Source organism: Talpa europaea, assembly GCF_964194135.1.
Source record: "Talpa europaea genome assembly, chromosome: 7".
Taxonomy (NCBI): domain Eukaryota; kingdom Metazoa; phylum Chordata; class Mammalia; order Eulipotyphla; family Talpidae; genus Talpa; species Talpa europaea.
In genome coordinates this window covers 52528375-52599782 of record NC_140074.1, presented here as the reverse complement: position 1 = coordinate 52599782, position 71408 = coordinate 52528375, and the positions used below count along the sequence as shown (strand labels likewise).

The window sequence follows — 71408 nt, the reverse complement described above, 5'->3', positions numbered from 1 at the left end:
TGGTGGAAGGCTCGGCTCGCAGCTCCGGGGAGCAGTGTGCTTCTCCAGCTTGTTCTTCAACTTCTCTCGCCTCTTGGTTGCGACAGCCTCTGCTATTCTGATGTTCTGCCCAGATCTCTTCTCAGTATCCAAAGCGCTCAGAGAAAAGGCAAACATCCAGTCAAATATTTACTAGAGCAATGAGAATCAGCAAATCTCTTCCTTGTTTCAGAACACTGCTGGCTATTTTTTGGCTCTTCCCCCTTCTCATGCTGCCAGAGCAGGAAATTCCCTCCTGTTTCCTCGCTCTGGATTCTTGCTATTTCTTTTTGGGCCCTACTGTGGGCACTGGCCCCTTGAGCTGCCAGAACTTTGCCGAGCTGTTGCAAAATTTATTATGGGCAATAAACTAGGACTCTGTCTCAAAGCAATAAAATAGGGAGCCAGGACCACTGGCTTCAGGATTCAACTTGGAAACAAAGCTACCTGTTTGCTGGAGGGAGGAACTGGAGACAAGTTCAAACCTGAGCTCCACCTTTGTGGCAGAATCACCTTTGTGGCAGAACTCCACCTTTGTGGCTGACCAAGGGAATTCCTATTCCCATAAAGTGAGGCTGTTGCTAGGAAGGGTCTTCCCAGTCAGAGGCCAAATTCCCCGGTCCCCTGGCTTCCAGGGTAAGCATTGGACCAGGTCTCACCGATGGGATGTGAACAGAAGTGATGTGAGTTATTTCTGGGCCACGACACCTAAAAGAAAGTGTGTATTTTCTACCTTTTCTTGGTTGGATTTAAAGGCCCTAAAGGAGGTGGGGTCACAAGATGGAAGGAGCTTGGGTCTCCAAATTACCATGTGGAAGAAGCTTCCCTCTACCCAAACTGTCCTCTCACACATGGGCCTGTGAGCCAGAAACAAAGTCCTACTATGTGTAGCCAATGGGGGAAGGGACTTATTTGTCATAGCAGCTATTGCTGAAGAACCCATAAGGATCACCATGGTCCAAGTTCTTGATTTTAAAAATAAGAAAGCTGAGAATTATGGGAGGCAAGTGACTAACAGGACTAGCCATGCCTCAGAATCTGTCATGCCCACAGAACTATGCCAAGGGCCTGAGCAATCTCCTGGCACCATATGACTGTGTGCCCCAGACCACTGCTTACTGGACATAGACTGGGTGCCAGCCCCAAGAGCAGCCAATCACAAACTACATCAATTTGTTATCTGTGATGGATATACTGCCCTGCAGGTCATCTCTCTTAGGAATCTCACCATGAAACGGGCCGAGAGCTAAGCACTTGCTAGTGGGACCAAGAACCAGATGGTAGAACTTGTCCAGAAAGATGCAGTAATATAAGGACTGATCGAGTCCTAATTGGAGCAGTGAACAGGCAGCTCAGCTGACAGATGCCTTTATTTGCTCATTTAACACATATAATGGGAGAAGCAGTCTGGGGCAGCAGCTTAGTGTGTGACTTTGGGGGCCAGTTCCTCCATTTGCTAGCTGTGTAACTTTGGCAAGTTACAGTGTTAACTTCTCTGATCCTTGCTTTTATCTGAGATAAGCCTACTTCGTGTATGAGCTGACGTGGAGGTGGAAATGAGCTAGCACACACTTAGGAGGGTGCCTGGGTATTGAACACAGCATGGAGTACATAGTCAGATCACAGTTAACTGGGTCCCTGTCCCAGAATGTAAACTCTTCTCTTTCCAGGCACATGGAGATGCTACTTCTTCCAGGAGGGCCCAACTGTGGGGGGCTCCCTGGTGCCACTGCCTAGTTTCAAATGGTTAAATTCTTGGATTATCAAGGTAGTTTTACTCACAATTGTACAATTCTTCTCCTCATGTCATTAACGAAGAATCACTATTGAATTGCCACCAACTGCTCTGGGGAGGTTGGCAAGGCTGCCACCTTAAGGTGGGAAGAAAGCTAAGAGGCTTGTTCTAAAGTGCATAAGCTGAACAAAGTCAGTCATTGGAACAAGGACCTATTTCTAACTGACTCCATGATGCAGACATGGCCCCTCTTGAACCTGGTGGCAACCCCGTGTGTGAGACTTCATTTTCCCTCCCTCAAGCTTTGAGCGCTCAATCCAACCACAGAACTTGACAATTAGCTGTAGAACATTTCAACATTTGATTTCTCACTGTCATTCTAACCTAGGTAGTAAGCCTTTTCCAATACTGCTTCTTCTATCCAATCTACAGACTTCCATCTTGGAGCTTCAGGGGCATTTGAATACTTTTGCTGAGTTCATCCAAGTTATTGATAAAAACACAGAATGGAGCAGAATCCTGTAGCACTCCCCTGGAGACCTCTTTCTCCAGGAGCCCTGGGATGGGGCTACAGTTGGGAGTGCGGTAGGATCAGGACAGCTGGCCACACCAGAACCCAGATTAGGAAGAGTTGCTGGATTTGACCCTATATTTAGCAGGGTCCAGAGCTCTGGGAACATGACACAAGGAAATTCAACTGTGTGTCTCCACCACTGTGCTGGTTCCCAGGTGCTGGGAGCTTATCACAGGGCTGGCTTATTCTACAGACATATGGCTTAATTATTAAATTTAGAAACAAAAGAGCCCATATATCTTGATTTAATTCGATTTCTTCATTAAATAATACTGATGAATTTCTGAGGTGGATATAAGCACAGAGGCAATTGACTAGACCTTGACGGGAGAAAATTTTTCTCTCTGAAAACACAATGAAACTTAAAGTGCCATCCCCTCCCTCTTGGTCATAAACAAGTCTGGCTCCCCCTGCTGGTAGAATAAATGCACACGCCGCTAGGCATTCAGTGACCTTTACAACCTGGCCCCACTTTATCTTCTTGGAATAGATACAACTCTGGATCAACCTACAGGACATCTGGATTGAACTCTCAGGTGCCATCTACCTCCTCCCCCCACCGCTTACTCATTCGGTCATGTCACAAATATTTACAAAGCACCTGCATGCCATGAAGCCTGCTAGTCCCTAAGGCTCAATGTTGTAGGGACGCAGCTTATGTTCCCTTCCCAGGCAGTGAAGTGCAAGATCCTGCCTTAAGCACAGTGTCCTCCCTGGAGAGGATTTTAGTGCCCGTAACTTATCACACATGGGATGCAGAGAATGAGGGAAAAGATTGCTACTCCAGAAGACAGACTGGGGCAAATTGCCGGATGGAGCTGCGCAGAGAAGACAGGCGCAGCAGATCAGAACCTGCAAAGGCCATTTCTCAAGCACCGTGCCCAGGGAAAGGAGCTCTGGGCTGCATGCCTCTGGCACACTGAGCCTCCACCTGCACTCCCTCTCTCTGCCCTCTTTCCAGGCAATACCCACTGGCTGTTGAAAACTCAGTGCAGGAAGAACCTTTTCCAGAATGTCTAATTGACTCTTTCCTCATCTTTCTGTAGTAGAGTTTAATGCACTGAACTTGCTTCCATCCTTCTTGTGAAGCAGGTCACTTCTTGAAGCAGGTCAGCCACACAGCGCCTGGCTGACTCATCTGTCACCCCGGTGACCTGCACAAGCCTAGCACGCCTTGGGGGGCCCTCTGAAAGCTTGCCAAATGAAGACTGAATCTGTAAATCAACAAATTAAGGATATGAAGTAGCGAGGTGAGTTGGGAGTCATCTAGTCCCCAAACAGGGGAGCCATCAGAGGCGTTATCACCCCTGCTTAGCATCTGAAATTCTATCTTTGCAGAGCTTCACATCTTGCCATGGTCCCTCCTAATATTGATATCTGTCCCCCTAAAACTCCCAACCCTCCTTCATGGGGCTTCCCTCTAGAAACCCATGTCTGTCTGAGGCCCAGAGACCACATTCATGTGCCCTTGGCCTGGATGAGGGCCTTCTATGCATAACTGGACTGCTAGGCTTATGATTCAGGTCTAGGGTCTGCTCATGGGGAGCCCTCTGCTCACCTTAGCTCCTCTCCCTGTCCTCTGCACAGGTTGCTCCCAGAGGGCGGAGAATGCTGGGCACCCTATGGGTTGCAGAAGGAATGTGTGGATAGGGGGGTTCACACCCACTTCAGCGGCGCCTGCATATGTATGGATCCACTCTAGATGGGGTGTCAGCCAGCCTCTTCTGTATGCAGAGGAGGTATGATTTCACACCATGGGAGTTCATGCAAGGCAAGGGAGGTGCTTAACCTCCTGCCCCAGTGGGAGAATTCAGCCCCAAATGTCCCCATAACCATACAGAACCCACAGGAGTGGTCTATAGTGTGAACTCGCTCTCTGGGAACCAGAGCTCGCTGGGTTATGGGCATACAGGCAATTTTTAAAAAGGAAATGGATGCCAATCACCTTTAAAGCACTGGGATGTTTTCTCTACCTTGACATGATAGCTGGGTGTTGGATTCTTCTGTTTTAATTGTCAAGAGTCAGTCTCACATAATGCCCTGCCTACCACTTAAAAGGCACATGGATCATTTGTATATGTGACCCGGCAACCATGCATTAAGCACATTAATTTAATAATGATTACACTGTTTGGTTACTGCTCCCTCAATGTTTGCATAAACAGCAGGTAAACCATTTATGTGCTAATCACACCATGTGTGTTCAGCCAGAGTCAGCTACTGCACCATGGGAAAGGTGGCTCACTCTAAGAGACTTAAAGACCTGCTCATCTGATACCTGATGCTTTGATTGTCTCCCCACCTCCTTGCCAAGACTGACAGGGAGTTTACTACCTCTTCAGTAGTCCATTCTCTCTTTGGGTAGCCATAACCATTTGAAAAGTTTGAAGTTACTAGGAAGAATATTCCTGAGAAGCAGCATGTTTATCTCATTTCCAAGTTCTGCTTTGTTCATTTAACATTCCTATTTTCTTTTTTTTTTTTTTTATAAATTTTATTGTTATATTCCCCATACAATTGCAGCCCCCCATTCTGACCCCAATCCCGCCGCTCCCGCCCCCGCCCCCCTAAAAGTGTCTCTGGTTCATAGTTTTTTGTTGATTTTGATTTTCACTTTCTTATAGTTATTCATTTTCCTGGTCCCTTATTTAAGTTTTCTAGATTCCTGCTATGAGTGAGACCATCCGGTATTTTTCTTTTTCTTTTTGGCTTATTTCGCTGAGCATGATCCCTTCCAGCGCCATCCATGTTGCAGCAAATTGCATGTGTTTATCTTTTTTGAATGCTGAGTAATATTCCATGGTATATATGTACCACATCTTCTTGATCCAGTCATCTATTTTTGGGCATTTGGGTTGTTTCCAAAGCTTAGCTATTGTAAACAGTGCTGCTGTAAACATAGGGGTGCAGGTGTTCTTTGGAATTGATGTTTCTGTGTCCTTTGGGTAAATACCTAGGAGTGGAATTGCTGGGTCATATGGAAGCTCTATGTTTAGTAGGTCCAGAAATCTCCACACAGCTTTCCACAGTGGTTGGACCAGTTTGCACTCCCACCAACAGTGCAGAAGAGTTCCTTTTTCTCCACACCCTCGCCAACATTTGTTGTTGCTAGTTTTTTTAATATGTGCCATTCTCACTGGTGTAAGATGGTATCTCATGGTAGTTTTGATTTGCATTTCCCTGATGACAAGTGATGTTGAACATTTTTTCATATGCCTGTTGGCCATTTGCATTTCCTCTTCAGAGAAGTTTCTTTTAAGCTCTTCTGCCCATTTTTTGACTGGATTATTTTCTTTGTTGTTGTTGAGTCTCATCAGCTCTTTGCAGATTTTTGTGATCAGTCCTTTATCATTAGTGTTGGGTGCAAAAATGTTCTCCCAGTTGGTGGGGTTTCTCTTTGTTTTTGTTATTGTCTCTTTTGCTGTGCAAAAGCTCTTTAATTTGATATAGTCCCAGCTGTTTATCTTTGCCTTCACTATCGCTGCTTTGGGTGATGTGTCTGTAAAGATGTCTTTGATGTGCAAATCACGTAGTGTTTCGTCTATATTTCCTTCTATATATTTTATGGTTTCAGGTCTTATGTCTAGTTCTTTAATCCATTTTGAGTTGATTTTTGTGTATGGTGTGAGGTGGTGGTCAAGCTTCATTCTTTTGCATGTAGCGACCCAGTTTTCCCAGCACCATTTATTGAACAAACTTTCTTTGCTCCAATGCATAGTCTTTGCTCCTTTGTCAAAGATTAGTTGACCATAAATCTGTGGGTTTATTTCTGGATTTTCTATTCGATTCCATTGGTCTGTATGTCTGTTCTTGTTCCAATACCATGCAGTTTTGATGATTATGGCTTTGTAGTATAGTTTGAAGTCTGGGAGTCTGATGCCTCCATTCCCTTCTTTTTTTTTCAGGAGAGCTTTGGCTATTCGGGGTTTTTTGTGATTCCATATGAATTTCATCAATAATTGTTCTATTTCTTTGAAGAATGACATTGAAATTTTGATTGGAATAGCATTGAATCTGTATATTGCTTTTGGAAGGATGGCCATTTTAATAATGTTTATTCTTCCAATCCATGAGCAGGGGATGTCTCTCCATTTCTTTGTGTCTTCTTCTATTTCTTTTAACAGTGTTTTATAGTTTTCTTTGTATAAGTCCTTTACCTCTTTTGTTAGATTTATTCCCAAATATTTGATTTTTTTTGTTTCAATAACAAAAGGGATGGTCTTTTTGATTTCTTCTTCTTCAGATTTATTGTTTGTGTATAGGAAGGCTACTGACTTTTGCGTGTTGATTTTGTATCCTGCCACTTTACTGAACTGATTGATGAGTTGAATTAGCTTTTCTGTGGAGTTTTTGGGGTTCTCTATGTATAATATCATATCGTCTGCAAATAGTGATAGTTTGACTTCTTCTTTTCCTATTTGGATTCCTTGGATGTCTTTCTCTTGTCTTATTGCCCTGGCTAGGACTTCCAGTATTATATTGAAAAGCAATGGTGAGAGTGGACATCCTTGTCTTGTTCCAGATCTTAATGGAATTGCTTTCAGCTTTTCACCATTGAGAATGATACTGGCTGTTGGCTTGTCATAGATGGCCTTTATGATGTTGAGGTATGTTCCTTGTATCCCCAGAATTTCAAGGGCTTTTGTCATGAATGGGTGTTGCACTTTGTCGAAAGCTTTCTCAGCATCTATTGATATTATCATATGGTTTTTATATTTCTTTTTGTTGATGTGTTGGATAACGTTGATTGATTTTCGGATGTTAAACCATCCTTGTGCCCCTGGAATGAATCCAACTTGGTCGTGGTGAATTATCTTATGGATACATTGTTGGATTCTGATAGCTAAAATTTTATTGAGGATTTTTGCATCAGTGTTCATTAGGGAGATTGGCCTGTAGTTTTCCTTTTTTGTGTTGTCCTTGTTCGGTTTTGGTATTAGTGTAATGTTGGCTTCATAGAACGTGTTTGGTATTGTCCCTTCCTTCTCAATTTTTTGGAAGAGTTTGTGAAGGATAGGCACTAATTCGTCTCTGAATGTTTGGTAGAATTCATTTGTAAATCCATCAGGTCCTGGGCTTTTGTTTTTGGGGAGGTTTTTGATTACCATTTCAATTTCGCTAATTGTAATTGGTCTGTTTAGGTGTTCTATTTCTTCTTTATCTAGCTTTGGGTGATTGTAGAGTTGTAGGAATTTGTCCATCTCCTCTAGATTGTTAAACTTGTTTCCATATAAGTGTTCATAGTAGTTACTGATTATTCTTTTGATTTCTGCTGTGTCCGTTGTGATTTCTCCTCTTTCATTGATGATCCTGTTTATTTGTGCTTTCTCCCTTTTTTCCTTTGTGAGCCTGGCTAGGGGTTTGTCTATTTTATTGATTTTTTCAAAGAACCAGCTCTTGGTTTCATTGATCTTTTGGATTGTTTTTTTAGTTTCAATTTCATTTATTTCTGCTTTGGTTTTTATTATTTCTTTTCTTCTACTGGTTTTGGGGTTTTTTTGTTGTTCTTTTTCTAGATCTTTGAGCTTCGAGATTAGGTTGTTTCTTTGCGTTCTTTCTTGTTTCTTGATGTGAGCTTCTATTGCTATATATTTTCCTCTTATTACTGCTTTTGCTGCATCCCATACATTTAGGATATTGGTGTCCTCCTTGTCGTTCAATTCAAAAAATTTTTTAATTTCTTCTTTGATCTCCTCATTAGTCCAATGGTCTTCCAGTAGTGTGGTTTTTAATCTCCATGAGGTAGGAAAGTTCCTTGCCTTCTTTTTATGGTTTATTTCTAGTTTGATGCCTTCATGGTCAGAAAAGATGGTTGATATGATTTCAATCTTGGTGTATCTGTTGATGTTTGTCTTGTGCCCCAGTATGTGATCGATCCTGGAGAATGATCCGTGTGCGCTTGAGAAAAATGTGTACTCCGTTTTTTTGGGGTTTAGTGTTCTATAGATGTCTGTTAAGCCCAATTGCTCTAGGTCTTTATTTAGAGCTTTGGTTTCTTTACTTATTTTTTGTCTTGTTGATTTATCCATTGTTGATAGTGGTGTGTTGAAGTCTCCCACTACGTATGTGTTTTCTCTGATGTCTGTTTTCAGAGAGGACAACAGTTGTCTGATATATTTTGGTGCTCCTTCGTTTGGTGAGTATATGTTAATGAGTATTATTTCTTCTTGAAGTATTGTCCCCTTGATCATAATGTAGTGACCATTGGGGTCTCTTTTTATCTTTTTGAGTTTGAAATCTGTTTTATCTGATATAAGTATAGCTGTTCCTGCTTTCTTTTTTGGTCCATTTGCTTGTAGGATTGTTTTCCATCCTTTAACTTTGAGCCTATTTTTATCTTTTGTAGCTAAATGTGTTTCCTGGAGACAGCAAAAGGTTGGGTTTTGTTTCTTAATCCAGGCTGCAACTCTGTGTCTTTTTATTGAAGAGTTTAGTCCATTTACATTTAGAGTTAATATTGATATGTTAACATCTGTATTTGCCATTGTGTTTGTCTTTCCTTTGATTTTATTTATTTATTCTTTTAATAACTTTTTTTTTTTTTGGCCTTCTTTCATTGTTATTCGTCGCTCTGAGGTTCTGGCTTTAGGACTCCTTGTAGTATTTTTTGGAGTGGGGGTTTAGTTGCAATGAAATTCCGGAGTTTCTGTTTGTCTGGGAAGGTCCATATTCTTTCTTCAAAGAGGAAGGAGAGCTTTGCGGGATAGAGTATTCTTGGTTGGCATCTGTTTTCTTGGAGTCTGTTGACTATGTCCCTCCACTCTCTCCTTGCCCGTAGTGTTTCTTCGGAGAAGTCTGATGTCAGCCTGATTGGTTTTCCTTTGAATGTTATCTGTTTCTTCCCTCTTGCCAGCTTCATTATTTTTTCCTTGTCCTGGATTCTTGGGAGCTTTACTATTATGTGTCTTGCTGTATTTTTCCTTTCGTCGTGGAAGTTTGGTGTTCTTCTTGCTTCTTGTATATCAATTTTCAGCTCCTTCTTCACATTTGGGAAGTTCTCTTCAATTATCTCTTTGAATATTTTCTCTGTTCCTACATCTCTCTCCTCTCCTTCTGGTATTCCTATAACTCTTATATTTCCTTTCCTCATGGAGTCAGATAGTTCCCGAAGTCTTTCTTCGTTCTTTTTCCTTCGTACTTCTCTTTCCTTTTCTGTTTTGGTTCTTTTTATTTCTGTGTCTTCAAGATTACTTATTCGTTCTTCCATTTCATCTATTCTGCTTTCATTGCTTTTCCCAGAATTCTTTAGTTCTTCCATTAATTCTTTGATCTCCTGCATTTCTTTTACTTCCCTCTTTAGGGACTCAATTTCTTTCTTCTGACCATTGTTTTCCCTCTCTAGGGACTCAATTGCATTCTTCTGATCGTTGATTATTTTTCCCTTATCATTGTTTTCCTTTATGACTTCTGTCAGTTTTTTAATCACGGCAATTTTAAATTCTCTTTCTGGAAGGCTCAGAAATTCTTCCAAGTTATTGTCGTTGCAATCTGGGGGCTGGCTTTCTTTTTGTGGTGTGCTTTTTCTCTGGAGAATTGCTAGGTTGCGTGTGGTTCTTCTCCTCCCTACTGTCTGTTTTCTAATTTGCCGTATGCGTTGGGACACTGTGTTGTTGGGACTGGCCGGCATCTTGGGTGGGCTTCTCTGTTCCCCTCTGGTTCTTCCAGGAGTCATCTGTCAGTTTCAAGCAGCCTTTACTGGAGAAAGGTCCCTGTTCTAAAATGCCGATGTGGGGACACACTCCCCTGTGCGCCTGGTCTGCCCCGGCGGTGGGTTCCTGTTCCCCTCTGGGCTTGGACTGCAGGCCAGAGGGGGTCTGGCGTGGGCGAACTTCCCCCGCTCACCTCTGGCTCCTGAGGAAGCCTTCTGCAGGTAGTCTTTACTGAAGAAATGTCCCTGTTCTAAAATGGTGATGTGGGACACACTCCCTGCGCTTCTGGTCTCAGGCACACTCTTCTGCGCGCCTGGTCTGCCCCGGCTGTGGGTGCTCGCTCTCCCTGTGGGCTCAGACTACTTGTTCAGAAGGGGCCCGGTGTGGGCTAACTCCCCAGCTGGCCACTAGCTCCTTCAGGAGCCTGTGCTGGGGTCAAGTCGCTAGGTGGCACCAGAGATCTCTCCTAGAGCCCTTGGGGAGCTGATTTTCCACCCCGTGGGACAGGGAGCAGAGCGGGGATGGTAGGGTACACCTCAACGGCTTTGGGGTGCTGTGTCTGCCTTGTGCCCCACCGTCGTGGGGAACCCACGCCCTTAATTTCGTGCCCCGGGTCTCAGTTCCAAAGCCCTCAGTTCCAGGACACGGGCTGTAGCCCAGATCAGTGGCGCGGGAATGGCGCCTTTTGAATCCCGCTCCCCTGCCTGGGCGCCTTGTTCCTGCTCACTCAGGGTGGGCCTCCGCCCGGGTCTCAGTTCCAAAGCCCTCAGTTCCAGGACACGGGCTGTAGCCCAGATCAGTGGCGCGGGAATGGCGCCTTTTGAATCCTGCTCCCCTGCCTGGGCGCCTTGTTCCTGCTCACTCAGGGAGGGCCTCCGCCCGGGTCTCAGTTCCAAAGCCCTCAGTTCCAGGACACGGGCTGTAGCCCAGATCAGTGGCGCGGGAATGGCGCCTTTTGAATCCCGCTCCCCTGCCTGGGCGCCTTGTTCCTGCTCACTCAGGGAGGGCCTCCGCCGTCTCCCCGCAAGCCTAGGTCGCAGGCGCAGGGGCCTGGGCAGCTGCAATCCGAGCGCCGCTTTCGCGCAAGCTTACCGGGCGGCCAGGGCTGTGTGCTGGTGCTGGTCTCCTCCTGGTGGGCGGGGCTCTCTTTAATGGCGCCTGGAGCTCACCTCCGCGGTGGACCTGCAGGGTTCGCCTCAGCTCCCGTTCACGGGGTGTGGTGGCTGAAATAGTTCCTTTCCACTCACAGTCCCGCTTGCTGCATCCGTTTTTCTTGTTGGGCGTTTTGGTTTGTTGTTTCCCTCGTCTCTGCCGGTCGGAGAGTGCCGCCTCTGTGGGCGGGGGAGGGGAGCAGGGTTCTGCGCTTCCCTCCCTTCTCGTCCTCTTTTATGGCAACTTTCTTCTTCGGGCAGTTTGCTAGAGTCGTCCGTTTATCTTCTGTGTCCCAGTTCTCACTGGGACCTGCCGCTTTTCCTCCCTATTAACTTTTTTTCCCTATTTTCTTCATATCGTTAAACAATCTTGAATTTCTGCATGTATGTGCAACCACATCTTTACAATTAGACATACATTTTATAACTGCTATTCACTAAACAACACATTACAAACATCTTTTTTGAGGTTTATTTATTTTTAAATATAATTTATTTATATATATTTTACATCATTGTTTATTTTTGTACAACATATGCTTTCTCCTCTCAGGGGTAGTGCCCATAGAATTCCCACCACCCATTCACCTGTGCACCATCACCATAGTCTCTTGTGCTCTTCCCTCCCTGTTTAGATGCCTCTCCCTTCCCCTGCCCTGCAGAATGTCTTTGATTTATAGTCACTTGTTAATTTTTTTTTACTTGTTATTATTTTTCCCCTGATTCCTTATTTGGTTCCCCTATATTCCTCCTATAAGTGAAAGCATCTGATATTTTTCTTTTCCTTATACCTTATTTCACTGAGCATAATCCCTTCTAGCTCCATCCATATTGCTATAAATGGCATTTCAGTTTACCTACATCTTCCTCATTTTCAGTGTCCACATTATCCTCTATCCTCTATTGTTGGAGGTATAAATAACAATTTATTTAGTCATTGCTTGTTAGTGGGCATTCAGATCATTTCCAATTGTTTGCTATGGTAACCAATTCTAGGAGGAAATCCTCACACATCTTTCCTTAAGAAAGATTCATAGAAGCGCGCAGAGGGGCAAGAAGTATGAACACTTTAAGATTGATTGATTGATTGATTGATTGATTGATACAAGCACTGGGTACAGTCAGAAGCACGGGAGGGTCAGAGAATTCATCAGAGCCAGAGCAGGGAACAGAACAGGCAGACTGACGAAATACACTGCTGAAGGGGAGCAGCGGGCAACAGGAGAGGTCTGTCGTGCCATGTGGGACCCTTGCCGGCGGCCAGGGATCCGAACTGGCACTTCAGAGGCTGCTCGCAGCTTTGCAGCCCAGCGCTCAACCGCTGCGTCACCAGGGGAGGCCCATATGAACACTTTAAAAGGCCATTCCAGGTAAAGACAGCAGCCTCCTGGTTGAAAGCAATTGTTAAGAAGGACTGACAGCCCTGCTGGTACTATGCCTACATTATATTTAGTCCTCATTGCCACCCACCCCCACAATGCCTAACAATACAGATGCTATATGCTTATACAGGAAGAGCTAGCTGTGCTCTGACCACGCTATCAGGTGGCCTCTGCAAGGAACTCTTTGTTGGGTGAGGTTATCCGCTGAAAGATCACAAACTAGGGAGGAAGGACTTGAAAAGCAAAATGGACATATCTGAGAGCTGTCATTGGTCTTCCCAGAGTCCGGGAGGCTATCTTCTTTTCTAGGAGTTCAGACAAAGAAAACAACGCAGGATGAATGCAGGCTAGGGGAAGTGAAGGCAGGAAAAATCAGCCATAAAACCTGCTTAGCAAGTCTCTCCCTCCAGCCAGTGTCTTCACTTAGCTATACATCAAAGTCCAGCCATCAACATTCCCTTGGGTTTCTTGTCTGGGTCTCCTGCCAAGACCAGGTCAGGCACGGGTCCACAGAGCCTGGCTCCAAGCAGGCATAGGGGACACATAAATAAATAACTGACTGCAAGACCTTGTTCCACTGTGTGTTTCCAACACACACTCCCCACTAAACCACAAATTTGTTGACACTTGTGCACCACAACATTCAGCAGAGCACTCTTTGTAGTAACAAAAGCTTGGAAATATTGGTTAAACAACTACAACTTTTGGACTTCAAAACTGTGCAAAATTTAAAAGCCCATTGTCAATTCAAAAGACAGCATCTCATCACAATCCAAATCACTGTATAGGTGAAATGCACCAGGACTCTAAGTAGTTTTAAGGGGAGTGGGGAGGAACAGCCAATTAAACTATGCTTCATTAATTACACAGGAAGCAGGATGAGAGCTTGCAAGGGACAGGAAATACCACAGATGAAAAATCAAGAGGGTTGTAATGTGTAGCGCGTGTGTGTATGTTTAAGGAGATGGTTCATACAATCACACGTGCTTTTATAGGCGTGCAATATTCCCAGAAAGGGACACAGGACCTGGCAAGAGTGACCTCTTGAGGCTGGTTTGGATTGGGATACAGGGTGGAAGAGAAACCCTCTTTTCATCCTTACACCCATTTGTAAACTTTGAAATTTCAAACCACATCATCCTTGTATGAAATAATACTCTGAAAACTTAGTAATGCAAAAGACAAGAGAATGTGCGGCGTCTGGAAGGATTCAGGGCATAGTATTGGAGCCCTGAATCTGGACACCGGACACGCAATCCTCGCCACCACAGCGATTTAGGGCAAGCTCCCGTCCTGACGGGATCTGTTTCCTCAAGAGGCCGTTGGGCATCAGAGTGTGGGTCTCAGCACATTCTCCAGCTTGTCGCCCAGCGCTTGCGGGAGCCCACCCCGCCAAGCTGGCTGTGGGCCGGCAGCCGTCTGCGGGCGCCCCGCGGTGCAGACCCGGCCAATCAGCGGCCGCGGGGCGGGCGGGGTGGCTGCGCTGCGCGCTCCTAGCGGAGCGCGAAGCAGAGGCGCCACTGCCGTCCGGGAGCAGACCATGCCACGCTCGCCCTTGCTCTTCCCGCTATTGCTTCTCCTGCTGCCGCCGCTGGCCCCGGGCTTCGGGCTTCGCGGCACCGGTGACCGCCGGCCCGAGTGCGGCCAGTGCCGGCCGGAGCTCTGCCCGGCGCCCGCGCGCTGCCCGGAGCCCTGGATCGCCGCGCGCGACGAGTGCGGCTGCTGCGCGCGCTGCCTGGGCGCTGAGGGCGCGAGCTGCGGGGGCCGGGCGGGCGCTCGCTGTGGCCCCGGGCTGGTGTGCGCGAGCCGCGCCGCGGGGACGGCACCGGAGGGCACCGGGCTCTGCGTGTGCGCGCAGCGCGGCGCCGTCTGCGGCTCCGACGGCCGCTCCTACCCCAGCGTCTGTGCGCTGCGCCTGCGCGCCCGGCACGCGCTCCGCGCGCACCTGGGCCACCTGCACAAGGCGCACGATGGCCCCTGCGAATTTGGTGAGTTCGGCTTGGACCCACAGTGCTGGGAAGGGTGGAGGAAGCGGGACCCCAAATTCTGGGGTGTGGGCCAAAAGATTCCCCGGTACAGCAATGGAATGCGCCACCTAGGCCTCAGTTTTCTGTTCTGGAGCAGTTTTTTTCTCATCTAGCTACAGGGTGAGGGAGACAGGGGCAGGAAGACACATCCTGCCTCCTTCCTTACCAAGCTCATGGAGACAACAGCCACGGAGCTGCTCAATATTTTGGTCAGCCTGCTACTCCTTTCGGTACTTAAGTACTTGCTCGTGCATTTATTTGTAGACCTGACATGTTTGCCTCCACGAGCTGGGAGGTGGGGAATGGAATGATTCTCACTGAGTCTAAGTCCCCCCCACTTAACCACCGGGCCTGGCCCGGTGGTTTGAATCAAGGGGGAGGGAAGGGCTGTGGGGGGAGATGAAGATGCCAGAGCAGGACGAAGAGGAGTCCCAGACCAGGACTCAGGAGTAACCTGGCCAGAACCCTGGGTGGGGCCCTGCTGGGGGTGCGAAGGAGCTCCCATCCAGGACAGGTCAGACCCCTGGAAACCTAAGCTCTGAAAAGGAGACACACCTGGCTTTTGTGGAGCTAAGGTTTATATTATTTGGAATGTTCCACTTTAAGTAAAGGAATAGAAAGTCATCAATTGCTAGGGACCTAGAAATTTAAGCTTCATTAACTTTACAGCAAAGGCATCTATGGTGCTATCATTGTCCCTGTTCTAAGTGTGTAAGTTTTTAAAGTTAAATAAAAATCACCCAGAAAGCAGGATAGGGATGTCTAGCAAAGCACCCTGCTGGCCCATTAGGTTTTGGAGAACTCCCGGTGTGTATGCTGCCTGGAGGGGGTGGTGAGAGCAGAGAGTGCTTGAGCTGGTGGCTGATGAATACCAAGGAGTTCAGCTTGGGGTTCAGGTATCTTGAACGGAATTCTGACCTGGGCCTGGAGAACGAGTCCAGACCAAAATGCCTAAGTCAACAAAGACGTCTTGGGAAGTGTCTAATAATATCCATCCGTCCAGTACCCCACCCCCTTAACATTCAAGGTATATTTACTCATACCCTGGGGACCCAGCTGGTTGTTGGAGACAGGGCAGGAAGGTGCAGGGAAAACAATGCTTAGTTCCTTGAGGAGGCCCCGGGGCAGCCCTGCAACCTGGATGGGCCTCCGATGAAGGAGAGACTTGGCTGAGGCTTCCCGCACCCCTGCTGGTTCCCTGAGTGACCTTGAGCTGGTCTCTACCCCTGGGCCCACTCAGCTCCTGCAGAGCGCTGTTAAGGTCCCTTCCTCTTTGAACCTTTGTTTCTGCCCCTGGCATTTCACTAGTCCTGTCTCCTTCCTCCTACTCCTTCCTGCCATTTCTTTTTCACAAGTCTGCTTTCCTCAGCAGTTCTCTTTGTCTCTAGACAAGTAACACTTTCATTCCACATGCAGGAGACAGAAGAAATGCTGACCAGGGCCCCAGAATCCAGCCTGTGCTGATGGGCTCAGATGATTGCCCCCTGGAGTGGTGTCTATTGCAGAGAGAGAGCACCTTGAAGACATTTAGGACAGTTCTGCTATTAGGTAGTGGAGACTAAGACACAGTGACACAGCGGGACAGGAGACTTGCCCAGGGTGACCAGTAAAACCAGACCAACCCCCAGGTCCCCAACACCCCGTTCAGGGCTCTTTCAGGACAGGAATAGATAGCGTTAAGTCAGGCAGGTGGCGGTTGCTATGGTTACCAGAGTGCGGACAGATGGCAGATGGAAACCCCAAACCCCTAATTCATTGAAAATTACCAAATGACAAGTAAATGTGACAGCCCCTCCACTCTGATCTACGGGCACTGAAGCCCGCCCCAGGCACATGCCCCGGGGAGTGAAGATGTTCACAGGGCCAATCGGAGGCCATTCCGAAGCCACTTTCAATGATCCCTTTCGTGACAGGCATCCCGCCTCCCCAGAATCCAGCCCTCCTTCCCCACCAGTGATTGTGCCATCCACCGCAGACCCTCGCACTGTTTTCCAGTTGCTTTTTGTCCTGAAATGTTTATGTGGGCCCTGCTCTTCTTGTGTCACTGTGAATCCTGAAGGTGTGAATGGGGGATGGTTTCCCAGGGAAGGAGGGCACCTCCTTCTGCACTGCCCTCCAGCCCTCCTTTATTCAGAGGACACAGCAGGAGCACTTTTTAACAATGCCCCTAGGGCTCCCTGCTGAAGAAAAACTGAACCAGTGGGAGCAGCAGCTGTTGTTCTATATTGGAAATAAAATCACCCTGCACAACTCCCAATATAAGTGAGCCTGGATTCAGTGGAATGAGGCCTCCGGAAACAGTTTTTAGACTGTGCAGCTGTGGGGTAGCATCCTTATACGTGCCCCTAAGTGCCATTTGGAGACAGTTTTCAGGCTTAAATTCTGACCTTTCCTCTCATTCTCTGAAATACCAAAATGCCTGATATTGAGAGTAATTCTGTCATCAGTGCACATTTATCGAAGATCCACTGTATTCCTATATGAATGATTCTTTATTGTTGCCACTGCTTTTGTATACATCTTAGTCGATTTTTACGACTACCTGAGCCAGGTCTCACAGTTGTTGAATAGAGAGAAAAATGGAGGTGCGCGGAAGGGACTTTCCTGGAACCTGGCTGGTTCCCAGTCAAGTTGGGGCTCCAGACTGGGTTTTCAGGCTCTTTTCACATGGGGCCATGCATGTCTAACTCACTGGCAACCTGGCTAGGATGGGGCTGCCAGCAGGCCAGCCTGCAATCTTTCTCAGTCTGGATCCCCCTTCCTGTTTTTCCCTCTAGGCCTATTACTAGTGCCTCTGTCTAGAGCTGGGTGAGGGCTCCTGAGGGAGATGGGGTAGCTTCACAGAAGAGGAAGCATCTGAGAGGAGCCCAAAAGACCAGAAGAAAATCCCTGGGCTGAGCAGGGGACAAAGGGAGACCCAGCATGAACCTAGGCTCGGAGAGGGAGGAGGCCCCAGGGTAGTTCAGGACAGAGTCATCCCAATTCTTGGGGGCCAGGCTGAGGGATGAAACTTCATTCTGTACTAAATTATTGATTCTGTTCCTCCACTACAAGGTGGCGTGGCATTATTATTGTCATCACATTACTTTAAAAGGCTGGGCTGCTCAGTGTACTCTCCCCCCACCTTTTGTTTACACAGGGAGGGGATTGTGATCCTACACACAGCAGGTTGGGGTGGGTTTGAATGTTAAATTCAATGGGAACAGAATCCATGCCAGTGCCCACTGGGGCACCCAGCCCCCGAAGCTTCTGTGAGCTTGATCCTGGGTCTTAAAAAATTTACCTCGGTTGAAATTCCAGCTCCACTTAGAAATCTCAGCCTGTGCAAGGCATGTGTTACCAGGTAACCGGGAGAAGCAGCAAATACCACTTTGTGAGAGGGACAAAGAAAGGGGGCCTCGTGCTCAAAAGCCTTTCATGCCGCGGGAGGGGATTTGAGGCACAGGCTGCAGGGAGCCGGATTAAGCTGTTTCTCGTTCCACATCTGTAACATGACTATTAGCATAAATTATCAGGGCTGTTCGGCACATTGATCATTAAACCCTTTGGTTGTGTGCTTTTTCATACATGCAGATGGGGTCCTGGGGGGGATGACTTCTGATATTCCGTCTTTCCCTAGCACCACTAACTTCAAAGAAATCTCAGAGGCATTTGGAAAGATCTTGCATTCTGGCCATCAAGGACCACTTTAGTTGATGGGGTGGGGACAGATCCCCACACACTGTAATAAGAACATCAACCCTTTTCATTTGTACAAACCCACGCGGTTAATAACACAGTGATATCCAGTCTCCCCTTTCACCCCAGAGGATGTGCAGCCACAGTCATTCATTTACAGATAAGGAGGAAATGGTTAGCAGTTTGCCCACGTTCTGTGGTTGGCGAGGGACCTCCAGCACTGGCATTTCCCTGGGTACCCTTTTGCCCGGCCACAGTGTTGCCTCTGTGCGTGCACCCCTGGATGACTTTCCTGTGTTACCTGATGAGTGCATTTGTGCCATCTGAGAGCTGTTGTTGGCACAAGCAGAAGCATACAAGAATTTAGCAAGAGCTAGAGATGAAGCTGGCGCATTCAGACACTGGACTCACCAGGTACTGCCCTGCATCTTAGAGACCACATTTCTTTTGTCAAAGGCAGATAGAATGGAAAACCTTGACTTTTCCAAGAGTGTGGTAGCTCTGGCTGCCAGAACAGGACATTATGAGGCTCGCCAGAGCAAGGCCATGCCTCTGGGGCCTCCAGGCAGGGCCCACACATATCCCCGCTGAGCAGAGTCCAGGAGAGGGTCCCAAGCAAGCACCTATGGCAGATCACCTGAGGGGTCACCTAGCTGCTGAGTGCTCAGATTCTTCTGTGGAAGCCTTTTATGGTCTGCAGGGGTTCTTGTAATCATTCCTCACAACAGCCTACAGAGAGGGGATGGGAAGGAGAATGAATTTTGTGCCCATTTTAAAGAAGAAACTGAATCCAAGTGCCAGCCCTGGGGCTTGTCAGGGGTAGTATTTGAACCTGGATCCCACCTCTCTGGGGTTGTTATTGGCATTAAGCACCCCAGCACCACCCTCAAATGAGCCCTTGGGGACCAGGAATGTCCTGCTGGTGTTGAGGATGCAGCTTCCATCTCGTGGTATCCGCACACACTCTCTTCCCTGGGGGTGATGTTGGAGGTTTTCATTGTGCAGGAAAGAACAGTTCTGTGACTGTTTCCTTAGAAAGGTCTGCTGGCAAGGTGCACCCTGGCCTGGAGTCTGCAAACTGGGATTTTAGGAGGGTCCTCACCATTCCCAGAGCTGAGAAGGGGAGCTCACTGTGCCTGAACTCTGTACACGATGTGCAATCCTCCACACCAATGCTCGTCATGATCTGGAATTTTGGCTTTCCCTGATCATCTCCCCCGAGCCCTTTCCCTTTGCTGATTTGCATTGTCTCCTTTACGTAATAAATCATAGCTGTGAACATACCTATGCTGAGTCCTGTGAGTTCTCTTAACAAATAGGTGAACCTGGGAATTTTCTTGGGGACTCACAAACAATCCCAAAGGAACTTGTGCTTATTCTGGAATGGAGGCCAGTCAGATAAGTGTTTAACAATGAGTAGGGAACAAAATAACACAGACTCAAAAATAGGGTGATTTTCGGTGGACGGCGGGGCGGGGGTGGGGTCCTGTGTAAGAGCAGTGGCATTGGAGGGTGGCTGTCGAGTGAGTGAAGCATGTGCCTGTGTTGAGCTGGGAGGCCATCTCCCTGAAATTAGTTATGTACACAAATGGTTAATCAATAACCATTAAAAGGAAATCAGTGTGGAATTAAGGGTGCTCCTCCAGGCCCCTTCACCTTTCTGAGTTTTGCTTTCCTCATCTGCAAAATGGGGATAAAAGTGGGGCTGGTGTGAGGGTGAAAGCAGTAGTGTATGTGCGGGTGTCCTCTGGAGAGAAGGCAAAATGGGGTAACAGAACTCAAGTTTCAGAACCAGGCCCTTGTCTCCCACACCAGTTCAGACTGGGTGACCCTGGCTAGCTCCCCTAGCTGGCAGCTGGTGAGACTGCTAGAAAATTCTCCCACAACCTATAAGCAGACAGCAAGTGCTGGTGCCCGCCCGGACAGCGTTATCACCATTGCTACTGTTATGACAAAGAATGATCGTAAAGCACTTTTAAGAAATGTTCTGAGAGAACAGAATTCAGTTATAGTGGGATCACACAACTGTATGCATTGTCCAAATGTAGAACTGTACCCGGGGAGTGTAAATGTATTGTATGTAAATTTTTAAATAGATGAGAATTTGATTGTCCCTTTATCATCCAAAGCAGGGCACTCTTTTGTAAAAGAAATGGTATTTTCTGCCACAAAATCAGTGGCCCAGACATTATTTCTAAGACACTCTTTCTTAATTGCAGTTATTGAAAGAGGAGAGTGAAAATTGAGGAGAAAGATGAAATGTGATTTACAGGTTTATTCATTTAGGCCTGAGAAGGATGGATGAAATCTCATTTAAAATTTATGACTTCACATGAAGGAAAATACAACACACTGATTGAGTGTCCCTTCAGAGCCCATTGAGGGCTTTGGAAGAAGACACGGCTCTGATTGTTCCCACAGCGAGCCATTTGAGGACTGGTTTGGGCTCCCGAAGGACATGAATACATTAGATTCTCTTTGTCATCCCTTGCAGATGGGGCCTCTGCCGGAGTAGCACAGGATGTTGTGATTCTTTGTGGCAGCCAGGCAGGTGGCTGAGGGGCAGCCAGCAATGTGAGACGCCTGGGACCTCGTTTCATGGGGGGGGGGGGGACTTTGGCCATGCTCAGGAACATGGCTAGGGCATGGTGCTTGGGGGTCAATCAGGTAGGATGGGTCATGCAGGCTGGGAATGGGGAGGGCAGCCAGCAGGTGGGGTGGCAATGCCTGTATTCAACCCACTAGAGTTCATCAGTCCTGAGATTGACAAGTAGGAGGAACAAGGAAGTAAGTCTTAGCTCCAGGTGAGGCCAAGTACCTTCTTATTAGCAGAAGGGGATAAGATTGGAAGGGACTGGCTTCTGTAGGTAGTGAGTGCTCTGTCACTGGAGGTATACAAGGAGAAGCTAAATGAGCACACTGCAGAGAGTCAGGGAATCTGGGAGAGTTGGGATGCCAGAGGGCCCTTCCAATTCGAGACTGTCATCTAAGGCTATTTACCAGGGAGTTTTTGGCATTAGCTTGAAAACATCAACTTCCCATTTGTCTGAAAGACCAGACCAGTCTCATATCTAGCTCCTGTCTCCCCATCTCTTGCCCCTCTTTTTCCAGCCTTTTTGTCTCCTGCCCTTTGTTATTTTTTTCTGGCAGCCTCACCCAGGTGGACAGCACCCTCTACCTCCCCAGAGCTGTTGTGTGGAGAACGACAGGGCTGTCCTTGAGACACCAGATCAAGCCCCAGGAGTCATAGACTGCTATTTGATGGCCGGAGAATGAGTGTGTTTGTTCATGCAGTCATCTGTCTCCCAGACCTGCTCCTGCCCCCACTTGTGTGTCATGTAACTTGAGCCATTACTTGCCAACTCATTCTGCGATTAGACCAGCTGAACCACCATGTGGAGCAGGGGGCATTAGCTCTACCTTCTACACCAGCACCCCAACAGAAAGCATTTCCCTCACAGGACCTCTACATTGCACCTTGCCCAAGACATCATGGGGCTGCATACCAAGGTGGGCAGTACGGGCCGCCCAGTGCAGGTGAGACCAGATGGAAGCACCTAGACTGCAAGGCAGGGTGCGACTCAGCAGCTAAAAGAGGTCAGACCTCTGGTCCTGGTCTTAGCTGCATAACCTTTAGGTCCTGCCAGGTGGGGAGCTGTCCACCCCTGGAGCTTGGGGTGGGGGGGGGTGGTTTACAGTCCCTGCAGAGGGAAGGCAGGCAGTGTGGGCCCTGAGGGCACCAAAGGACTGGATGGAGGACCTGAAGGCAAGGCTGAGGCTGCTCAACTTGATTCTTTCAGTCCCAGTGTGAGCAAAGCAGATGTCAGGCAGAGAGGAGGCAAGCGAGGAGTCGCAGCTAAGCATTTCTAGCACAGAAGCCTGCCAGCTCTCCAGGTCATCCCGAGGGCCCATGCCCGCCCTCACCTCTCTCCCATCTGCACATTGACCCACATTGCCAAGTCCCTGATTCAAAAGCTCCATCGTCAGCAGTTTTGCCCTTTGGATTGGGGAGGTGTGTGTGGAGTGAGGGAGGCCACCACGTGGATCTGTGCTTCTAGGATGTGCAAATGGGTGTCTTGAGCAGACCACAGCGGGTGTGGGCACCAGGGTGAGTGCAGCTGCTCTGCATGGCATTATTCTTTGAAACGCCCTCCAAGTGGAAGGAGAAAAGCCCATCTGTTAGAAGACTCCGCTGCTGGTGAAGTGACACCAGCCCCTCCCAGAGCCTGCCTCTTGTCATTTTGTTGAGTTGTAAGCAGATGGCATCTGGGTGCCTGGAAGGAACCCTGGGAGGGAGTGAGGCCAGACAGGAGCTCTGCTGCAAGCGTGCTGGGTGACATTGGAAAGTTGCCTGGTTGTAGGACAAAGACGGTGGGCCGGGAAACATGTAGGCATCCATCCAGGGCCAAGGGAGACTCTTCTATGATTCCTTGCCTAGGAGTAACCTGCTCTTTGTGTGTGGAGGGTTTTCAGCTGCTCCCCTGTTACACTGACCCAACAGGCTCTCGGCCCATGGAGTTTTAGAGGCCGGTGCTTAGACCCTGACATAAAGGTCATGCTCCTTGTCTTTTCTGCCAGCTCCTGTGGTTGTCATTCCACCCCGGAGTGTTCACAATGTCACCGGTGCACAAGTGTATCTGTCCTGTGAGGTGAGGGCTGTGCCTAGTCCTGTCATCACATGGAGGAAGGTATTTCTATCCAAGATCTCCTGGGGGGAAGAGGGGAGGGGAGAGGAATAACTTTTTTCTTTTAAGTGTATAGGTGTGTATATCTTATATGTGGACCAGAGAATTAAAAGAAGATACCTTATATGCCACTCCCCTACCTCCAGATTTTTGCTTCAAAACTTTGCCCCCCAAAGTCCTCCCCAGAGAAGGGGGAGCTACCATCCTTCTTCTATCATTTGCTTCCTTGGCTTAGGAAGTTCTGCTGTTTATCCATCCCAGATCAGCTTGAATAAATTAGAGCCTACACCACTGGATCTGGTTTTAGAAAGACCTAGCAGATAACCCAGTCTCATTCCAAATCTGAATCTTCTTGCAGATTAGTCTTTGAGAGACTGGCATGCATCAGAGGGCACGTTGTTCCCTTAACAGCCCTGACAGGGGCCATAGCAAATTGAATTGGTGGTGTCCACATCCCTGCTATCCAGCAGGGGGTGCTGTCCATACATACATTTAGGTTTTAAAAGCTACTGATGTCATTTTGGTAGGAATAAGAGGTGCTGGATGTGAATGAGGACATTGGGCCAGTAGGAGAATGAGGACAGTGAGGGCAGTCAGTGGGGTGATCCTTGTCCACTATGTTTTTCCTAAACCACGCTGGCTTCTCTGTCCTCTGTAGGTCACCCAGTCTCCTGAGGGTACCCAGGTGCTGGAAGACTTGCCTGGGGACCATGTCAATATAGCTGTCCAGGTGCGGGGGGGCCCTTCAGACCACGAGACCACAGCCTGGATTTTGGTAAGTGTCTCATTTGTTTAGAATTAATAGCTAGGACTGACTGGCCTGTAGAAAGCACCCTTTATATATCTATAACACATTACACACTTCAAGGCTGTTCTTGTCCATTTCTCAGAAAAGCAGGGCAAAGGCTTTAACCCCTGAAAGCATAAGTGATCTGCCATGGCAGAGTTCTGGCCTGGAAAGATGTTCATGCCCTAATCCCTGTTATGTGGCAAGAAGGGATTAAAGTTGTTGATTAGCTAACTTAAATGAGGATGTTATCCTAGATTATTTGGGTGGGACCAGTGTCATCACAAGAGTTCTTTAAATGTGGGAGAGAGGCAGAAGGGGGACAGCCAGAGAGATTGTCATGTGAGAAAGACATGACCTGCCATTGCTGGCTTTGAAGATGGAAAAGGGGGGCTACAAGCCAAGGAACACAGACAGCCTCAGAATGGGAACGGCAACACACGGATTTTCCCCTGGGGTCTCCGGAAAGAAGGCAGCCCTGCTTACCTCTTAACCTTTAGCCCAGAGACCCAGTAGGATGCCTTCTTACCCCAAGAATAGGTAAAGAATTCGTATTGTTTCAGTTTACTAAGTTTGTGGTAACTGGCTACAACAGCCACAGAACAATGACACACTAGCACGTGGCTGATAAAGAGGAAAGATGGCACATTGGTGCCTGCAGAGCTCTCTGGAGCCACCTGCAGCATGTCTGCCAGGGTGGAGAACGCCACGGAGGGGTGAGACAGGGTTCCATGTTGGGCTCGCCACTGCATGTCTGAGCAGCAGTGTCCACGGTTGTAAAGAGAGGACTGTGGACTGACAGCATCCCGGGGCCCTGCCACACTGGAGTCTCTGACTTACCCGTGAGTCTCCTGTCGCAGGCGGGTAGCGACGCTCACTGCTCACCCCCAATCGGCAGGGGTTCAGGATGAGATGACCGCATGGACCTTTGGTCTGTAGAGTGGCTCACAGCTGAGCACTTGTTACCAAAACCGAGGCAAGAGCAGCGGGCTGGTGGGGGGCGCGCCATGCACGGCATGAGCACTGGTTGCTGTCTGAGGTGCTCTCATTTCACCCCAGCTCTGGGGTCTTGGGGACTCTTCCCCACTCCACTGAGACAGGCCGGATGCAGGAGGGTCTGTGGCTTTTTAGGCTGCTTCTGCTGGAAGCGGCGTGGGCCAGTCCTTGCTCAGAAGACCGCTGTTCTTTCAAATTTCAGTCTTTTCCTTATGCTCTGTCCCTATCTCCTGGAGCGAAAGGACCAGGGGACAGCAAAGGACAGGGGTGCAGAGGAAGCATTAAACTGAGAGCCCCAGTAGAGAGGGAGCTGAGAAGGAACTCGGGCGGCTCGGCAGCTGAGGCAAGAGCAGGAGTGGAGTCGACTTTCTTACTCCGAGAGGGAACAAGTGCTCCCCAAAGAACCAAATAAGCGTGTGATCTTGCTGTGCCACATCTGACCATGTAAACGTGCATTTTGCAACCATCCTAGGCCAGGGAGTTTCATTGGCAGTTCTCGCAGATAAAAAAGACAATTTTGTAGCCTTCAGTAGATTTTCACAGGCCTTTAATGCCGATTCAGGGGACAGACTAGCTTTCTCACAATATTCCTCCGGCTGTCTCCGCTCTCTCGTCCCTTCTGCCTCAGAGCGACGTTGCCCGTTGCCCGTTGCCCGCTGCCCGCTGCCCTTATATCCCCTTGCCCCAGCGCAGGTGTATGTTTACATATGCGCATGCCCTGTGCTCTGGGGCTCAGGTGTCCATAGTTACAGGTGCACGTGCAAGACCGCAGGTGCTGGTCACAGAGGCTAACGACAACAGGAGGGTGTAAAAAGCCTGATTTTTAACTCATTTACCATACAATGTGCTTGCTTGATTTCTAGATCAACCCCCTGAGAAAGGAAGATGAGGGGGTGTACCAGTGCCATTCAGCCAACATGCTTGGGGAGGCCCAGTCCCACGGCACGGTGACCGTTACAGAGCCCAGCAGATACCAGAAGCCCCGCCTGCCAGCTCTGGAGGACCGCCTGTGATGCAGTAACGTACCTGTTCTAAGTCCTCTTCACTATTTACACACCAGGTCACAAGAGATTGAGATGGCTTATAATGAAAAAGAGCAATACGCAAATCAAGGAGAGCAAAATGAGCAGGAACGTAATGCAGTAAGCAGGTAGAGACTCATATGTTCCACACACACACACCACCCCAGGCTTCCCAGCCGTCATGCAGAGGCAGGACCTGTGAACGTGATGGGCGTCCATAAGGTGGGAAAGGCCAGTCTTTTTTTCTGTTTCTGAAACTGAAGGGACTATTCCCTCCAGGCCTTCCTAGAGAAGGCCAGAGAGCAGACACTGTCCGGGGAGAGCACCACGGAAGCCTGCATGCAGGGAGGCAGGCCTGCTTCCAGTTCTTCCCTGTGGGCAGCCCTACTGTCTGCAGGCCCTGCCGTCTGTCCTCAGCACTGTGTGTGCCTGCTTAGCAGAGCATCTCCAGGAGAATCTGCCTCTCCCCCACCCAGTGGCTCTTAGTCCTCTGTCCCCTGGATGAGAGCTGGAGTAGCATCTGCCCCCTGCAGGTGAACTTTGAATGCACCCCTTTATTAACCATCTGTTGCTGCCTAACAACCTGCAGAGCTTGCTGCTGCACAGCCATCACCTTTATCCTTTGCTCACATCTGTGTGGACTGGCTGTGTCTCCACTCCCTTGTCTGGGGATGCAGCTGGAGAAGCAGCCCCAGTGAGCTGTGTCCATTCTGTGGTCAAGGACATGAGCAAGAGGCCGAGCCCAGCACACAGGCTGTTTCTGCTCAGGTACGACTTGTGTCATAGCTGCAGAAGTCCACGGGCTAAGTCACAGGACCACTCCAGCAGCCCTGGAGGACAGATGTTGCTCCTCCCCCGGGAGGCCATGGGCAGAGGCTCACAATCCTCTCACAGGAACAGAGGAAGGAACGGCCACAGACAGGCACCATCACCAAGGCTGACCAACGGGTTTTTAATAGAGCAGGAAAAATAAGACGCAAGTTTCATCGTGTATGAAAAGCAGAAGCATTTTGCTGTAGTTGTAACAGTACTATTCTGTCAGCCACTCTGTGTACCCTCCCTGGCCGGGGTCTGTAGGGGCTGCACAGAAGAACAAAGAATGAACTGTCCTTATAGAAGAAGGGGTGCAAATGTTAAAGAACAAAGGGCAGGGTGAGACTGAGGAGAGAAAAGAGGCTTAGAACTGGGAAAAGCAAGGAAGACACCCCTGAGGACAGGGCCCTGGAGTTGAAGGATGGAAATGTGAGTAGCTAGAGTTCCCAGAAGTGGGGAGGAAAATGCAAAGTGTAAAACCATCCAGTGGGGATTCTGCACAGTGAGGAGGTGGCTGTTCCAGTTGCCTTCCTGAATCATGACTTCATGTTACAAAAGTATATATATTCTCATAGACATTTACACAGTCAAGTGTCAAGACCTTCATCCTATATGCTTGTATGTAAAATGTTTTGTTTTAAATAATATAATTTTAAATATATTTTAATACTTAGTAGTGTTTAATATATGTATAATTTTAAAATATAATTCTTAAGTATATATATGCATACACACGTAGGTGTTTGTATACTTTAACAGAAATGATTCTGGAGTATGAATATGTTTATTTCAGATCATTTTCAAAAGGAAGCCACAAAGAACCATGGAATTTTAAGCCCATCACCACCACCTAGGTCTTCCCCTGCTGCATGCAGCCTTGCCAGTTCTTGCTTGCATACCTCCAGGGACACGGAGCTCATGACCCCAAATGCCATCTTTGGATTTTCTAATAGTTAAAAGTCCTTCCTCATATTTAAGTGGAATCTGCCTTCTGGAAACACCCACCTATTGGCCTTTCATGTACTTCTTGGGCTTCACAGGCCCCTCTGCTCCCATGGGCATTCCAGATCATTCCCTACCTTCCATTTAACAAGTAGTTGGTCATGCCAAGCAGGCTTCTTTTCTCTAATTATTTCCCCTCTCTTCTTCCTAGGGTCTTAGAAACACCGGTCACGGGATGGCAGGAAAGACAAGTTACGGATCATTTTGCCTCATGAAAAATCAGAACTGTGTTTGTAGATGACCCCTTTTGTATGTTTTTTAAAATTAGATACAAACTAGATTTGTATGCAGGTGTAGTTTCTAGCAGGACATGTGCATGTACTTTTTTATACTTTTGAGATGCATTGCTCTGTAAAGTTCTTTTTCAAACTGTCCTCTCCCAGAGGAGCTCCCATTCTGGTATATTTATAATTCTAAAGGGCTTGAGGGGCACATGTTAACTGTGGCTCTTCACCTCATGTCTGTAACTGGGGGCACTGTGACTGACATGTGTGCTGTGGGAGGGAGGAGGATCCTGTTCTCTGCCTGACTTCTAATTGCTTTGTGACCTCCAGTCCCTTCCCTTGTGGGCCTTGGTCTCTTCACTTGTGACTGTGGCATTTGGAATGGATATCAGCAGTCTCCTTTCTAGTCCTGCCATCCCAGAGTAAAATGACCCACTGGGGGAAAAAAAGGCACAGGAAGTCTGATCCTAGCAGTCTTTGTACAGTGATATGCCCTCAAAACCAAATGCCATTGCTTCCTATTGGGCTGTGGACAGCTACCTGTCCCTCTTCTGTTCCTGCCATTTACCTTTTATGAAGAAATTTAGTCCTATATGGGACTCTTTACCAGACTCAGGACTCTCTTGATTGGACATTTGGGGACCAAGATGCCCAGTGTTCTCTGCCAGTTGAGAGTGGGACGTGGTCTCTGGACACCAAACTGTGCAGATGGTCAGATGCTGTCTTGGCTACAGAGTTAGGGTGTGGTAGAATACATTTGACTCATAGATATTTTGACCTCACCTAGGAATAAGGATTACTTGCTTCTTTTTAATGGAAAAAAAATTAAGAAGAAGAATATGAAATATCTGGGCTAAAAAAAACCCTAGGCAATTTAAATCTTTTAAGTCAGAACTAGGATCTCATATGTGAACAGTCTTTAAGGTTCATGAAACACTTTCCACCTACAGTCATTTCCCACCCGCGGGTTGATAGGGGGGAGAGTATGAACACACACACCCCTCCCCAGCTCGTCATGCCTTGCAGAGGAGAAGCCAGGCTCTGAGAGTGAGCTTGGCCCAAGGCCTGCAGGCCTCTGGGCAGAACCAGAACTCAGGGCTCCTAGACTCCTTGGTACCCTTTTCATCCCCAGGTGCTGCTTCTCAGGATGATCTCATAATTATGTAAACTATGTATGGAGGCTCCCACCCTCCAGGAGCTGCTTATCAAATCTTGTCTCTACCTTAATAACACTCATGCAGCTCACGTTGGAGGGAGTCCTTTGGAACTGAATTTTCAGCCTTTAGGCCTGGCCATCATATCTGTAATATTGGGGTGGCTTCACCCTGACATTCTGCATAGCAGGAGACGGGCCTGGGAATCCAGAAACATGAAGTCCATTTGGGAATCCATCTCCAGCTTGCTGTGTAACCCTGAGCAAGTCCCCTTCATTTTCTGAACATTAGTTTTTTCATTTGAATCAGAAGGAAAGTGAAACTAGATGGATGGTTTTCATACTTTAAGGCAGCGGAGCCCCTTCTGGGAATAAAATCAGCTGATCAGACTAGAAGCTGCCCTTGTCTGTAGGCAGTTGGGGCTGCAGGGGGCACCTGCGCACATCCCCTCCTTATGCAGCGCCTCCTCCCCCTCTCCCCACCACCACTTCCGGGATGATTTCCACCTGGCGAGCTGAAGTTCATTCCCCTGGGATTTGAACAGGCGGGAGATGACTTGGTAGGACACTTAGGGAAACTCTCAGGAGGAATAGGGGTGCTTTGGCCCTGGAGAAAGTAACTGAAACACATCAGGTGTCTGTTAATGAGCACATTCATTGAAACCAGTTGAACCATCTGGAGTTTGCCTAAAATTTAAGTTGGAAAGCTGGCTCTAGACCAGAGGGCAGGGTGGATAAACCCCGTAGTGACAGCCAAGCATCAAGTCTGCATGAGGCTGGGTCCAGCACCATAACTATGTGCAAGAAAATCAGAATAAATGTTAACACAGTCTGAAATTTTCTTCAAAACCCAAAACATAGATTATCATGATTGTTCCAACCTCAGGACATTTCCCTGCAAGGGCCCACGGCCCCTCAGAGGCTGAGGGCATGTGCCGTGACTACTGCTGTCAAGGGCAACGTGACGCCCGCAGGCTGTGTTCTCCATCCTGCTTTCATAAGGTGTCATGTCACGTGGCTCCAGCACCCAGGAAATAAATGTTTTCAAGCACAGTCTGTGGTCTTTGTTCTTGGAACGTCGCTGCAGGTGGGCCCAGGGCCCCAGTTACTTCTCTGCCATCCTTTCTGCACCTTGTCCTTTTGTAGACTGGCCCACATCAGCTACTTCTGCCCAAATCCTCCTTACCTGTCACACCCCGAGGAGTGGTCACAACCTCGCCTGGTCAGTGAACTTGCAATTTTTACACAATTCTAATCATACTACTGCCAGTTTGATTTTCCTAAACCCCCCCAAACTTGTGTTTCTCACTGTATAAGCATCAATACTTTATTCATTCACTCAGCTCTATGATGTGCTATCACTTTCCACATGCATACAGAGACCAGAAGGGTACAGAAACTGGCAATACAAAGTTGGGTGAGGGGCCTCCCCAGTGGCACAGCAGGTTGAGTGCCACACTATGAAGCTGTCCACAGCCTCTGCAGCACAGGTTCGATTCCCAGCCTGCCAGGGAGAAACCCACATGGCGCGGCAGACCTCTCCTGCCTCACCGCTGCTCCCCTCAGTGTATTTTGGTCATTCTGCCTGTTCTGCTCCCTGCTCTGTCTCTGGTGAATTCTCTCACCCTCCCACGCCTCTGGCCTGTACCCCAGTGCTTGTATAAATAAATCTTAAAAAAAAAAAAAAAAAAACAAAGGTGGGTGGGACCTGGACGGTGCATTCAGGTGAGACTCTACTGGGGATGACTAGAATGAGGTCTCCATCCTACCAGGAAGTCCAGGATATCTGACCAGAGCAAGGGGTGATAAGGGAAGACTTCCCAGAAGAGGAGGCATCTGAGCTAGGATTGGAGTGGGTGTGGAAGTTCCAGGCTGGGGAAACAGCAAATGGAAGAGGCAGAGGTGAGCCTCCCTGGTGGCACAAAGGGTTAAGTCACAGCACTATGAAGCTATCCACAGCCACTGCAGCAGGAGTTCAATCCTGGCTGGGGAGCTGATCCACAGGGCACAGCAGACCTCTCCTCTCTCACCTGCTGCTCCCCTCAGCACTGTATTTCAGTAGATCTGCCTGTTGTGCTTCCCACTCTGTCTCTGGTGAATCCTCTCACCGCCCCCACCTCTGGCCTACACCCCAGTTCTTGTATGCATAAGTAAATAAAACTTTAAAAAAAACAAAGTTCTAGAAGCAGGGGGTGGGGTTGTTTTTAGGCCATACTCTTAGATGCTATCAGCGGCAGCTGGGCTTGATGCTATAAGCAGTGAGCAGCCTGAATTTCCATCTTCTGTTGTCAAGTGCATTATAACTGGGTTTGAGGAGTATCATTCCAAAGCTAGTGTTCAATCCCAGACATATCCACTTCCCATTTTAAAAAGTCTGGGTTTTAGTCAAAATGGATTTTTTTTTCCTGCAGGTCTTATGGTGAAATTAACCCTACATCATAAAAAACATTGCCCTTCCCTCTCCCACAGGATGGATGTGGGAAAAATTAATAAGGATGAACAAATCAGTCGACAGTGAACCGTCTCCTCTAATGAATTTCCTTCCTAGACTTCGCCAGGGCCTCTTGAACATTAAATCAGAGAATGATTATTATGTGATGTCTTAATTAATTAAGGGAAACCAAAGTGCCCTGGCGTCTGCAGTCGATTAATGAATTCAGGAAGCCTGTCACCCAGGGCAGAGTTGGATACCTGCACTTGCCTACTCTCAGTTCAGCGGGCTGACCTCTGCCCTGGAGTGTGCACTCCTTCCGGTCAGATTTGCCTCTGGGTTCAGCCTCCACCTCATCCAGGGGCTAAGGAGGGTGTGGCACCAGGAAGCAGAGTTACCTGTGTTTCCTTTCACTATGGCTGTCTCTTCCTCATGCCTAAATCTCCCCTGTAATATTAGGCAGTGGTTAATTTTAGTCAAGGAAAGAGTAAAAATCCTTAGAACTTGGGAGCGAGGATGGGGGCAGATGCCTCTCACCTCCATTCATTAATCCGCCCTCCACACACATCTGCAAACACTCACTGTGTGCCAGGAGCTGCGAGGCGCTGAGGGCCCTGCCAGAGCCGCTGGGAACCCCAGCCTGGGGCCTATCTCTGTGCTGCTGGAGTGTCCCAGCCATCTTTAGTTAGTGTGGGTGTCAGCTTTGGTTTGGAAGATGTGGAACCAAGGTTAAGGCTGGAAGGTAGGGAGCAAAACAGCCCGTGAGAGGATTAAACTCTAAAGTCTTTGGGCATGGAGGTGCTGTGTGTGCCAGAGCCAGGGCGAGTTGTCTTCCAAAACCCAGGGGCCCCTCCCCAGTGGTGAAGTAGTCCCAAACTACCTCTCCCAACCCCACTTTGCACCTTGGTTGAGTGAGGGAGCTTTGGCCAATGGACGGTAAACAGAAGTGATGTTCCATGCTGAGGTCAGGCCTTTAAAGGAGCAGCAGCTGAGAAGGTCTCTGAGGTCCCATCAGGGTTTATCGTCTGGGTCTCTGGACCCCTAAGGACTCCATAGGTGGAATTCTTGGGGTCTATGAGCTCCCTGAAAATATGAAAAAAAAATTGTGTGGATGCGCATGTGTGTGTTTTTTGCTGGTGAAAATGTCTTAGCTTCTCAGAGAAACACATAATATAAAAATGGTTGAGAATGACTGGGCGATGGAGACACAAGATGGAAGGATCCTGTGTCTGAGTCTCCACGTGAAGGAAAGGCACCCATTTGTCAGACACTCGCATTCGATTATTACATCAGCAACAAATTAGCCACCATGGTGCTGAGCCCTCAGACAGACCGGGCGTGTGCAGTGACAGCAAGCTGATGCTGACACACGTGGGAAGACCACTGGCTGGGAGCTGAGGCCACACTCTAGTATCACGGGGCTTTGTGGTCTTGAATGGGTTGCACCATCCTCTCCTCTGGCTAAGTGAGGTGGGGACAGATGAGAGACCCTCAAAGAGCCTTGTCATGGGCTTCTTGCCTTCCTTCCAAGGTCTTCTGCCCAGCTTTAGAAGTCAAAATATGCGCCATTCACTTTCCTTGAAAACCCTGATGGCTTCCCATTGCTGGCCCAAAGGCAGGACTTCCTCGCACACAGCCCCTTCCCAGTCCTGCTCCTGCCTCCTCCCAGGTCTTCCCTTGCTTACATCATTTCTCACACCCTCCCTGCTTTCTCACAAGCCCCATGCCCTTCCCTCTCCAGGAACACCCTTCCCGTGCCTCTCTGCCTGGCAACCTCCTCATCCAGTAGGATCCTGGGCACCTCCCGCCAGCATTTCCCTTGGGCTGAGCTGCTGCTTGGGGAGCAGTGGTGCAAGGTAGAATCAAAGACCTGAGCTTGAGGTCTGGCTCCACTTACTAGCTGAACATCACTGGGCCTCCACGTTTATTAAGCATGGAGTGGTCATGATAAGTGCCTTGAGGACAGTGAGAAAATAAATATTGTGGATGCTTAATGTGTGATCTCATGGCCTCGGTTTTCATCTTGCTCTGTGTCTTCCTGCCAGGCTGTGAGCTCGACTATTTCCCAAACAACCTGTTTAAGCAATAGCCATTTTGGGGTTTGGTCTGAGCAAGTTAATTAACAAGGTGGCCACCAGAGGTCAGCCTCACACCCAGAATAGAATCAACCCAAACGAAAGTTCTTAAATGTCCAGGGATCTGGGATCTGATCAAGAGAAGCTGTGATCCAGCAGCAGCCCTGATGGACCCAGCAAATAAGCTCTGTGTCTGGGCTTGTTCAGCATTGCCTGCTTCAGCTTTGAAGTTTGATTTAGAGGTGCTCTCGGCTGTTCCCCTTTCTGGCCTGTGGTGTTACGTAAATGGGAGGCTTGAGTCCAAGTAAGCTGCCCACTTAAACCTCTTGGCTTTCACTTCATCTGAAAAAAAGGGGATTCCCACTGCCTAGTTGTAGGACAGCTGGGAGAACATGATGGCAAGTCAAGGCCCGGCACAATGACTGAGGGCCCAGTACTTTTTAAGTTTGCTGACTGGGTGGGTGCCCCTGAACTGCAATATCTGTGACAAGGGAAGTCCCACAGGTAGAGTCCTCGTTAATTAAGGATGCTCAGCCTCCAGGCCCATGTGGCCCTGCACTCATGGCCGTGGAGGGGTCACCACCAAGCTGAGCTGATTAGGAACCTGACCTGTCTGACTCCATCTCAGAATTTCAAGGACTGAAATAACAGACCCAGAACATTCTGTTTTCCAAGTCTCACCCCATCCTCTACAAAGTCCCTCTTGGTTTAGCTGCAAATGAGAAATGGGCCTGCTGAAACATCATGGTGTTAGTCACGAGGGGCCCCATCCACTCACCCCAGTAGCTCCAGCTGTTCGTGAGAAACTCATCACTGTGCAAAATGCCAAGAGCCTCCAACAGAACGTCAGGGGACAATCAGCGTCACTCCAGATTAGACAAATGGCAAAGAAAGAAGGTCTAAGAAGGAGAGATGATGAGACCAAACAGACCCTGAATCCACGAGAAGCATTTTCAGGCAACTCCAAGGAAAGATACTGAACAAACCACCTCAATGCCTAGGTGAGGCAACAGGATGTCAAAGGAGATTGGGGCGGGGGTGTCTTTACAGGGCTTAAAAGTAGGGGGCTCATGAGCAAGGTTGTCTAGAAAGATGGAAGAGAGTCGGCATTCCGTTTCTGCAGCAGGGTCTGGCTGGCTGGCGTTGCACCCAGAGGGGGACAGTGTTGGAAGACTAGCAATAATCATACTGAACTCTGAGCTTTGAAACTCCAGAACCACCCCACCCCCCAGCAGGTCAAGATGGCATGGGGTGCTGCATTTTGTTAGGGTGGGAGAGTGGGGGAGAGAACAACATCAGTGAGGTCTTGAACAGATCTGCAATGGGCTTGCTCTAGGCAGGGACTGGAGCTGGTCTCTGTGGGACATCAAGCTGCACTGTGTTACCCAGCCAAGAGAAAACAAACTAAAAATATGGTGGAGGGAATGCTTGCAAGGGGCTGGGGTTGAATGGATGACAACCTGGGCCCCTTTTCATCCCTGAGATTCTGTAAAACATTAAGAAGCAAGATACTTGATACAAACTGATCAGCAAACAGCAGCGTACAATTATTTATTTAAAATTAATTCACAAAGCATAGAATGCATCCTTTTCAGGTGTGTGCTTCACTCATACACTTTTTAGTATACCAGCAAATCTGTGCAACCATCACCGCTATTCAATTCCAGAACATTTCAAAACACCCCCCAAAGAAATCCCATACTGGTTAGCAGTTACACCTACTTCCCTCCTCCCCCAGACCCTGGCAACATGTCCATAGACACTTCCTGCGTCTATGGACTTACTTATTCTGGATATTTCAAATAAATGGAATCATACAAGACAAGACCATAACGGTTTCAAGGTTCATCCATGTTGTAGCAGGTGACGGTACTTCATTTCTTTTTGGAGTTGAACAGTACAAGGAATATTTTGTACTTGGAAATATTTTGTTTATCCACGCACCAGCTAATGGGCATTTGGGTTGTTTATTTGGTTATGTAAATACATAATGTTAATCCCTTCTCTAAAATTTAGGAAAATCAGTAGCAAAATGATGAACAAGCGAGCAAAACAGTCAGCAACTGGTATTTAGAAAAGGAAAACACCCTTGATTTTTAGGTTATGTCAATTTTCAGGTTAAGTCAAGAGAAACAGAAGAGGGTTATCCACCCCAAACTCCTAATACTGTCCAATCCCAGGTCTGAGTTGAGTCCGTCCACTAAGCCATCAGGTTAATGCAATGGGAAGTCCTTGGACCAGTAGGAAGAACTAAAATCCACAGTTCAGATCAGTGGTTTTCATTGATCTTCTGGAGCCTCCCATGGTTGCAAGGAAGTAACTCAAGGCCAAAGGGAGGTTGAGTCAAGGGTAGACAGGACTCTGGGTTCAGCCCCCACCCCTGCTTTAACTAGTGCAGCTCTGATTTTAATTGCTTTACTTATTGAGATTCCTTTTAGAACCCCTTTATTTGTTCCCAGGAGGCCATGCAACCGTGGTCTAGGTGGCTGCAACATACCTGGACTGGAGGTGGGTTCTCATGGTGCTGCACTTAAGAGTTCTTCTCTGGAACCTTAATGGTGACTGTCTTCACCTCTGTGTAGGCTTTCAGCCCATCCTCCCCCAGCTCCCTCCCATTGCCAGACTCCTTAAAGCCTCCGAATGGCGTGTGGCAGGTGACAATGTTGTAGGTGTTCACCCACACCGTCCCAGCCTGGAGGGCCTGAGAGAAATACAAAGCCTTGTCCAGGTCCCGGGTGAACACAGCAGCAGCCAGACCATACCTGGTTTTGTTGGCCCTCTCAATCACCTCCTGGATCTTCTTGAACTTGAACAAGGGCTGCACAGGCCCAAAGATCTCCTCCTTGGCGATCCTCATGTCATCTTGCACACCACCAAAGACCGTGGGCTTGATGAAGAAACCGCGCTCCCCAAAACGCTCTCCGCCGCAGAGGAGCTTGGCCCCCTCCTTCTGGCCGAGCTGGATGTAACCCAGGATTCGTTCAAACTGTTCTTTGTCCACCTGGGGCCCCTGCTGGGTGTCCAGCTCAAAGGGATTCCCAACTTTCCTCTGCTTAGCTTTCTCTACGGTTCTCTCCAGAAACTCATCATAGATGGATTCCTCAACGAAGGTGCGGGAACCCGCACAGCAGCACTGGCCCATGTTGAAGAAGAGGGCTTCGTGGCACTGCTCCACGGCGTGGCTCATGTCGGCGTCGGCCAGCACAATGCTGGGGCTCTTCCCTCCCAGTTCCAGGGTAACTCTCTTGAGGTTGGAATCGCCAGCCGCCTTCTGGATCAGGTGGCCCACCTCGGTGGAGCCGGTGAAGGCCACTTTGTCAACATCCATGTGCTGGGCGATGGCCGCTCCTGCTGTGGGGCCGTAGCCAGTGATGATATTCACTACCCCAGGGGGAAAACCTGCTTCCTTGATGAGGGAGGCCAAGTACAGGGCAGAGAGGGGGGTCTGCTCTGCAACCTTCATGACCACAGTGTTGCCTGTGGCAAGCGCCGGGGCAAGCTTCCAGCCCTGCATGACCAGGGGGAAGTTCCATGGAATGATCTGGCCACAGACGCCAACAGGCTCATGCCGGGTGAAGCAGAAATGCTCCCCGTCCATGGGGATGGTCTTGCCATGCCACTTGTCAGCCCAGCCAGCAAAGTAGCGGTACACCTTAATGACCTCATCCAGGTCCAAGACATAAGACTCCTGGAACGGTTTCCCATTGTCCAAAGTCTCCAGTGAGGCCAAGTAGACACGATCCCGCTCCACCAGGTCAGCCAGGCGGTTCAACAGCCGGCCCCGCTCAGAGGCATCCATCCGGCGCCATGGAGATCCCAGGCGGAAGGCCTCTCGGGCCGCTTTCACGGCGAGATCCACGTCAGCCCGGTCCCCTTCAGCCACGTGCCCGATGACCTCTCCCGTGGTGGGGTTGACCGTGGGGAAGGTCTTCTTGCTGACCGCATCATGCCACTCATTGTTGATGAACAGCTGTTTGTAGCGGATGTCCGGGTTCCGGATAGGGGTTGGGAGAGCCGCTGAGGAGTATGGGGCTGTCCTACCTCGGAGACAAAGCAGCCGGGGCACCAGGAAGCGCAGCATGCTGACTAATCTGGAAAGAGGCTGGAGGAAGCAGGGTGAACAAGTGTTGGGGTGGGCCGCAGCTCTATGTGCCAAGATTCTAAGAACAAGAATTGTGGGCTCCCTGATGGTGCAGTGGGTTGAGAGCAGCACTGTGAAGCTGTCTGCAGCCTCTGCAGCGCCAGTTCGATTCCCGGCTGGCCAGGGAGATTCCCACATGGTGCAGCAGACCTCTCCTGTCTCACCCGCTGCTCCCCTCAGCAGTGTATTTCAGTCCTTCTGCCTGTTCTGCTCCCTGCTCTGTCTCTGGTGAATTCTCTCACCCTCCCGCCCCTCTGGCCTGCACCCCCAGTGCTTGTAAAAATAAATAAATGTTTAAATAAATAAATAATAAAAACAAGAATTGTAAGGAGTACAAAAGACCTGAAGAACTCTCGTCTAACTGCATCTATCCTCTGGCTCACACCCTCACCTGAGTGGGGTCTTTCCTCAACTGGTCACCTTTTCAGCAAGGTTTTCTCCGACCAAATGAAAAGGCTACTGCTACAAAGCTGATTTGCAAACAAAATGCAAAATGTATGGATTTATAAAATTGCAACTTTCCTCACCCCCAGCACTAGTTTCCACATCTGGGCTTTATTTTTCCCAAATAATATATCTACATGCCTGTATTTTTACTGTCTGCATCTCCCCTGTACATTATCAGTGCCATACAGCAGGGATGTTTTTTCCTGTTTCATTCATTGTCATGTCCCTGAGCAGCTGCTTGACAGACAGTTACTGAATGATAACTTTAGACACATCAAAAAAAGCAAGGGCCCTGCCAGGTTTCCAAGCACCATATGAGTCAATGGCACCCAGGAAAGTCCTCCCTGGAGGGGTGGGAGGGAGTGGAGCCAGCAAACCTCTCTTAGGGTCTGCCCATGCTGGAACAAAAGTCACCTTGGAGCCAACAGCCCTGCGTCAGGGAGCAGGGGTGCAAGGGGAGGTGGGGATCACCAATCCAAGGCGCTTGGGGTGGAGGGCTAAATAGGCAAGAGAGGCGGTCACAGATGAAGGCTGGCAAGTAGCTCATGCCAAGCCAAGGCAATTCCCACTCCAAGGCCCATGAGGTTTCTGCCTGTGCCTCCACTTGCATATGGGGAGACTGTTGCTCGATGCACCCCACTTTACAACTTGCAGGCCACCTTAGGAGTTACTCATGGAGCCTCCCAGAAGCTCTAGGGTGACAGGGGTAGACGATGACTCCCATTCTGGAAGAAGGCTGGGGATCTGAAATGTTCAGGGGCTCACCAAAGACACACAAGAAGTAAGGATAGACGCGTCAGCCCGGGTTCCCACAAACTCTGGGCAATTTTAGCGCCCACTTTGCTAAGCACCGGACTTTCTGTGTCAGCACGCCCCTTTCTTCTAGGGAGGGACGCTCAGCTGGCTGGAGTCTGGCGGCCGGGTCGGCCGGCGGGCGCGAGCGTGGAGATGGGGTTAGCGGGGAGGTTGGGGGGCGGTCTGCGTCTGGGGGCCCATCAGGTGCCATCCTAGGCCCGGGGTTCTGCAGCGCACGCCGGGAGGAGAGGGAGATCTCCCCTTTCCCGAGATGGCGAAGCCGTGGAGCAGAAAAGCAAGCCGCCGCCGCGGGCACGGAGGAGCGGCGAGCCCAGGGGACCGGGACGAGAATGGCGCTACTCACCTGCGGAGGCTCCGGCTCGGCTGCCGCGCAGGTTCAGCTCTCCCGGGTCGGGTCCAGCCTCCCGGGTCGGGTCCAGCCTCCCGGGTCGGGTCCAGCCTCCCGCGGGGCCGCGCCGCGGATCCCGCCTCCGCGCAGTCGGGTGGCTCGGCCGCCAATGAGGCGCCGCCGGGCCTGGGGCGCTGCGCACGTGCCGTCCAGCTGACCCCGCGGCTCCTCCCTCCCAGCCCAGAAGAGGTGGAGGTGAGGCTTGGGGAGCGGGGGTCTCTGGTATCCCCTGTGCCGAGGCCTGGTTTTCCGCGGCAGCCCCGCTCCGCGTCCCGGCATCTCACACCCGGCAGGCGCTCCGGGCCGCGCCTGGGCTCAGAGCCGGGGTCCTGGGGCGCTGGTTCGGGAAAGGAAACGAAGACCCAGAATGGGGCTGGGACTTCACCAAGTCACAAGGCGAGATCTTCTGCTTTCGGAGGCTTAACCTCAAGTACACTTTGCATTTCCTCCAAAGGCAGGACGCAGCGTGTTCCATAGCAGTCCTCGAGCCTCTTCGCGACATTTTGTGTCTCCCATCTCATCCCCGCCACGCCACCTTGGCTCACCAGATTTTCATTGTCTTCTGAAACCGTTACTGCTCCTTCCCCACTTTCTTTAAGATTTTGTATTTGTGCATTTAAAACATGGGAATTTTTTTTTTGTCCTAAGGACAAACAGCATATCACAATGTTGAAAGCCTGAAAAAAAATTGTCTTCCATCCTTTCGCCCAAAAGTTACCGACTCATCTCACCAGTATTTTTCAAAAGTTCTCTTAATAAAAGTGAAATCAGGGCCTCCCTGTTGGCGCAAAGGGTTAAGTCCAACCTATGAAGCAATCCGCAGCCTCTGCAGCACGAGTTAGATTCCTGGCTGGCCAGGGAGCTACCCACATGGCGCAGCAGACCTCTCCTGTCTTGCCCGCTGCTCCCCTTAGCAGTGTATTTTGTCAGTCTGCCTGTTCTGTTTCCCACTCTGTCTCTGGTGCATCCTCTCACCATCCACACCTGTGGCCTGCACCCCAGTTCTTGTATGCATAAATAAATAAATTTTTAAATCTTTAAATATATACATATACACTTACAAAAAAAAAACCGAAATCATATGGTGACCTCTATTTTGCTGCCTGTTTTTTGGTTAATACTACTATGAGCCTTTTGTCATGTCACTAATTACAAGATGACATCATCCTCTCCAAGGTGGCAGAGAGTCCATGGTAGGGTGGACCATTGATGGACATTTGTTGTCTCCGTCTTGCGTTGCCATAAAGCTACTAAGAGGGACATTGGAATATACCTTTCTCACTCATGCAACCTCCAAGCCACCCTCCTGGCTGGAGAAGGCATCCTAAAAAAAAAAAAAAAAAAAAAAAAGCTGAAAAATAGAAAAGCTCAATTATTTCTGGTCTTTTTCTGCAGCTGGAGTTTGGAATATGAATTAGCTGCTGCAGATTAGCAGTCCCCCTGCCAGACATGGAAGGCCAAGGGGGTTGTCTCTTGGCTTCACCAGCCTGATGGCAGAAAAAGAAGGATATTTGTTTGCCTTAGCGCTCCTTGTCCTGGACCCTTTCCCTGACTTCCTGGATGGGGGCAGCATCTGTGGCTGTGGCTCCTTGAACTCCTGCTCTCCGAATGCTGCCTGCAGGATATGTCTGGATAGCAAGGAGGCTAGTGGGTCACTGCTATCTGTTCTTATTTTTCTGTTTCCCCCAACAACAGCGTAGCCCCTGGCAAAGACCCTTTTGCTCCCCCACAGCAAAGGCCAGCCTGTCCCCTTTGACACCTGTGTGGCACTATGTGGTTAATGAACTAATGGTTATTTGGTGAGTCATTAACAGATCTCATTGATAGAGATAGTGAGTCCAAGACAAAGTGAGGGTCAGTCCTCCCGTGGTCACACAGCATAGGAAAGTTGCGTGTGTGAGAGAGGCCGGTGGCATGAGGAAGTAGCCCTTTGGGGAGAGTTCAAAGTCAAAGTAGAGTCCTGAAGGAATGGGGGTACCCACCTCAAAAATCAAGGGACAAGTTTGTTCCCTCCAAATCTTCAAAGGGCAAAAAGCAAACATGGTTTGGGGAATCCTATAAGGTAGTGTCAGACTACTAAGGAGAAGTTCTAGAGGCAGAGGAAGGGTTTCCTGAGCAAGAAGAACAGGCTAAAGATGGATGGAAGAAGCTGCCTTAAAAGGAAAATAAGGAGAGATAAACAACCAGGATTTGGCAAAATCCTGTAGATGAGAGTACCAGATAAGGACTGAACTAGACTTAGTCATGCATCAGCATTGTGTGGGGAGCTTTTAAAAAATTACCATCTCCCTGGGTCCTACCTGCAGAGCCTGTGGGCAGCCTCACAACCCAGAGCTCAACTGCTGCACCACCAAGAGAGGCCCTTCATTTTTTAATTCCCATTTCCTATAACTTCTTCATGTCTTTTTTTTTTTAAAGATGTATTTATTTATACAAGAATTGGGGTATAGGTCAGAGAATTCACCAGAGACAGGGCAGGGAGCAGAACAGGCAGATGGACCTGTTGCGCAATGTGGGAATTAAAAAATGAAGGGCCTCCCTTGGTGGTGCAGCAGTTGAGCTCTGGGTTGTGAGGCTGCCCACAGGCTCTGCAGCGCCAGTTCGATACCTGGGCACCAGCGAGGTTCCCACCAGAAAAAAAAAAAAATGAAGAGGCATGTAAAAAGCAAGCCAAGATAGACTTTTTTCCCTCTTTATCTCCTAAGTGACCATGTGCATTCTGTGAATGTTACACTCTGTAACCACCACCCAAGTTTGGATGTTGTCAAACCAAACCAGTCCTGGGTATTTGCCATAAACTCAGTTTCCCTCCTGCCTTTCTTCTTCCTCCTTCTCTCCCTCTGAGGCTCAGAAAGGGAAAAGGACTGGCTCAAGGTCACACGGATGAGTGTCGACCTTCAGATTAAAGTCGCTCTCTCGAGGGCACACAGCTTGGGCAGGAAAGTAGCGTGTGCAACAGTGCGTGGGCATATGAGGATGCGGGTTTTACCAGGGGCTTTGAGGGGTTACTGAGAAGCACTATTTTGGGTTTTGGGGCAGCTTAGAACAATAGCGACTTCCCTGCCACTAGTATAAGAGAAAACCCCAAAACGAAATGGCTTCCATGAGAGAGGTTTATTTTTCTACCACGTGAAGGAAACCCAGAGATGGACTGACTAGTATTGGGATGGGGCTCTGCTCCATCTTCCTTCTGATAGTGGAGGATCCTTCTAGAAATCTGAGGAAGAAAAAGGCAGAGGGACATGCATTTGCAATTTGAGAAGAGCACTCTTGTTGTATGTGTCACCTCTAATTTCCTGGGGGGGACAGATGACTCCAAGTTAGGTTATTAAGATCAGTGGGTGTTGATAATGACTTAAGCTGGCCCAAGGGGGCTCTTCATACTCTCTCCATTTTTGTGTCTATCTAAATTTGTTTATAATAAAGTTTAAAAATGAGAAAAGATTATGTTACCAAATCAATAGCATGTAAAATCCCAGTTCAAAGGCTCTGTAATGACTCTGTCCTTTCATGACCCATATGATTAGGCCTGAGGGATCCAGGTCTTTATCAAAATTCATGGTTAATTATTGGACAACAACCTCAGAATTGGGCAGGGATGGTACAAACGGCAGGGAGCTGGGCATCAAAGCCTGGGCCCTGGTCCCATTCCCAGCCTCTGTGTGTGACCACAGCCAACTTCCTCCCTCTCTCTGCTCAGTCTCCTCCATTGTAGTAAGGAGGGGATGGGGAAGGTCAAAAGGGCCACAAGGAGATCAGGGCTTCAGAAAGTTGTAGTAAAGCTGTTAAAAAATGTTTATGGTTAGCAGAGTCCTTGGACCACAAACTTTGAACCCTGAATGCTGCTATTTGTGAAATACAGACAGTTGACTTTCCCATACTGTTATCATCGCTGGTGGTGCGCTGTTATGAAGCAATGGTTGAAGTACAAAGGGTTGGCAGGGTCCAAGTGTATCTTCACACATTTAGTGATTGAATGATCCTGAAAGGTTGCTCCATCTTGAATGGCACACGGAGCAGACTTGCTGAAACAAACAGGGCATCTGACACCTAGGCGACCAGGAGTGAGGAAGAGGGAGGAACACAATTCAAGGAGCCCTTGACCATCACCTCTATTTACACTCAGTTTTTTCTGTTTCAAAGACATTTCCTCAGCACAGCCTTCACCAACACCCAGCAGTTTCCAGCTTCGCAAACATCTGCCATCCGTCATTCTTCCCTTCGCTCAGCTCTTATTACTCGGGACTCTGTTGCAGAAACCCTGGCAGTGAGGAGAAGAATCAGACACCGTCCCCTTTCTCAGGCCACTTGCAACCTGGGGAGCCAGACGCACATGGAAATCTGTGTGTTTCTCTCACATATTGATAGTATGAGAAAGCCAAGAGGAGCCAGGAAAGCAAAAGAGCAACAAAAAAGGAACAAAACTGCCTGGGAAGGTCAGGCAAGGCTTCCTGGTAGAGGTGATACTTGGATTGAATCTTGCAAAACAAGAAGGGTGAGGGTTGAGATAGCATTTCTGGATGATGCTGTGCAAAAACATCACCTGTGCAAAAAAAGCCAGAGGTGAGAGGAAGCAGGTGGCTTGGGGGACAGTGAGTAGCTCCTGGAATCTGGTGCCTGGAGTGTGATAGGCAGGGTGAGGACAATGAGAGAATGGAGGCTGGACAGATCATGAAGGGCCCGAAGTCTCATGCTAAGGAGTTTCTGCATTTTCCTGAGGTCTTTAAGGCAGGAGGTTGACTCGGTTAGATGAGAACCATTTAATTTCATGAGCTGGCAAGGCAGTGAGTAAGGACTAGCTTTAGCTCTGACCAACAGAGACTCCAGTAACAGTGGCTTACACAAAATGGGAGTTGTTTTCTCTAAATAAATACAAAAAGGCTGGAGGGAAGCAGTCTAGGAGATGATAATACTCAAGACCTCATATGCATCCCTCCCTATTCATCATTCGGCATCCTTGGTCACTGTCTTCACCATCCACAATGGCAGCTACCACATGCATATTCCAGGCAGCAGGATGAAGGGAAGGATGGAGACAAAAAGGCACAGTGTGTATGCCTGGTGCTCGTAGGGAATGATCCCCAACGCAGCAGCCCTCAAACGCTCCCACTTGCCTCTCTTTTGCCAGAACTTAGTCACATGGTACAATCAGCTGCAAAGGAGGCTGAGGAATGTAGTCTTTATTCTGATGGTCATTTGGGGGCATTCTGTGACTGTATGGGAAGACAGACACTGGGATAACTAGGAGGTTCTGCCATAGATCTTGCCAACTCTGCCATGAGGAGACGTGTTGTCCTTTTCAGTTGACAGATGAGGACCTGCGAAAGAAAATGATTCCCTCATAAGTGGTGGATCTGGAATCCAAAAGCTTGGCTTTGAATGTGACACTCAAGCGCTAGGCAAACAACTGGAGGTGACTGACCTGGCCAGAGTCTACCCTCCAAATCTGGTTCCAAAGATCCTGCCATGTGTCAGCTTTGTGGGTCCTCCAGAAGGCGCAGCCCCTCCCTGAGAGGATCTCCATGAATCAGGGACAGATCAAGGGGGCTTTAGAGGTTCTGGCCCAATGCTGCCATTGGGCAGATGGGGAGACTGAGGCACAGAGAGGTGAAAGGTCCTTTAGGGTCCATAGAATGGCTTAAACTAGTACCCATAAGAAGAATCCACCCATGGCACACTCTTATTTATTATTCATCTGGTGTTAGGTGTGGTGATTAAACAACCTTTTCAGATAAGCTGAATCCTGGTTTAGGCATCAGCTTCGGTTGGTTGAAATTGTCCAGGGTTTGGATAAGAAAAGTATTTCCCATTGCACATCTGCTCACATAGATTATGGATCATGGAGAATTCCTCCCTCAGATGAGTGGTGTGTCTGCATAGGAGGAGGATAGAACCACAGAGGAGAGGGGACTTGAGGTTTAGTAGGCAGCTCCCCACAATGTGGGGCCAGAGGCCTGGATCCTACCTCTCACTCTGTGACCCTGAGCCTAACTGCCTACATAGTGAGAGGATGGGGTTAGATCATAGACCCGAGTGAAATCTTACACAGGAGGCCAATATCAAGCCAGGTGAAAGGAAGCCACTGGGTGGACCTCCACCCTCTGAGGACCCCTGAGACAGCTCCAGGGGTCTCTGTGATTCCTAGCTCTGCCTCTAGTCCGAGGTATCTGGGTAAGTTCCTGAGGAAAGGACAGCATAAAGCGAGCCAGGAGCAGGCATGAGGGATTGTGGCATCTACCTTTTCCACAAGAGTCCTTCACAGGATCTAGACCAAGTTCTGTTCTTCCAGGATCAACTTCTTGAACCAGACAACCTACTAGAAAGAAAGATGGGGTCCCTGGCTGGACAATGGCTTCATTCTCAACTGCAGTCCAGTCCTTTCATAAGCTGGGCACCACTCTGATGTAAAGAGTGGGAGAGGCTCTTGGGGATGCTTGAGCCTAGGAAGGGGCCCATTTCCAGGCCCAGGCATGTTTTCCAACCCCTAGTAAAACATGGGCATTGACTAGTGAGCATGGAGCCTGGCTGTAATGTTTCTGGGCCTGGGTCTGTGCCCCTCCTGGGCTAGGCCTTATTTCTTTGGATGTTGAGTCTTGGGGAGGTTTTAGGGGCCCAGGGCAGCCACTGGGAGGCCAGAGTGGAGGTGGGTTCTGCACTGTCATACATGCCTTGCACTCTGGAGTTCATCACTGTGAAGGGAAGATGATTTAGTGCCATCATCCTGACTGCACCAGGCAAGAGCCTGAATCCCAGGGAGAGATAGGGACTTGCTCCCAGCCAGGCAGAAAGCCTGGGCAGGGCAGGGCATTAAAACCCAAGTCTCCACGTTTGCATCGAGAAGCCTCTGCATCTGCAGCCTTGGAGGTGCAATTACTGCCTGCTGTATCAGCAGCGCCTTTAATAAGCATGTTTATGTAACAGGTTCTCGGCTCTCAACACCCACAGGGAAAGAGAAGATAATTCAATCTTGTTTTCCAGTTAAAAGAAAAACAAAGAGGAGGGTAATGAGGGACCAGAACAACCCTCCAGCTGACCAAGGCCAGGATCTCAGATTACATTCCACCCAAGCCCATCTTGGATGACAGATGACGGGACAAAGGGATAGCTGTACTGAGTGTGGCTGTTTATTCATCAAACAACATTTGCAAACCTGTTTAATCATTACCTGCTGCTAATCATCAGCACCATCATCTGCTTCACTGAGCAGAGAGGTGAGGAAGGGCGCCCTCCCCCCTCACTTGGAATAGCCAGCTTCCGCCCCACAGAGCTTGGATCTGCCCCTGCTGCTTTACTGGGTTCCAGCTCGGCTCTTGCAGACCCCTGGGTTCCATTCCCAAAGCTCTTCAGTGCTAGGAAACTGTTTCTCCCTCCGGCTGAAGAGCATCGAGGAGCACAGAAGAGGAAAAGCAATTATTTTTGAAAATTCAAGCTCACCCCTTCAGGGAACCCTTGAGCACATAGAAAACCAAGTTCCTGGTCTTAAAACCTGAAGGACTATAACAATTCTGTTTTGTCTGCTGAAATCCGTGTCATCCTGAATATGTAGGTGGGTAAGTTCTTGCAACCTGCAGGCATGCTGGGGGCAAGATACCCACCTAGGTGGCACTGGAGCAGGTCCCCGCTCTGTGCTTTGAGCATGGCACAGGAATCCCACAGAGCCAGAGGGGCTAGATTAGACCCTGTCTTGTGTCTCTCTGGAGCTTGAAATACTTGATTTAAATGAACCTGAAAATGTCACCGTGTTAGTGATCTACTGAATGTTCCTGTTTGTCCTGCAAATTCTAAGGAGGTCTAGAGCAGGGGACACTGAAAGATGATCCATTGTCCGAACTGAAGTAGACTAATAGCTGATATTTAGTGAGGATTTATTCTGTGCTGAGCACTTTGCAAGGATTACCTCCGTGGGGCTTGTCACACCCATGTGGTAGGAACCTATTATCTCTGTCCTGGAAGAAGAACATGGGGAGCAAAGTGTTGCTCAGCCTGGCTGCCCACTGGGGTCACCTGGGGGCTCATAAAAAACATTGATGCGCAAGGCCCCCCAGACCACCTAACCCCGCCTCCAGGGATGGGAGCTGGTCCTGGGCATGATTTGTGCTCACCCGATTCTAGCGAGTAGACAGTGTTGCATAATTTGCTCATGGTCACGCAGCTAGTCAGGCCTCCCTTGAACATGCAGGTAAGCAAGTCAGCCTTGACCTTCCCAAAGGAACTGGAGTTCAACAACAAAGGCTATGTGAGCCTGAGACCTCCACCGCTTACCCCTTTGAGGCGTTACTTATCTCCTGCTCTGAACTTTAAACTTTCCTGACTGTACCAGATGGACACGACATCAGATACTTTGTTGTTGCTGTTGCCATCCCAACAAATTAGCACAAACTTGTGTTTTGAGAAAACATTCATTTATTGTCTTGCAGATCCGGAAATCAGAGATCAGTTTCACGGACCCAAATCAAAGTGTCAGGACTGCACTGCCTCCTAAAGCTTTTGGGGAGAATCCATTTCCTTGCATCTCAGTTTTTAGAGGGTCTTTCCTTGCATTCCTGGGCTCCCCCAAAGCCAGCAGTGCACCTACTCTCTTTTATAAGAACGCCTGTGGTAGCATTCAGGGCCCACATGGCCAATCCAGGGTCATCTCCACATGTTAAGATCTTTAATCAATCACATCGGCAAGTTCTTTTTTCCCAGCTAAGATAATACTCACAGGTTCCAGGAATTAGGACCTGAATCTGTTTGGGATCTTAGCCCACCACCCTCGGGACACAGGGAGACACACTCACTCATGTGTCCGCCCAGGCTCCAAAGCCACTGTGATCTGGCTGAAGGCAACTGGGTTGAAAACATGCTGGTTGATATTAATTTGGTCCGAATGACAGTTTAGTTAAGAGAAAAGAAAGATCTCTATAGCCAGCCTCCAGGGTGACCCCATCTCCGCTCCACTCCTGGCATTAACACCCACAAAGTATACTCTCACCCCACAGTGCAAGGAGGTCTGGTCTGTGTGACCTGCAGCATGTGGTGGAAGCGAGGGTGTATGGGGCGACAGAGATTAGACTCTGAATTACTGAGGCTTCTGTGCTGGGCATTTTCTGTCTGATCTCTCACTCTGGGAAGCAAGCTGCCATGTGACCTTTGGAAGGCCCACCTGGGAGAAAGGGGGGGCTCCTTCCAGGCTGTCCATCCCCAGGATTGTGCACGGGTCAGCAGGCTAGCCTGGAGCTGGCCTGCCAGCAGGTGGCTGCAGCCCTGGCCAACAGCTTGAGCACAACCGCATGAGAGAGTCAGAACCAAAACCACCCAGCTGAAGCCCTTCTGGCTTCCTGAATGGCAGAAGCTATGTTTCAAGTTGTTAAACTTGGGGGCAATAATGACTGTAGTGAATAACCTCAGTCTCTGTTCTTGTGATAATTTTTAGTTCCCCAATAGGGCATTTTGGGGTACTTGGAGCACTTTTGTCTAATTTCCAGAGGATACAGAAATAATTTTTCTGTTTTATATATTTACAGTTTATTTTTAGTCATTGACCTCTGTGTTCTTATTTTTTGATATGAAAAAAAAAAAAAAACAGAATGACTCAGAACCATTCGATGTCTAAAAATGGGGATTCTCTGGGACAGAGCACACAGCTCATCATTGGGATGTCACTGACATGGGGCTGGGTGGAGCTAAGTAGGGCCCCTGCAACCCCACGGGCCTTGTCAAAAGGCAGGGTCTTCTGGTACATCCTCAGACACCGCCACTTGGACAGGGGAAATACCTCCCCAGCAGGTGTCCCTGGGGATTCTCATGAATACCTGAACCCTAACCCTGCTCCAGGTCCGCTCCCCGCTGCTGTTGAAGGGATGTCTGCTTGGGCAGCCATGGCAAAGTGCTACAAAATGAATGGTCTACATAAAGAAATTTATTTTCTCTCAATTCTGGAGGCTAGAAGACCAAGGCGAGGGACTGGCAGAGTTTGTTTCTGGGACAAAGCTCTTCCTGGTTTGTAGAAGGGTAGGGGGCCTCCTTGTTTTGTCCTTACATGGGCAAAGGGAGGGAGAGAGAGGGGGGAGAAGGAGGGAGAGAAAGGGAGAGAGAGGGACAGAGGGAGACAGAGGGACACAGGGAGAGGAGGCGAGAGGGAGAGAAGGGCCGCTGGTGTCTCACGATGTGGGAACTTGTATTACTGCGTGCCTCAACTATTCTGTCTTTGCCCTGACTATCCTTTGCTTTGCCTGTGCTGTGCCTCTCAGGGTGCAGAAACAGGGAAAGTTGATAGGGAACCCCTCAGGGCAAAAGTCCTGGTACGAGAATCCATACATGCTGAAAACAGCATGTGCAGAAACAGGGAAAGGTTAAGATAGGGAACCTCTCAGGGCACAAGTCCTGGCGTGAGGGTCTAAACATGCTGAAAACATGCTGCATGTGCAGAAAACATAGGAAACATGCTGCACATGCAGAAACAGCAATAGGTGTTGTAGCCAGAGTAGCACAAACACTGAGACTTTCCTTGGCTTTCTCCTTATTTCTCAACCTTGGCGGGTGCAGCTGGTTTCACATCCCCCATATACTCGAGCATTCCCCGTTTTCCTCCTGGTTTCTTTGATCTTTTTACTTCCTGTCTGATTCTAAATAAAAACAAGACTGCCCTTGGAGCTGGGCTGTCCTTTCTTGGTGTAGCCCCTCTAGGCTTCTCATCGTTCTGGACATGGACTCTGGGTAACCCATGTTCATCCCGCCGCCACACGTCGTCGTTACGACACACCATAAGGACACTAATCCCGTGGAGTCAGGGCCCCACCCATGACCTCATTTAACCTTCTAGGCCCCTGACTCCACATAGGGTCCTTTGGGGGTTAAGGCTTTAACATATACGTTTTAGGGGGGCACACTACTCTACAGCAGGCGGGTGCAGGACGCACAGCTGCAGATTAGAGAACACAGCTGCTGATTCCCAGGGAGCTGCCTTCCAAGTTAACTGGGCTTTGGGGAATGGGAAGAATTTTACTGTTTATTCATTTTTTTCCCTGATGATATAAACAATTTAGAAATTGGAGTGAAGAGGAAAATAAAATTCATCCAGTGACAACCAGCGTTTCCATTTTGGGCATTTCTATCCAGTTTTCTTTTCTATGCATTTGCATGAGCTCCTTGGTGAGGCAGGGATCCCCCCACCTCCTCCCAGACTCCCTTCTCAAACCCATCTCAGGCTGGCCATCTTACCCATTCTCTGCCACTTACCTCTTCTCTGAGGTCCTGCAGGCTGGCTCTGAAGTCAGACAGACCTGGAACGGAGTCCTGATCCTGACTCTCATTCGCTAAATAACCTTAGGCCCATCGCTTAATCTCTGTGTGCCTCAATTTCCACATCTGTGAACAGTGGACACCAATAGTACTTATTGCCTTAGGTAGATATAAGAAATAAATGAAGTAAACCTCTTAGAGACTTAACTTCAATGCTGATGGGAAATATGAGGCTCAGAGAGGTGGAGGCACCAGTCCATAGTCACACAGCGTGTCTGTAGGAGAACAGGGAACTGAATCCAGGCTTCCTGGGTCCCAAGCCTGGGCGCCATGCAATGCCTTGGAGAGATTTCTGTTGGGTTGTGCAGACCCAGTGAAGGGTTCAAGACAAGACCTAGGAAGAACCAGAGTGAGAACCAAGTAAGAAATCCATTTTCAATCCCAGCAAAGGGATGTTTTCCTCTTTTCCTTGAGAGCCAACCCTGTGCTAAGTTACTGTCTGCTTTATGCTCATGAACGCTGGTTTTCACACATAAGGAAGCAATCATTTATAGGCGAGGCTTGGAGAAACCCACACACCTTGGAGCCAGTGTTGCACCCAGGCAGAGAACATGGGCTTTCAAAGATAGCAGAGACTGCCACCTGCCGTGGGGGTGATTGCTTATGTTCACTTAAGCCAGAGTCTCCAGCTAGATATGTAGGTACCATGGGCTCAGTGGGGATCCTCCTTGATTAGGACAGGCAAATGTATCACAGGCACTCCATGACCCCTTGCAGAATGAACTTCTTTCTGAAAACCTCCATCTTCCCTTCTAAACCCCACCCCCCACCCCACTTCCTCCTTGACCTTCGCCTTCATCAGAACTTTGGGGAGAAGTGCAGTGGAGTTGAGAATCACCCATTCGGCTCCTGAACCCAGCTCCTCTGCCTGCTTTCTTCACTTCCGAACATTTCCCTTCTGGTTCTTGACCTCAGTTTCCCCACCCGCACACTTACTACCTTGAAGGCGCTCAGGTGACCTGCCGCTTTCCTTATCAGCAGTGCACCCACCTGCTGCAGGCAAAGGAGACCCAGCCTGAGACTGAAGGACTGGAGTCATTCACACCACAGAGTGACCGATGGTGCTTTGTGCTCCGAAACTGCCTTAAAACTAGTCTTAAAAACAGAAATAAACATGGGGAGTCATTTGCCTCAGCATTTTTATCATTTTATCTGACTAAGGAAGAGGGAACTACTTGGATAATGAGGAAGATGACAGAGTTTGGGACCAGGAACCTCTTCTCAATGGCCTGTGGCAAGACCTGATCAGATGGGGCTCAGTGGCCCAGGCTCAGCCTCTCTGAGCCTCAGTTTCCACATCTGGTTACAGCTGCCCCTGTATGAGTAACCAGTGAATGACTTATGAGTAACCAGTGAACCAGCACAGGGAAGGCACCTGGATCAGAACAGAGCCCCCAGTGTGTGCTCAGAGGTGCAGGGGCCTCCTTTCTGATGTGGGGCATGTAGTCATGAGTGGGATGGGCGGGCATGGAAGGGAGAGCCAGGGCTATTCTGGCCATCCAAGAAGGGAGAAGGGGGAGTGAGCTCCCTGTGGGCTCCTCCCAGAAGCCCCTATCCCTACATTCCCTGATGGGGGGTTGCAGAGTGTGGAAGCTGAGGGTTGGCAGTGGGACAGGCCTGGCTGCCGCTCCAGGTGCCAGGTGGGGTAGAGGGAGAAACAGCTTGTCTCGAGGCAAGTTGGCTCTGCCCATTGCTTTGTTTAGCTTCAAACACTCGACTTCTCACTTTTATTTGAAAACCTGTGTCTGATATGATGGTCTGGCAGCTGGTGATAAATTTGGAGAGCTGCATCTGGGCCATGAGATGGCTTGCATGTGTGTGTGTGTGTGTGTGTGTGTGTGTGTGAGAGAGAGAGAGAGAGAGAGAGAGAGAGAGAGAGAGAGAGAGAGAGAATCCAGTCCTCTCTCTGCCCAAGATCTCGTTCATTCATGCATTCAATCACTCACTCACTCACACATGCTCCCATCTCATCGCTACCAGGGGGGCACTATCTTCTAGGCTCTGTGCTAAATGCTGGGATCCAATGGGTGAGCAAGACTGACATGGTCCTTGTGCTCAGTGTGTAGGTTCTTGTAAGAGAAGGGCCATTAGTCCATCATTAGTTAAGGGAAACACACAAGCTGGTGTAAAGGTCAAAGTCATAGTGTTCTCCAGGACTGGAATAGGCTACCAGCAAGGCGGTTAATGAGCCTTAACCAGATGGAAGGGGCTGGTGAATGTGTTTCTGCTAATCCATTTACCCAGCAGTTATTTACATGACTCTATGCCCAGCACATACTAAGCCCTCAGCAGGGTTAGCACCCACCTGCCGGGAGCTCCTTGAGGGCTGTGTGGAGGTGTCATTATTCTCCCCTGGGCTCTCCATGCTGGACCTGGGTTTGATTGTGCGATAGAATTTGGACCCTAGGACTAAACTGGAAAGCCATGCAGGAAAGCAGAGAACATTTCCTGGCAGAACAGGGACTTGGGGCAGGAGGGGCCCGGATGACCACTGCATGGCTGTGCGTGCGGGGAAGCGGGAGAGCTGGGCTCCAGCCCCAGTGCTGTGATTCATTCACCATGTCACCTAGGGAAGCCCTCTTCCTCTCTGGTCTTGAGTTTCTTCAACTGTACAAGAAAGGGGTTAAAGCCGCTCAGTTCTTCAGGGGTTCAAACCACAGAGCCTACAACAATGTCTGGGATGGAGGAGGGACCTAGGAATACCTTTATCTTTGTCCTAGGTGGAGTTGGGAGCAGAGCTTATGACAAACAGCACTCACTACCTGGTGCCACTCACACTCTCACCCGACCTGTGCATAATCAGGGTTATTTGATAATCTGAGCAACACAGCATGGTATTTCTACAGCAATTCCCACATCACTGGGTCTGACAAGTAAATTTCCTTTTAAGGCTTGATGTTAAATATATTTTAAAGTGATCATAGTTCATTGAAAAGTTTTCAAAGTGGCCTCCCTGGTGGCACAGCGGTTGAGCGCTGGGTTGCGAAGCTGCCCGCGGCCTCTGCGGCACCGGTTCGATCCCCGGCTGCTCCCCGGCCACCAGAGGAGGGTCCCACATGGCACGCAGACCTCTCCTGCCGCCCGCTGCTCCCCTCAGCAGTGTACTTCGGTCCTTCTGCCTGCTCTGCTCCCCGCTCTGGCTCTGGTGAATTCTCTCACCCTCCCGTGCTTCTGACTGTACCCAGTGCTTGTATAAACAAAACAAACAAACATAAATAAAACATGCCTCTAAAAAAAAAAAAAAAGAAAAAAGAAAAGTTTTCAAAGAATACTTACAATGTGGTGATAGGTTCTGGGGCGCGTGAGCTAGCATTCCAGATCTCTCTCCATTTCCAGAGACTAGAATGTGGAAAGGGAAATGGTAACTTTCCAGCAGACATCTGCGAACACCAAGAGGAGAACCTCCCCAGTAGCCCCCGGCACCTGGCAGGATGTGCTGAGACTGTGGCCCTCCACCTCCGCGGCGTCCTTCCGGTGAACCCGTCATCCCAGGTCAAGCAGGAGACAAACATCAGGCAGAGCCTGATGGGAGGACCTTGGACAGGATCTGCAGCCAGGACTTCTCCAGACTGCCAGGGTCATGAAAAACAAGCAGGCCGAGACCCTGTCATGGAGCAGAGAACAGGGTGACAGGGTGGCCTGCAACGGATCATGGAACAGAACAGGACATTAAAGGAAAAACTGGTGAAATCCAAATAAAGTGTGGACTTAACTAGTAACATACCAATGTCAAATTGCTTTGTTTTGATGAATTTCTTTATTTTGGTAAGACTAACAAGGGAACGTGGTTGGGGGCAGTTAGATAGGATCTCTGCACTATCTACTCATCTTTTGTGCGAATCTAGGTTTACTCCTCCCCCAAACGTTTATTTGCTTAAAATGAATTTGGAAGAAACATTTTAGTATTAAAATAAAAGCCCTTGGCATGAAAGGAGGGAAAGATGATAGATAAAAAAATACCTTAGTTATTTAAAAAAAATACCTTTGGGGGCCTCCCAGGTGGCGCAGGCGGTTGAGTGCAGTGCTGTGAAGCTGTCCGCAGCCTCTGCAGTGCCGGTTCGATCCCCACCGGCCTCGAAGCAACCCACACAGCGAGCAGACCTCTCCTGTCTCACCCGTTGCTCCCCTCAGCAGTGCATTTCAGTCAGTCTGCCTGTTCTGTTCCCCTTTCTGTCTCTGGTGAATCCTCTCACCCTTCCACACATCTGGCCTATACCCCGGTTCTTGTATAAATAAAATAAATCTAAAAAAAAAAAGTGAAAGCAGTATTTAAAATAAAAAATAAAAAGTAATAATAAATGCCTTTGAAATATTTGGCCTACTTGATGGGGTTAGGATTTTGGATAGTTACAGAATTCCTAACGAAATTTTAGAAACTAAACCAAACTCTGAAAATTTGTGTCTAGTGCTGTCTTACACCTTCATGCTTCAGCCCGGTGCTCGAATTAGAGGACTGACTGCACATGGTGTAGTAAAAGCATTGGAGCAAGCACTAACTCTGCCAGGAGGGGATAAGGCTTCCTGGAGGACAGGGCATTTTGAAAAGGATCTTGATAGATGTACAAGAGTTATCAAGGCAGCTATCAGGCTAGGAATCTGTCATTATATGCAATTCATATTTACTGGGTGCCTACTACGTGCCATCCACTAAGCTAGTCTCTAGGGATTCCTCTGTAAACAAAACCAAGAAATATCTGTCTGTGGTGCTGTTTTGTTTCCTTGTTTACTTTCCACGACTAATAAAACTGCACAGTTGTAATTATGGAGTGTGTTTGTATCTTTAGGGACGTGCAGTCTAGAAATAGCAACTACTGGGCTGTGTCACCTGCCTTGCCCTGTAAGGATACCACTGCAGGTGCTGCCTGTGGGCCCAGGCCACCATGTTCTTACATGGCTGGTCCTACAGGTATGCTACCTGTAGAGTTGCACAGGTGTTTGGCTCTATATTCTGCTGTCATTGTCTGGAAATGCATAATAATTTTACTGTTGGACTTGTGTTTTATAAGTGAAATCTAACAAGACCATAGAGAATGCATGTGTACACAGGGGACATGCTGGGTGGCATCAGCAGAGGCAGAAGCAGCTGTGCTGGCAGCTGCCAGTTTGAAAGAGAGAGGGCCCTTCAAATCTCAGTACCTGGAATTCTACCGCATTCTTTTTTTTTTTTCATTAAAAATTGTTTTAGTGAAGTAACTGATCTATAACATCATATAGATTTCAAGTATACAGCCCTATAAATCAACATCTATATATATACATTTTATTTGTCACCAAGTCTAGTTTCCATCCTTCACCATCCAACTGACCCCTTTTACCTGATTTACCCACTCCCCTCCCTTCCGACCACCACTATTTTGTTCTTAGAATCTAAGAGTTTGGTTTTGTTTTGATTTGTTAATTAGTTTTGTTTATCTTCCCCATGAGTGAAATCACACAGTGTTTTGGGGTATAGAGTTCTATATCATCATATCTGTATGATTCTATATATATCGATCAGAATTCTCTCTCCATCTGCCCTATGTCACTAAACATAATACCCTCTAAATCCACCTGTATTGTTGCAAAGGGCAGGATCTCAGTGTTATGATAGCTGAATTTTACTACATTTGAGGGACTACATGTCAGGTCCTGTGATTGATAAGAACCCTAGTTATGTGTCACTACACATAAGGAGGGCGAAAACGCTAGCTTTTCTTGACATTTCGCTTTTGTCCCATTAAAAAAATTTCCATAGCAAATTTGGAGGATAGAGAAAAGAAAAAAGGGCTCCATAGACTTGAAACCTCAACAAATAACTACTAACATTTCAGTCTATTTCTTTCTAGACTTTGCTATGCATATTTTACACTGTTTAAATGCTATGGAATATGTATTCTATCAAGTGAACATACCATATTAACTTCCTTTGACATTTATGTGGTTTCCAAATTTTTTTGTAAGACTTTGCTTTACATCTTTGTGCATAATTGTACTTTTAAATAAGCTGACTCATTTCAAAAAAGCACAAAGTTCTTCATGAATTTCAGATTATCTCTGAGCCCAGAGTTTTTGCTATTTGTTCGCTGTGGTCTTAGGTGAGTGGTTCACGCTTGGGTTTGGTTCCTTCAGCACCAACATCTCCTCAGCCTTCGAATAATAAATTTAAAATAAATTTAAATGGGCAAATTCCTTGGAAGTCACAAACTACCAAAGCTCCACTCGGGAAGAAACAGATAACGTGAAGAGCCCTGTGTTGGTTCAACAAATTGAATTCATAATTGAAAATCTTCCAACAAAGGAAAGCCCAGACTCAGATGGCCTCGCTGGTGAATTCTCACATTAAGTTATTTAAGGACGAAATTATAACAATTCTACACCAACTCTCACAGAAAATAAGGAGAGGGAAACACTTCCCTGCCGCAGACCAGCACAGCAGTAGACGATGAGGCCACCTCAGGGTTGAGAGAAGCGTGCAGGGTGGTCAGGGAGTCGGCGAAAGAAATGACACACAGACACACTTCAAGAGTGAAAATCTGAGTGTAATTTTCTTTAAGTTTGTGACTAGTATATATATGTTTTCTAAAAGCACAGGAATGAATATCAAAGAAATTAGCTTGCTCGCTGGCTCAGTCTATCACTATCAGGGAGGTGATCTACATAACAAGCAATGACCATTATAGAAGAAAGGAGGAAGTTTAGAAAGACAGATAAGGGATTAAAGTTTGTAGTTCTAGAAAGACAGGATAAGATTTTTAGCATTCTTGTAGTGGTTCTTGGTGGTCGTTAGTTATCTTTTGATAAGCTTCTGCCTTTTCAGGGAACTTCTGCTGCACTTTCTCTGCTTCAGGCTGTTCTCTCCCCGCGCGCTGGGCACCAGCCGGATCTAGGGACCGTGGCGAAAGCCATTCCTAAAGATCACTGCGGGGAGAGGTGCAGCAGGTAGGGTTTTGCTGTTCTCCCCCTGCGCGCTGGTTGCCCAGCCGGACCTAGGGACGGTTAGCCCTAAAGGTCACTGCAGGGGGAGGTGCAGCACTTCCCAATCCTTTTTAGAAACAATTACTTCTCTGATACCAACAGCAGACAAAAACTTTTAAAAAAAGAAAAAAAACTATAATCCAGTATTCCTTATGAATATAGAAGTAAACAGTTTTGACAAAAAATTTTCAACACAAATCCAGTGGGACACACAAAAGACCATTCAGAATGGTCACCCTGAGAGACAGCCTACATGTGTGGCAGCAGGTGGATGGATAAATGAACAGTTAACATTCATGCAATGAAACACCGCTTGGCAGTGAAAAGAAATAAACCAGTACATACGATATGGATAAATATCAGGTGTGTATGGTTAATGAGAGAAGATATTTTCAAGGCTGCGGACTGGATAATTCTATTGATATGACTTTCAAGAAAAGATGAAATTATAGGAACAGAAAACAGACTGCCAACTGCCAGGAAGGGGAGAAAGGTGGCCCCCAAGGCACAGCATGGGAATTTTGGGGTGATAGGTAGTTCTGTGTCTTGAGGGAGGGGTGCTTATGACTGTGTGTTTGCCAAACTCGTGAACTCTAAATCCCACAACATTCATTTTTCTCCATTTTAATAAAAGTTAAAAAGGCTATCTATAAAACACTTCCATTGATGACATTCTGGCAAAGGCAAAAACTAAAGGAAAGTAAAATAGATCAGTGATTATAGGGACTGGGATGGAAGGAGGGGTCTGACTCCCTAGAGGTGAGAGGTAACATTGGGGGTCATGGAAAGATGCTATTTCTTGATTTGGGGGGCATTAACAAGTCCATATGTGTTTGTCAAAACTCAAAGAACCGTGCACTTAAGATCAGTGAGTTTGACTCTGTAGATTATGCCTCAATACAGCTGATTTCAAACATCTTTATGTCTGAACTCTTCCCTGATAACTGGTTCATCTGGGGCAGCCATTCCTAAAGGGACATCGATGCACATTTTTTTCTATGTCAAATGACTATCGAAAGCTTGCCTCTAAATTGTCAGTTTTCTCATCTTTGAAATGGAAGACTGACCATTCTGCTCTTTTAATAACAGAACATGGCCTTGAAGTTGAACAGTTCTGGGTTCAATTTCAGTCTCCATTACTTCCCAGGGGTATGGCTGTTTGGGCAAGTCAGTTAGCCCAGTTAGGCCTCAGTTGCAGTTTGAATACCAGTGTTTACCTCATTAAAATATTGAAAAAGTCAAATGAGATGGCCCATACAGAGTTTAGTGCAATTTCAGACACTAGACAACACTCCATAAATGGCACCTGTGTGCTCCAGTCCTGCAGGTACTGTCAGGGACATGAGGCAACCCTGGGGTGCGCAACTGTGATCGATCAAATAATGGGCCCCTAAAGACTCCACATGCTCGTACCCAGAAACTGTGGGTGTTACCTCATATGCCCAAAGGGACTTTGTAGGTGATTAAGTGAGGGATCTTGAGATGGGAAGCTTATCCTGGAAAATCCTGTGGGCCCGATGTAATCACCAGGCCCCAGGAAAAGGAGAGGCAAGAGAGTCAGCGTGAGAGATGGAGATGTGGCAATGGAAGCAGACACCAGAGTGAGGCAAACTGAAAGCCAAGGGACACAGGCAGCCTCAGAAAGGCGGAGAGACAAGGAAACATCCTCCCCAGAGTCTCTAGAAGGGATAAAGTCTTACCCACCCATTTTAATGTTGTGTCTTCTGGAACTCTAAGGTAATAAATGTGTTGTTTTTAACCACGAAGTTTGCAATCTGTTATATCAGTGAGAGGAAGGTCACGCAGCATCTTGGGTGAAGTGATCCTATAATCTATACCTTGGGGACTTGGTGTGGTACCTGAATGACATGGAGCTCAATGTGTTCTTATCTGATGAGGGTGACAGAGCATGCAGAACCCGGGCAAACATGGCAGCTCAGAGGACAGTTCCTCCCCACTGTGACTGGCTGCCTTCCTCCTGGCCCACTGCCCCGCCAAGTGGAAGCTCAGGGCTAGCTTTTCTCCATGCACAGCATGGGTCCTCCCAGCCCCACACCATGAAACAGTTGCCTGTGGGCTGGACCTCACACAGAACTCCCTGTTAAAGGATGCCTGACCCTCCTCACCCTCTGAAGGATTATCCTGGAAACTTTGCCCTACCTGGCTGGGACCAGTTTGGAATTGGAGGTGATTTTTCAGATCCTGATTTAGGGTAGGAGGGTGAGGCATGGAGGTGCTTTCTTATAATGTCCACTAGAGGGTGCTGTGTACATTTGTATAGGGGACTGGGGCTCTGAACACAATTCTAGGCATGGGCTCTGTCAGGTACTCAAGAAACAAGGACAAAGACATCCCCACACATGTGCCTCCCATCAGACACAAATTATCATACACATAGCACCCACTCAGCACATGTGCATAAAAGCATATATTAATGAAAATAGTCACGTGACCATAGAATACACAGACACACCATGTACATTCCATACACATTCAAATCCACAGATTCCATGGCAGAATTTAGAAGACTCAAATAAGGAATCAGGAAAAAGACTAATTATGATAAAGTAAAAATCAAAATCAACAGGCAACTATAAACCAGAGACACATTACAGAGGGGGGAGAAGGGAGTAAGATCAAAACAAGGAGGGTGGGAATTTTACAGGGACTATAACAAAGATGAAAATGCATACATTGCACAAAGATGAAAAATGATGTAAAAATATATTTTAAAAAATCCACCCAGATTCATACACACACACACACACACACCATCTACTCGAACATACATAGATGCAATTTCACATTGGCAGACAAACACAGACATATGTACAGTGTCATAAGTACACATTCAGACTCACAGACACCAGCATGATTCCACAACCATACACACACATCTAAACACTGACACATGTGCACATGCATGCACACCTAAGCTGGACCTTTATCTTGTGTGGAAAAATGAACTCCCTGAGGAATGATTAACATTGTGCTGTTTTCTAAGGAAAACATCTTCTTAATGTCAACTTCTTAATCCCAATGAAATTGTTTTGTTAAATGTTAATGAAAAGCAGTTCAGATAACAGACTGAATTTTTTAAGAGAAAAATAGTAGCCTTTCTCTGACAAAGCAGAAAACCCAAGCCGCAGTTTTGCAATTTATGAACATATGGAGGGCTCTGAGATCCCCTAACACAGAGACTTGTTTAAAAAAAAAATTACTGACAGAATTTCAATAGAAAAATCAATACACCAAAATATGTAAAAATAGTAAGTGCAAACATTTTCTTCCCTCTCAGAAAGGGTGATAAAGAAGTATGGAGCCTTTGTAAATGATTATCAGATGGCCAGGCCTGGAAATTTGCCTTCCATCAGACAAAGCATTTAAAAAAAGGGGAAAGATAAAAGGAGAAAGGGAAGAGGGCCTGTGAACAGAGCTGATGTTGATATGCCCATGATAACAGCTTTGTGTAGCTGAGAAAAGTCAGCTGTCGGAAACGATCCTGCCAAGCCGGGGCGTGAAACAGGTGCGTGGTCACTCCCCTAGCGGAGCAAGTGGGGTCGCGAGCAGCTTGACAGGAGCAGGCAAGGGAGGGAGAGAGCCTCTGATTGCGGGTCCTGGGATTGCGGGTCAGGACTCAGGACCCAGTGCCCCCTCAGCTACCTCCAGATTGTGTGAACTGGCAGGTCCTGGCCCTCCTTGGGCCTCACTCTCCCCAGTGTCCCGGCGAGGAAGTTGCCTCTTCTAAAGTTCCTTCCTTCTCTGACACCTTACCATTAAAGGCCCCAGCGGCATCTTTCTGTGAACCGAAGCCTCCCATGGCCAGAATCCTTGCAAGTCGCTGTTTGTGCATTTAACAAAGTGCCCGTTCCAGCCCATCAGCTCGATCCTGGTGAACAATAGCTCAGGAACAGATAAAAGGCATTCATCAGGCAGCCAAGCCCAATTATCATGTCACGCTGAATGAATGTATTTAAAAATCTTTTCTGACAAGAAAATGTTCCAAGTAGGTACCTTCAAATTAGCTGGAAAATCCAGAAAATTTGCTATTAGGCCTTCTTTGAAGAATCTTTATTCCCCCCTACTGTTCCAGAGGAATTCCTTGGATATTATGAATTCCTTCTGAGAGTCTGACCTTGTGCCCCCACTGGGACTGAACCACTTAGTCTGTCTGCCTGACTCCCTGGGAGCCAGGGTGGAGATGATACACAACACGCCCCCTGATGGGAGGGTCACCTGTCCATCAACTTCAGAGTCAGGTGGGGTCTAGTGGAACTTCAATTCAATTCTGCCAGCATCTCCTGAGCATCTTCTGTGTCTGTGAGCTTGTGATAAGAATTGAATCTACCCAGTTCTTGTCCTTGAAGGGTCAGTCACTCCATTAAAGGGGACACACTTATGAACAGATTGGTGGTCGTGGGAGGGAGGTCACGCAGCAGAGTGGAAAGCCAGAATGACTACATTTTGAAATCTGAATCAGTTACTGGCTGTGTGACCTTGGACAGGTGAGTTTACCTCTCTGGGCCCTCCTTTCCTTTTCTTTGCCATGGGAAATTGGGCACCTAAGTTCCGAGGCTGCTGTGAGTGGGTTATCTCTCCTTCTGACCCACGCTGTGGTCACAGCCCGGCCAAGGGGACATTTCTGACCTTCTCCACTCACCACAACGCTGCTGTCTTCCTGCTGCGTTATCTTCAGCTTCTGGTGGCAAGTGGCTCCACTTGTCTGTGGCTGTGAGGAGAGATGTCCCTAGGCTGATGAGAAATTGCATCAAATATGGAGATACCTGGAACTCGGCTCTGGTGGGAACTGGAAAGTCCACAGCAAGCATTTGGGGGAGAAGAGATTGATTTGGGGAATTCATTTCCGAATCGTGCAATGCAAACATTGCACAAGCTGCTTTGGCTTCTTCAGATTGTGGGTTTGCACAGAAGCAGATGAGTAACTAGGGGAGATTTCTCATTGATGCACGGAATTTCAAGGCTGGGACGGGGGATTTGGAGACCATCGAACTCTTGTTTGATAAGTGAGGAAATAGGTGCAGAGAGTAGGAGAGACTTGCCCTTGAGCACACAGTGACCTGTGGCGGAGTTGGCCTAGATGCCAGAAGTTCGGCATCCCTGGCCCTAACTCCCCAACCCCCTCCCCTGTTATCTCACTGCATCACCACTCACCCCCCCCCACACACACACACACACACACAGGAATCAGCATGGGGCCTCTGTCTCATCTCTTTCCCTGCTACTGGAGCTCTGGCTCTGGCTCCAAGCTTACAAACCCTGCCCCCAAGCTTACAAACCTTCCCTGCCAATTTGGGGGTCCTCCTAAGCTAATGGTGAGAGATCCTGCCTCTGCCAGTCCTTGCACCTCCAGGCCTGGGGAGGCATTTACAGGCGCCTCTTCACTGGGTTTTTCCCACACTTGCTGAGTAAGCCTGTGAGCTGAGAAGTCTCACAGCCTGAAGCAGCTCAGGTTGTATTTTTTGTCCAGATGGACACAATTGGGAGGCCACGCACCTCCTGCTGGGCTGACAGCGCCTCCCCATCTGCAGGGCATCTCAGTGGATGGGTGCATCCCTCCTATTTTGCATGTGGGGAAACTGAGTGATCAAATCTCACCTTAGGGTGAAACAGGATTGAAGGACTTGTCTCTCTGTCTCACCATATAAGCTCTCCCATTTCCCTATTTACCCCCTAGGCTTAACAAGCTTTATTTTCCTACCTTCGAGGGAAAAGAGCTTCTCTAGGAAGATAACATCTGAATGCTGACCACCAGGTGATGGCAAAAGCAAGCGGTGTCAAACCAGACCTCCAGACGCTGTGTTGCAAGGACAGGACGGACATGCTGACTTTGCCCGCTCCCCCTCTACTCCCTTGTAACTCTTGATAAATACCCCTGCCCACTGCCAACGAGCAGGACGGTGGTCTTTCAGAGATGAGCCTGCTGCCCTCCTCAATTTGTCGACAAAATAAACTCTTTCCTTCTCCTCAAACTGTGTTTCCTTGTACTGGCGAAGGGAAACCAAGACTGGCATTCGGTATCAAGGCATCAGTGGCGGATCCCTAGAATTAAGATTTGGATCTGAGTAGCCCCTCCATGAGAGGAGGAACGTCACATCAGCTGCAGGTAAGTTGCTTATATGGGGGGATTCAGGGCTGTTCCTTGCGGGGGGCCAACGCCCACCTGCTCTCTCACTGATTACCCCCTAAAAGCACGCTGCGTGCCACTGCCTCTAAACGCCTCCTGCTCACTTTGCTCTGACAGCGATGGGCAGCAGAAACCTCAGCCTGTTCTTCCTGGGGACTCCACATGCAGGGGGTGGAGTGTGGATGAAGAGTCGTTGCCATCCCAAAGCCCGACAGGCCATGAGGAGCAGCCGGGGAGGGAGGCAGGAGGGAGTTCTGAACTCACCTGCATTCCAAGCCTCACAAAAGTGCGTCTCCCTGACACATCCAGAAGCCTGGCTGCATGGGGCGGGGTGGTGGAGGTTATAGAGACCAGCTGTCCAGTCTCTCCCATGGCGAGGGGGTGAGATGACCTTAGTCAGCTGCTCTAGCACATTGAGTGCAGCAGTATCCAGGCAGCTGTGGAGCCAGCTCAGAGGGAGGATTCAAACCCAAAAGGCCTCCCTGAGCCTGCTGCAGGTCACCTGGAAGGAATGACAGTGTGCAATGGATGACTTAAGAATCTTTCTGACAGATGAATGACAGGATGTCCCAGCGGGTTCTCCAGAATGAAGAGCCTAAAGCCACAGAAGTGCAGTCCCAAGAGCAGATGTAGGGACAAGGGAGGGAAGGAACAGGGAGGAGGGAAAACCAGCTGCATGATGAGGTTTAGATCTGGCCACCGCTAAGTGCGACTCACAACTAACCCATATGTCCCTGAGAGGCCAATGAGGCTGCATGGACACCTCTCTTGTAGGCTGGGAGGGAAGAGGGAGAATTTATCTACTGGGTTCAGGATCCAGTTTGCTGTCAGGAAAACAACCACACTCCTGCCAGGCTTGCTTCAGGCTGGTGTCACTTTGGAGAGGTGTTGGGTTCAGAGAGCGTGGTCCTTGGGTTACCTCTGGGAAAAGTTTCACCAGAGCTCCCCCTTTCAGGGGCACGTGGCCAGTTTCCCCACAAGGCAGAGACTTCTGGTTGCATCCATTCTCTTTTTTTATTATAAAAAAGAGGAGCAAAGTAAAGGATGCTTGCATGCAGGCAAGCAGGCAGAAAGAGCTGCTCCTGAAAGGGACCAGTTTGTGGAAAAGAAATTCCTGCATAGACTCAGGCAGGCAGGAGAGCTGCACTTTGCCAGGGCAGACATTGCACTGACAGTCTTCTTTGGGAGGGGCTCATTCCTTTGTGGAAGTGTTCTCATTATTAAGTTAATTACTTCTAGAGTGTAACTAGGTAGATTTGAAAGGACAGAATGAGTGATTCTCTGCAATGGCCCTCAATCTCCATGTCCCCACCTCTGGTCTGCACCTTGGGACACTTTCCTATAGCAGATAGACACTTGCTGTAGAAGTTGGCGCCTAAGGATTTGTCTGTAGCAGGTGTGACTAGGAGATTTGTAAGGACTGTTTAGTCTCTACGATGACCCTCAACCTCCATAGGCCCAACTCTGGTGTGGGCCTCGGAATACTCTTCCCTAACAGGCTGACACTTGCTATAGCAGTTGGCGCCTCAGGATTTTTCATTTCTATAGCTGGTTTAAGGACTATATTAATTGTTTGTTTTTTAAAAAATACGTTTTTAAAGATTTTATTCATTTATTTTTGCATAGAAGAACTGGGGTAGAGGCCAGAGGTGCGGGGGATGCGAGGATTCACCAGAGACAGAGTGGGGAGCAGAGCAGGCAGCTACTGAAATACACTGCTGAGGGGAGCAGGAGAGGCAGGAGAGTTCTGCTGCGCCATGTGGGTCACCTCCTTGGCCGGGGATCGAACTCAGGCTGCAGTGGTGATATTACTGAGATTTAACCCCTAGGTCACCAGGAGGCCCTATATTAATCATTTCTACCCCCACTTCCAGTTTCTGGTCTTGTGACAATTCCATCCTTAATTTTCTCCTCTTGGCCTCTATCAAAACCATGCAACTCACTTGAAAATGGAGAGGGGGAATATACCCAGGCATGAGGTCCCACTGTGTATTCAGAGAGTCACCCCACATTTCCTGGTCACCCCTCCCAGCAGGGCACCTTGTGGGGCTCTGGGAATGCCCAGAGGAACCAGGTATCGTCCCCTGCCTCAGGGTCCTCAAAGCCCACTCGGCAAACCCAGGTACACTGTCATGAATACAGCCCCTCTGAGAGATGCCAGTCTCAGGGAGGCACAGAGAGAAGGTGGGGTCTTCAGGGAGAGAGCAAAGGGACAGGCCAGGCAGCGGGGAAGGCACAGCAAAGGTCTACAGGAAAGAAGGCCTCCTTAGAGAACAGGAACTTTGCTGGGGTCCAGCACGGAACACAGTTTGTGGCTGGTGAGGTGGGCTGTGGTAAGAGACATGACTGCCAGGGTAAGGAGCTCACTGCCATAGAGCAGATGCCAACAACAAAAATAAGAATGCTTGGATCCTGTGTGAGCTGAGTGTTGGACGGACAGGGCCCAGATAGCTGACATCCATCCATCAACCTGCATCCTGCGCAAGGGTAAGTGCCCCTCCAAGGCGGGAGCACAGAGAATAGGCCCTCACCCCTGCCTCCCACTTTCTCCATCAAGACTGTCTCGTTTGAGGCAACACCTTTGCAAGAGGCCTCAGAGGCCCACAGCTGCCAGATTCCTCCTTATCTTTCTTGTAAACACAGATGTTTTACTATCTTGTCAGAAGAACACTTTTACTACTTGCCTTGGGGAAAACAGAAATTCCAACCCCTCCAACCTCCTGAAGAAATGCCAGTATGAGGTCACTGGCTCCCATGCAAAATTTTGCGAATTTCTTCTTTGAAAGCAGAGGAGGCCTCCCACCTCTCTGGGCCTTGGCTCCTTCATGTGGGAAGCAGCAGTTGGCTAAGAAAGCCTCATACTTACACAGTAACCTGTCTACCTCCGGACTAGACTGAAGCCCCCGAGGGGGTGGCCACACCTCCCACATGTGGGAACCCCTGGCACCTGCCGTGCTGTGGATTCTCAACCACACATCCATGTGGAATGGATAAATAGATGAGTGAAAAGAGCAAAATAACAAAGGGGACCCTCTTGCTGTGTTGTCCTAGGATCTCGAAGCAGTCTGTGAAACAGACATGAGAACATGTGTCTGCTGTAGGCAAGCCCTCAGCTCCACCAGGGCCAAGAGCTGCTGACTGTTCTGGGGCTGAGGCTCATTTCTTTGGCACCAGGTTCAGGGCTGGGCAGCGCTGTCCAGGATGTCCTGTTAGTGACTTCAGATCAGGGGACAGAAAGGGCTGGGAGTCCCTCCCAGAGGACACACATTTCTCAAGGACAATTGAGCTACTCAATTCACAGGACAGCTGTTGTCTGGTTAAATGTCCACTTCCCATCACATCCTAAATAATGATCCAGAAGACCTTGTTCCCAGGACTCGGTGATGAATGCTTGCCAAGGTCAGAGGCCCACATCAACTTAGCCTGTTTAGGGCTGCCTCAGAAATGCAGCTGGGATGCGGGAGAGAGCATTGGACATTGAGCCAGAGGGATTCAGGTCTGTCCAGCCCCTCCACCCAGGAGCTCTGTGACATAGACACGTTCCTTGCCACCTCTGTACCTCAATTTCCTCATCCATAAAACAGGAGAACAAATACTGGGGATCCTGGGAGCTATTGGCCCAGGCAGCAAGACAGACTCAGGTAGGCTAGTTCTTGTCCTAGGGTTCCAGCTCTGCCTTATCTCTGAACCCCTCAGCTGAACCTCAGATTTTTCACCTGTAGAGCAAGCATGATAATATCCACCTCACTGAGTAATGGTGAGGACTAGACTCAATGATTTACATGAAAAGGCTTACAAACTGAGCTGTGCAACAGAGCGGGGATTGTATTCTATTTTTAAAAATTCGTGAAACCAGATGACTATACTTTTTACCAAAAGCCAAGTGCACAGGCCTGGGCATTGTAGTTTAAGCCCAGCATTGTGAGGTGACCTTCTTAGCAGGTCAAGGACAGGAGCGAGGGCATATGATAGTCATAGGAATTTGGGATGATGGGACTAGAGACGGGGATGAGCTACTGCTGGAAAAATGAGGAAAAAAGATGATTTCAGGCTTTATCCAAGGGAGAAGAGAAGCATGGAAGGTCTTTAAGTAGGAGCAAGACAAATCAGAATTGTAAATTAGAAAGAGCATTCTGGAAGCCAGTGTGGAAGCCGGCTTGGAGAGGAAGAAGTTGGAGCCCAGAATCTGATGGTAGCTGTCCTGAGACACCAGTGAGGTGCGGCAAGGGTGGAGCAAGGCCTGAGTGAGTCCACAGTCTAGGTCACCCGCAGCACTTTGGTGCCTCGCTAATCAATTGAAAATATGATAAGAGACCTTTTGCTAAGAGCAAGACTGAAGTTGAGAGCACTGACCTTTTGTGGGATGGGTTAAATGGAGCATCACTTCACCCCCAGCTTCCCACTTGGCCCAGCTTTGGTTTAGTAATGATTTCTTTGAAATCATTAAAAGGGGGGGGAAATGATCCAGTGAACAGATTTGAACTTTGCTCTATTTGTTCAAGTGAATGTCTTTGTCTAGGCCTTTTTTAAAGATTTATTTATTTATGCATACAAGAACTGGGGTGTAAGCCAGAGATGCAGGGGGTGAGAGGATTGACCAGAGAGTGGGGAACAGAACAGGCAGATCCACTGAAATACACTGCTGAGGGGACCAGCAGGCAAGGCAAGAGAGGTCTGCTGCACCATGTAGGTCACCTCCCTGGCTGGCCAGGGATCGAACTCTGAACCGGGCTGCAGTGGCTGTCCATAGCTTGATAGCACTGTCTTTAACTGCTGCACCACCAGGGAGGCCCCTATCTAGGGCTTGATTTTTAAGGCCACTTTCTTCCACTTAAGGGGATAAGGATGCACATCATGGAAGTGGTACTCTCCTCCAAGAAAATTTTGCAGCCACACGGTGTGTGACTGGGTCCTCCCGGGAATGGGCTGAGCCAGCGACGCTAAGATTGTGTCCATGGAGGCGGAGGTTGACCCCAGCCTCATTTTTGTCAATATACTCCCTCTGGTGTCCTCAGTCCTGGAGCTATGACGACTGAAGTCAATATCTGTAGTAATGTGTTTTGGCCTCATTAACATGGACTGGATTAAGCGGCCCACATGGGCTTTTCAATTAGGAAGACAAGTTTCGACAGTGTTTACAATGGGATTAAGTCCCTGATTAGCATGTGACAGGCATTCCCTCTCTTGCCTTCTTCATCCCCTTCTCCTGTCCCTTCTCTCCTTCCTCCCTTCCAGCATTGTGGGATGGCTTCCTTGCCATTCCTCGTTCCTTCCTTCCCTCCCCTCTCTTTCCCCTTCCCTGTGTTCTTGAACAAATAGGTTTTCTCTGTGTTCTCTTTCAAGGATATTTGGCCCGACGTGCTGGTATGAGCAGGCTGTGACTAATATCCCAGGTGACACCCAGCCCTCCATGCTCCATTCTACTCCAGCTTTTGCTTGCACACCTCCAGCGCCGGGGAGCTCACTACCTCAGAGGTCAGTCTGGAGCCTCCTCTGGTGGCGCAGCGGTTGAGCGCTGGGCTGCGAAGCTGCCCGCAGCCTCTACAGCACCGGTTCGACCCCCAGCCGCCAGCGAGGGTCCCACATGACGCAACAGACCTCTCCTGTCTTGCCCGCTGCTCCCCTCATCAGTGTACTTGGTCAGTCTGCCTGTTCTGCTCCCTGCTCTGATTCTGGTGAATTCTCTCACCCTCCCACGCTTCTGACTGTACCCAGTGCTTGTGTAAATAAATAAATTAAATTAAATTAAACAAAATTAAAAAAAAGAAGTCAGCCTGAGCCATGGTGTGAAAACTCTGACCACAAGAAGGTCCTCCCTGATCTGAGTTGACAGCAGCCCTGGAAAGAGGGTCCCCTCGCCCTCTAGGCCTGCTCCTCTGGGTTCCCCAAAGCCTGCTGGCTCCTGCTGCTGCTCTGGAACAACCTTTAGTGACTGAGAAGGAAAAATCCTGCGCTGCAGGGTGGTGTCCCTGAGTGTGAATCCCCCACCCCTTTGGCAGCAAATCGACATATGAAACAAACACACCGGAGAAACCAAAAATCACATTTGCGCTTATGGTAGCCAGTGCCATAGGGAAGCCCAATTTGCCCATGGGGCTGACTAACCACGGATGGCTCTGTCCTAAATCACGTTGGACGCCAAATCTGTTATAGGACAGGGAGAGGGGCAGCCCAAACCCCGCAAACCTGCCTATTCTAAATGGGTTCTGCCATCCGCCGCATCAACACAAAACATAGGAGACTTTAATGGGAAGGAACTTTAATAAAACTAGGAAACAATACAGGTAAGGCAAAGAGTCTAGTTTCTAAATGAAGCACCCAAAGTTACCCGTCCCCTCGTGGGTAAAAGTCCATCCATATGGGATCGGCCCAGAACAAGGCCCCAAAGCCTGCCACAAGTCTAAAGCATCTTCCAGTGGGGACCCACAGAAAAGGGTCACAAACAACCGGACAAGCCCGGAAGGAAAAGAGCAAAATCAACATCCAGATAAAAGCTGCCATTGTCACCTCCCCACGGGTCTCACCCACATCTGTGTCACCCCCTCTACGACCAAAAGACAAGCGCAGTTTCTTCACGTGTCTCTAGGCTCCATGTGCCTCCTCCAGGTCTCCTTGCTCCATCCTGCTTCCTTCCTCATCTCTTCTGCAGCTTCTCCTCTTCATGCTCAGCTCCACCCTCCCTTGGGTGGGGCAGGGAAACTCCCCCTTTCCTGGGGACCACCCTGTTACACTCCCTTGCATGGAACAGTCTTCCCCTCACTCAAGCACATGTGCATGTAATTTCAGTCATGCTGCAAATAGCCTTTTGTTCTCTTTTTTTAATTAAAAATATACCATAAACATGATTCCACATGGTATGCCCACTCTTCAAAACATTGCTACCCTGTTAAGGTCCTCGGAGCTCTTCATGTGGAAGCAAAACCGCTTGCTTCACCATCTCCCTGCCCTTAACATTTTTTTCATGGCATCTTTGTTCATTTGGCTTTTGCAGTCTATTGGATAATTACCTCAGGAGAAATACACATCAGAGAGATTCCTGGCTCATTTGTCTTGATTTGATTTTGGTGCCCATTGTTAGATGGCGCTCTAAACACCCACACCATGCACATTGCCACCTGGGGAGACATTTCGCCTGGACCAGGTATCCTTTCTTTAATATTTTTCCTATTTTATGGAAATAAATCCATCATGGGATTGTTTGAATTTGATGCTCCTCACTAAAGATTAAAGAAAAAAGAGGAAAAGGCCTTTTCCTTGGGTTTGATTGCTATTTGTCTCTCTCTGGTGGGAATGGTCTATTTGTACCGTGTGCTCATTTACATATTGGCTTATTGATGTTTTTCTTACAAATTCCAGTGAGCTTTTAGATTGGAAAGATATTAACCCTTCGTCTGTCCTCGGTCAGTTTTTCACTTTTGTTTCAATCTGGTTCTTGTTTTCTGCCTGGGGGAACACACTACTGAGGACCAGGGGACCACCCTGCAGGCTGACTGTTCGGCCCCCAACTGGCACTTTTGAGACCCCAAAAAATACTGTTAGTAAAGACACTGTACTAGGTGCTCTAAAGCCCTCAAAGCAACCCTGCAGACAGTATGTCTATCTTACAGATGAGGAAACTGAGGCACAGAGGCGCATGCCAGGTCATCACATGCACAAGGAGGGAGTGAAGAGAAACATAGGCTCCAGGTCAGCTTGCCCTTTTTCATGATCCCAGCAGCCTGCTGAGTAGTAAGCAAACATCTGCTGCCAACATCTCCAGGTTTGTGACTTCAAATTCCCCTGGCAGAGGAGAGAATTACCATATTTGGGGGCAATTTACATCAAATTACCAT

General features: G+C 48.5%; 2 protein-coding genes across 2 annotated transcripts; one reads left to right on the top strand and one right to left on the bottom strand.

Moving 5' to 3' along the window:
* Positions 1-14049: 14049 nt before the first annotated feature.
* On the top strand, positions 14050-25695 carry IGFBPL1 (insulin like growth factor binding protein like 1; the record flags this gene model as incomplete). Its single annotated transcript, XM_084236785.1, has 4 exons — positions 14050-14497; positions 22793-22902; positions 23558-23674; positions 25546-25695. 4 exons carry the CDS (start codon positions 14050-14052, stop codon positions 25693-25695), a joined length of 825 nt encoding a protein of 274 aa, XP_084092911.1.
* A 10237-nt stretch (positions 25696-35932) lies between these two features.
* On the bottom strand, positions 35933-37483 carry ALDH1B1 (aldehyde dehydrogenase 1 family member B1; the record flags this gene model as incomplete). Its single annotated transcript, XM_084236389.1, has 1 exon — positions 35933-37483. The coding sequence occupies one exon, from the start codon at positions 37481-37483 to the stop codon at positions 35933-35935; it is 1551 nt and encodes a 516-aa protein (XP_084092515.1).
* Positions 37484-71408: the final 33925 nt, after the last annotated feature.